General features: G+C 45.4%; 5 protein-coding genes and 1 long non-coding RNA gene across 6 annotated transcripts; 5 read left to right on the forward strand and 1 right to left on the reverse strand.

The window, feature by feature from the left end:
• Positions 1 to 1,359: 1,359 nt before the first annotated feature.
• Positions 1,360 to 2,043, forward strand: LOC135399435 (uncharacterized). Its single transcript, XR_010424259.1, has 3 exons — positions 1,360 to 1,525; positions 1,766 to 1,863; positions 1,924 to 2,043. It is a non-coding gene; the product is annotated as an uncharacterized LOC135399435 (long non-coding RNA).
• Positions 2,044 to 34,235: 32,192 nt separating this feature from the next.
• Positions 34,236 to 34,787, forward strand: LOC135399760 (uncharacterized). Its single transcript, XM_064631492.1, has one exon. It carries the CDS (start codon positions 34,236 to 34,238, stop codon positions 34,785 to 34,787), a length of 552 nt encoding a protein of 183 aa, XP_064487562.1.
• Positions 34,788 to 35,129: 342 nt separating this feature from the next.
• Positions 35,130 to 35,495, forward strand: LOC135399763 (uncharacterized). The gene has a single exon (XM_064631496.1). The coding sequence runs from the start codon at positions 35,130 to 35,132 to the stop codon at positions 35,493 to 35,495; it is 366 nt and encodes a 121-aa protein (XP_064487566.1).
• A 2,601-nt stretch (positions 35,496 to 38,096) lies between these two features.
• Positions 38,097 to 39,410, forward strand: LOC135399768 (uncharacterized). Its single transcript, XM_064631502.1, has one exon. The coding sequence runs from the start codon at positions 38,097 to 38,099 to the stop codon at positions 39,408 to 39,410; it is 1,314 nt and encodes a 437-aa protein (XP_064487572.1).
• A 2,381-nt stretch (positions 39,411 to 41,791) lies between these two features.
• On the forward strand, positions 41,792 to 52,274 carry LOC135399772 (uncharacterized). Its single transcript, XM_064631507.1, has 2 exons — positions 41,792 to 45,304; positions 51,870 to 52,274. Exons 1-2 carry the CDS (start codon positions 41,792 to 41,794, stop codon positions 52,272 to 52,274), a joined length of 3,918 nt encoding a protein of 1,305 aa, XP_064487577.1.
• A 470-nt stretch (positions 52,275 to 52,744) lies between these two features.
• On the reverse strand, positions 52,745 to 56,731 carry LOC135399774 (uncharacterized protein K02A2.6-like). The gene is made up of 2 exons (XM_064631508.1): positions 56,640 to 56,731; positions 52,745 to 56,231 (listed from the first exon to the last, which is right to left on the reverse strand). Exons 1-2 carry the CDS (start codon positions 56,729 to 56,731, stop codon positions 52,745 to 52,747), a joined length of 3,579 nt encoding a protein of 1,192 aa, XP_064487578.1.
• Between the last annotated feature and the right edge of the window lie 15,358 nt (positions 56,732 to 72,089).

The following is a 72,089-nucleotide window of genomic DNA, read 5'->3' on the forward strand; positions in this document are numbered from 1 at the left end:
ATTTATCTGAAGTACACGGGTAGCCTGCTCAAGACTCGTGGGGACCCTTGTAGTTCATGGCAGTAGTGAGTCTCTATCGAGTGACGGTGGTGTCGCTTGATGGGGTTGTGCGTCTAATATAGAAGCCTAAAATGGTCCTATCAAGACGCTATTTGTTGTGACAGATTCCGCATTCCTCCCCCTTCACGAACACGCCCGAAGTTTCTGAGAAATCCTAACGGTAGCCGACAAATGTGGAAATTTTTGGCTTCCATCAGCACATATACGACACATTCGGAGCGCCGTCACTCCCGCGGCGTTTGCCGGATTCACGCCAAAATTTGCGTCCAAATAGGTCTCGAATAGTTCTATGATCGGCCAAATCACACCGCGGTCCGGTCTTTAGCGGTTCGGAAATTGTGGGTGAAGACGCGTTTGCGACGCTCTTTTTGAAAACTTTGGGGTCCTTTTTCGGAAGGAAGCTCGCGTCCGACGATGTTCATTTTTTGTAACCTACTCTACATGACGTAACAAACGTGACAAAATTGACCGCAGCTCTGGAACTTTAACGGTTCTCCAGTTACCGGTGTCCGTGTTTGCACTCCTCACAATACATGTGACGTTCGGCCGCATTTTCCTAAAACCGCCCCAGTTGCAGCTACATAGTCGTGTGTAACATAGTTTTGAAGGTCTCGACGCGCTCTTTTCAATCGAGTTTGTCCTATAGGCCCGCAAAGTTTCGTTCTCCAAGATAAGTTATTGGCTTTGTAGTTTTTCGACGCCAACGTGTCTGGGTGACGACGCCCCGAAACGCTTCCCGCTGTTCAGTGCAGTAAGTAACTTACCTAAAGCCCAATTTACCCGAAATTCTGTGTGTGCATGCTCCGTACCCTGCACTACAAGTTTCCTATTCGGGCCACCCGTCAATTTCCAGCTGTTAGGGCGTCATTCCGAAAATTCCTGACGCCGACCCCCATTCGACGACATTTGTCTCAGTGTTTGGGTTCGAACCCCGCGGCAGATCAGAACCTCCCTCTGATGGGCACACGTACTCAAAGCCGGGAAGGTGTAGGAACTTGCGACACCTTTTTATCTCTCTCCGTTCTCTAGTTAGGATCCCGTGGTAACGGCGGCTTCCTTATACATGGGGCGCGAGGCATTCTTTTCGATATTGGGTGTTTCTTGGCGTAGGAAGGTGAATGAGGTATCGTTTTGACGGGGAAAACGTCCTCTTTACGATAGCATTGTTGTCGTGCTCGCGCCGATTTCCGTTCTCTTGATATAGCACGAAGAGCGCCGCGACTGTGGCGCCCCCAACGCCACACTCTGCATCCGCCACTGCTCTCACTCTCAGTCGACGTTGGAGTACCGGAGGTGAGGGGTCGTGTGATGTCGTCGTTCCTGTTCTGGGTGTTTCGGCGTGGCATTGGTGGCTCGGACTGTTCTGACTGTGTGTTTGTGCCTTGCTAGTGATGCCTGGACATGTTTCTCTGTTTGTACGCCTTGGAAGATACGACCAGAAGCCGTTGGATTTCGTGAATGGAAGGTTAGTTGAGAGGCTGCTGTGCCATGGTTCATGCACGGTTTGCTTGGTAACATTCCTAGCATGTGGGTTCCTATTACTTTATGCACTCAGTGTGGTTGCTACCCTCTTGAGTCCTGTTATGCTGAACTCAGTGTGGTTGTTGCCGTAGTCGTTAACTGATATCGTCACTTAACATCGGGTGAAATTGTCACATCTTATGCTTCATTGGCCTGTTACAAACGGGGAATCTTTGAATTTCAGACGCTTTTGACAGATTTGTTTCTGTGCACAAGACAAATGGGCTGTCGTACTGCCGACGTAGGAAATGAACACACGTCGCTGAGATCTTAAAAGACAAAGTAAGTTAAGCTACAGGTCATTGCAAAGATTTTTACTGAGTTGTGTTTCCTGCAAAACAGGTAGGGTGTGCACTTCACCCATGCAACTCCAATGTCTGCTTCATGGCAGTGCAAGCTTTTACAACCGTACCCTTGAATGTAACAAGCCAAATAAACTGGATAACAGAGAAAAGTTTCCTGGTTCTTTTGCCACTATGTTCGCGTAAGATATTCAGCTTATCATACCTACATTTTTCTAAGATCTGTACTGCTTTCACAACGTATCCTCCCTTTTGGTGCTCTGTGTCTAGGTGGATTTTGGTTCCCCACTATGTGTCACTGGATGCACCCTGTATAACCTTCACTCCGTATCGTCATACGACCGTTACCCGACCAGCGGCTTCTTCAACGTGGTACATAACCTTATGCTCTCTGCACCCCGTATAAGCGGTCTCATAATTCCGTTGTGGCTCACACAATCATGTGGGTATATGGGTCACATGAGAATTGTATGGGGCGTTTATACGGGATTGTTGGATATGGAGATTCTCGTATGGGTCATACGGGCCACATGAGGACCCCGTATGGTCTATATAACTCATATGTCCATATAACACATAACCCCATGTTCAATAATGCCATATATATGGGACCCGTATTTATTCGATATGGGTTTTTTCAATAGGGTTGTCACGGCTACCGAAGGCTGCATTTGCCAGAAAATTTACCGAGCCTGCCTCAGTAGAACTCAACGGAGGGACACTTAGAGTAGTCTGCGTCCATGGTCCTGTATGTGGATACACAAACTCTATTACTCTCTTTGAACACCTCCGTCACAAGAACTGCAGCGTCGATCCACGCGCAACCCTCTCAGAGGCAAGGTTGAATCCAACCAACGGCACAGAGACATTTACACCGGATTTCTCGCAGTTTTATAATTTTCTGTTAAATGCAACGGACATATTACTGGACCCGTACAACACCGATTTCTGGGCATTTAGCACCACTACCGCGTACTTTGGACCCTGTTATTTCGTACTCTTCGGAAAGGCTCGGACGCCACAGGCAAAAGAAGTGGTCATTCTCTTGCCATTTAGCTACAGAGTCTGGATGTGCGTATTTTGTGTGGTGCTGTTTTGTTCTGCCATGACATTCCTCGTCTTCAAAATAGCTACTGGAAGATCACTCACCTTTTACACATTGTCGTGCTTCTACACAACGTCACTTTTTTCGACTGCCAGTCCGGGGCTGCTGGCATCTGATCATCAGAGGTTGACGTCTATTCGAATTATCCTTGTGTCGTGGCTGTTCTTTGTGCTGACGCTGTCCACTGCCTACAAGGGATCTTTAACGTCTCTACTCCGAAGTGTCCCACTAGAAGATGGAATTTATGACACGGCGTCGCTGTTTCGACACAGCGGTAACAAGAGTGTGTGTATATGTATTTACCGCACACCCCACGATATCTGGAAAAAGATGCTTTTGAAGGGCGTAGGTGTTGGCTTTGTACCAGGATGTTTCTGTGATTTTGCCCCTCTTGCAAGACATTTAGTTTATCTGACAAAAGTTGAGGACTTGAGCGGGTGGATGAAGGTTGCCCCAAAAGACACTGTCCGCTTTGAAGGGGTCATTGACGGTGAGACGCCTTCTGGACCTGTCGTACAACGCATGTCACCTTACAAGGCAGCCCTCAAGAAATTGATAACACAAGGATTCGAGGCCGGACTGTACGAGAGGGCAAGGTCCTTAGACGACTTCAAGAGTTATTATAAAAGAAACAGCGAAACAACTAATCAAGATGATCAGGGGGTCACTCCCTTCACTGTGGCTGATTTGAGGCCCGCTTTCGTCGTACTCATTGGTGGATTACTCTTCAGTTTCCTAGCATACCTCGGTGAGAGACTGGTAGCTTGGCTTGCAAAGCACCAGAGCCTATGGAGAAAGAAGTGCGAGGAAATGAAGAGCGTGTTGGATGAATAACCCCTGTCCATCCGCGTCGTTCTTGCGTTGTTCGTCATGAAGAAAGAAATGCTGGATTCGAAAAAATGGTTCCTTGAGCCCGTGAGCGTAGAAGTTAACCGTGCTGAGGTAAAATGTGTTAGTGTTAGAGTGTTAGTGTATGCCTCGTCGACTTGAAAGGATTCCTTGAACTGGCTATATAAGCCACGGTATACGCTATATCCTATACACGCTATACATATACGCTACTCATATATACGCTACGGCATCACCTGGTATATCAGCCACGGAGTGTTCCTCTGTGTCGCCCAGGGACACTCTTAAAAATGAACTTCACCGCATAGCACGCTCCTAGCTAACCATCATCTCGAATGACATCGTTATCTGCCCTGATTTGTTGAAAACGGGAGGCGTACGCCTTTTTTGTGACACTTATGCTGTTCATAATTGTCACAAAAAGGCGTACGCGCCCCGTTTTCCACAAATCAAGGCAGGTTGATATCGAGATGTTGGTTGGCTAGGAGCGTGCTATGCGGTGAAGTTCATTTTTAAGAGTGAACCTGGACACTTCAGCTTATTTGAACCCAGGAATGTAACTGTTTGTTGCATTATTTATCTCACCTGTTTTTCTGTTCCATTTACCCCGCGGGGCATGAGCCTGTACTAGCGAAAGCTATTGGACACGCCCCACGGTTTTTCTTGTTATTTGTTTCCTAGTGATGACAAATAAAACAACAAACCTGAGGTGTGTGTTTGCTAGCTGGAGGGATGTCCTGTCTACACTCTTAAAAATGAACTTCGTCGCATAGCAATTACGAACAATTACGAACAGTATAAGTGTCAATATACAATACAATACAATATACAATAGTTTTTTTATAGTTTACTATATCATTCGGCCTAGCTCTACGTCGGCTGAACAATGTTGTGGGAACGGAGGGCGGTTGCAAAAGTTACATCGTCAATGACGTAGTGTTATTCTGATTCTCGTCACCGATGATACTGCTCCAAAGGGCTGCCCATGGCGCGTTTCTACCCTGTCCCGGAAGAGGCCGGAATTCTCAAAAGTTTTAGTATCGTTCGGGCTCGCAACGCGTGGTATTAGTTGCAACTCTAGTCAAGCCAGTGATCGTTAAAGTCCACCTAATGATCGGCTTTTGAGTGTATTCTCGGAAACAACAACAAGTGGGGAGTTTCATCGGCCAGCGACGATACTCTACCCCATTGCTGGCTGTAATGTCCTACGGTGACTAGAAGCTCTAAAAGTGATTTCAGGGCACAGCGCTGGTGAACCGGATTTGGCCACGGTCCAAGTCATTTTGACAAACTGGAGCGCGAGAGCCCATAGCTGATTTAGAGACACTGAAAGCGTGGATCCGTACGGTTGCTAGTGCGGACAATGGAGAAGATGTGCACGAGATGTGTTATAGTAATAGCATAGTAATACTGTTTGAAGCTGTCTTTGTTGCTGTCCCCTTGACTATAAACGGTCATTTTCGCCACTATCGATCAGTAGGTGCAATAATATCTTTTGGAAGCCTTTCTGAATATGTAGGCCCATACTAGGCCATGTGGATCCACTTAAAGGGATAGTCGCATCGACCACAGATCGATTCCGAAACCACAGTGAAATGATATTCCCCGTCCTTCACTGACCATGACTCCGAAAGTCCCGTTCCGATCGACGGAAAACTTTTTGCATAATTCGTGTGTAAGCGGCGCTACAGCAGACGACGGAAGCGGGCGTCAAGCGGAACTCCCTGCTGAGAATCTTTAGCAACGTCACATGGAATCTGACCAATAAGAACGCGGCGAGCCAGAGGAGTCCCCGCGGCTTGCAGCTTGCATGAGCAAGGTCAGGGAGACGAAGGCGAAGGCACATACGGAGATGGCGGACTCGGAACGCGGAAGTGGCGAATCGTGCTGTTCAAATGCCTTTAGTAATAGCTCCCGTGACGAATATACGTACATGTTTGATGATGGCCCATATTCGACGGATCCGCTTATTCTGCAAGTCGCTGGTGATGTACGTGCCGCAGCTGCGTTAGCGCAACAGAACGAGCCTCAGGACCACTGCTTTAGGTACGTTCATGATCGGAGTGATCAATACTTAATCCCGTGACATTCACACTACGACGCAGGAAACAATCCAAGTGTCTGTGCGGCGTCTGTGTTCCTCAGGAACTGGATGAGTACCTATATGCTGCAGTGCTGGTGAAGTGGTAGAGTTGTGCAATGACGGCACGCACCACACGCACGCATCACACTTTGTTCCCAGCTCCCTGTCATCGACCAGAACTTCTAGTGGTGTGTCTACCGCAGTATTGCAGCGACGATCACAGTCTTCGCCTACTGTGCCCACGATAGATAGGCACGTCGAGCAATCCTTATTTTCGTAGTTGTCGTCGTTGTTTGCACACACGACGAATGCCCCATGAAAGTTACGAAGGCTCTAACCAACTGTGCAACTCAAGGGCCGGGTTAGAATTAGAATGATTGTCAGGAAATTACTATGCTACGTGTTTAGGAAAGTGTCCTTTCTTTTTACAGCTACGTTAGGTTCACTGCTTATTGTGTGTTTACAAGCTGAGTTTGGAGATTCCTTGGACCGAAAAACAGACGACAGATACCTGGGTGTGTCGTCCGCATGATTCGCCAACGTTTTTCCATCCTGGTCCTATCAGGACTATCATCTTTAGTGTGCCTCATTTCCTGTTCACACCTACACCATAATAGACTTGCGTAGTTTCCAATTGAGAAGTGTGAAACAGAATCTGTGTTACCACAGTAATCCCGAGACGTGCAAAGGAATAGGCAGGAGCAATAAACTACCTGGCCATAAGTGACAGTTATACTTTTAATGATAGTGTAATGCTTCTTATCGTTGGCAGTATTATAGCATGTGAGGGATATAACACGTCAAATAATTTCAGGTAACGTTTCATAACTCACTAATGGTACAGTTACACCTCATTATCATAGTAAGTCATACATCTGTCTGGGAATGTCCAAAATTTGTCATTCCCACGGAAGATTGTTCTTCCTTGATACAGCAAAACAAATTTTGATACCTGCCATTGATCCAATTTTTTAGCACCACTGTCTTGAAAATAGCTTTCAAGACTGTAACTTCAGAGATCCTTGGCAGAGCATTACCTCTTGTCTATGTATTATAATAATTATTATAATGACAGGCAATAAGTTACGCAAATGTGAATAAATCTTTGTGTTGACTGAGTGTTGTCCATTCAAGAGCCATTGCACAAGTCCACATCCAACTCTTCACGCACAGATATTTATTATTTGCTATGCACAGACAGTTATCAGCGTGCACCACACTGGCAATGTCCCTTGGGATCTGAAGCGGGGACTCACAAAAATAAAAAATAAAATAAACAGTTTTGTAAGTACTTCAATTGCAGTGAAAATGGGACGATTGGACAGTAAATTGGACGGTTTCATTATAACAGTGGTACACAGGAAAAAAACTCGGGGTGTTGGGGGGGGATCTGGATCGATCTCTGGGCATCACCAAGTGTAAAATTTTAGAAGCGTTAGTACATCCTGAAATGGCCCTCATGCCTCAGACCCCACTACTCGATTAATGCACCTCCCTTTTACAGTAAGAGGCCTCTTACTATCCACGGCATATCCTATATCAAAGCTCACAGGACAGCAAATTTGGCCAATGCTTATGTGACAGTGCCTCGTAGAACATGCAGGTTTTCTGTTGAATTGACACTACATCTCTGGTAGCCCATTTAATGTCTGGAGGTAGGTGCATCATTTTACATTTAACCAGCAGTAATGTATAGCATTGCAAAAAAGGAAACAAGGGCTTAATCTCAACGCTGCATCAGCATCATTCATCATCTCACAATAGCGTTGTTGTTGTCAGCCTCTGCACAAAGATTTGGGTGGATCTGAAACGGACCTTTTTTTTTTTTTTCATTTCCTGCTGTCAAGTTATTTTGTCTTGGCATGTAGCTGTGAGATGTCAGTAGAAGCCATGAAGTCATTCTCTTTACTTCTTGAACTTGGATGAAGAAAGCACTGTTCTGGAAGATCCTAATTTGTCAGAGGCGTCGTAAAGGCATTAGTGTAAAAACCAGGTCTCTCAGCAAAATTGCCGTGCACACACGTACATTGTTTGATGCCGTTTCATGGATGGATGGGAGTTGATCAGCAGCACCTGGTCCTTCTATAACACAGAACGTCAAAAGTGCACCTCAAGTTGGCTACGACAACCGCAAGAACCGCCGCCCTACAGCACACAAACAGTTCACAAACAGAGAGATAAAAGGTAACTGGGAAGTGGGTTATGGCGCTTATGTTACGGACAGAGGTACTGTTTGTATAGTGCCTGTTTCTAACACCAGCACACAAACAGCGTCAGTTCTTCCTTTTAGTGATCGGGGTTCATAGTTTGCGAATTGTTCTGTGTCCAAAAATTGTAAACACATATTATATGTATTTAAGTAATATACGTACCACTTGCGCTTGACCCTGTCGAACTGCCTGCAGCTGTAATACACATGAAAACCAATCATGTCTACCACATTCCACAAAAGTCACAGGTTCAGTAACAGTGAAAGTTTCATGATAACGCGTCCGACAACGAGAAAAGTCAATCACGTTCATATGAATGACATCACTTGAACTTGTTTATTGTATTTTATTTATCTAGTTATTAAATCATAGGTTAGGGGATACCTTACGTTGTACCGATTTCGTCTTTTGCTGCTAAGTTACTCACGCGCAAGAGTGACAGACCCGATTGGGAAACTACATAGACATTGTGACTTACTGTCGAAGTTGCTGGCTCGCTTTGTTCGTGGAACACTGTCGGAACGGCGTCAAGTTTCAATTCGTTCCTTTTTTGTGTCAATCCAAGTTGCACTTCCATGATGTTCTCATCCAGGTACACATTATCGGTGAAACGCGAGGAGCATACACGGACAGCATCAACACTCCTTGCTTCATCTGGATACCCGCTAGTGATGTAGCTGCTTCCAACTTTCGCTTCGTCTGTGGTCTGGCTGTAGCTGTATCCTTGGCGTGCGAAATCAAACATCGAGGTTTTCGAAGGAAGTTTTCGTGGAGTCGGGAACGCTGCGTCGGTTTCCAAACGACATCCCACGCGAAGGATGCAAGCGTAGCAATAGTATCCGAGTCACTAGAAAGTGTCACATGTGAATACGGGCGACGTGCCGGAAAAAAACAAAGCAGCCCCAGACTTGGCGGCAGACGACAGCGTCCTTCACAGCGGATTAGCCAGATTCGAACTTGCGTCACGCGATGTTGTTGGCGCTGGCGCTTTCGAGGATCAAAACGAAACCGGATCTTTTAAATTCGATTCCTCATCACCCGGTTCGTTTTGGAAGGAGAAAATTTCGCAAATAGCTCGTGCTAGTGTACCGAACCCATTGGTATTGGATTCGTAACCACGGTTCCGGATGCGACAGTCCCTTTAACGCAAATGTCATCCAGAGCAACCCAAGAGTACATGCGTGTACACTCTGGCGGGTTCAGGTGTCTGTCCCGAACAGCGCTGGCAATTGTTGCTGCGTGTAACTGTTTTGCGTAACCTGTTTAGTGTCTTCGGTGTTGTTTGTAGTTACTCTATTTGGCTGATGGATTTTGCAGCACCCTGTAGGCCTATAGCCAAATAAAAAATCAAAATCTACGTGTCAGCGTCTATTTACCATTACTTGAGTTCCGAGATATCGCTTTCAAACACTGTAAAGCAGCATAAAGCTGTAATATAATAAAATTTATCTGCTCGATATCATGACCCTCATTACTCTAACGTCCCCATTTTCGTCCTAGCTGCGGTTATAGTTTTTTTTTTAGAAAATTAAAATTGAAGACGTAGGGCAACGCTGTGTCGCAGTCACCAACAACTGTCAACGTTGTCGTCAACTACGGCGCAAAAACTACATTGGATGCGCGCAACGAAGTCGGCTACGCAGTCATCACGAGCAGCGCAAGATAGTCGGACAGATATGACACCGTTGCTTGACAGCTTAGTGATTATTTCCTACCAGATGTCTCCCGAGACATTTTACCGCGATTTTACTCGCAAATTAAATCTATTTATCGTTCTCTGCCACATATAGCTCGAATAGCTCGGTGTACAAGCAAGATGTTAAAGCAAGCAGTGCGACTCCGCCACAAAATCGTCACAAAGGTGGTTGTATATGTGTGACCCCTCAGCTGTCAGGAACATGTGTACGAAATATCTCCCTCCGGGAAATTGCGCAGTCAGTCAAATGGGAGTTCTTCAGGAACGAATAGTACACACACACACACACACATGTAGAGGACGATGGTCTTCCTCAACATGACCCCTGACCGGCGATGATGGTATGCCACAGAGAGGCGATGACGGTGGCCTATCTCCATGGCCGCGCCGGTGGAACTGAGGCAGGTGCTCCAGGCGCGTGGCCATCTTCGTCGCTGTCCATCGGCTGCTACACACACACAGAGAGACAGACAGGCAGACAATGGCACAGGCAGACACAGAGACGATGATGAGATGGGGGCGATGCCGGCCAGCAGGCCGGGCGCTGCGTAGGGTAAAAGGGCGACGGACGTCTGCCTGCATCACGCGCTGCAGGATCTCGCGTTCCAACTGGTGGACGGGACAGTTCATAAGGAGGTAGTGGAGGTCAGCACGCACATTGCATGTCGCGGAAAGGTCGGACAGAACACGGCCGAGGCGCTGCCTCATAACTGCATGGGGTAAACGGAACGTTCAGCTGCATGCGGTGAAGAAGAGATGCGTAATGTCGCGGAAGGCCAGGTGGAGAGAACAGTGAGAGAGACGGGTCTAGGGCTCCACAATAACATACCACACCGCTCGTATTTTTTGTGTATATCTTATTGGGCATTTCATGGTAATTACCTCCTTCTTTTTTGTGTGGCCCTATATGAATGGTGTCGTCTAAGGTCAGGGGCCTCTGCTTTTTATCTCTATTACTTCTTGTTACTTGGCTACCAGGACGGCTACAATGGAAATCACTGTGCGGAACTCATTCACTTGATGCGCACAAGCACATGGCTTCATCGAGATGCACTTTACTTCAGAAGCCATCTCTTCAGACACAATATAATTCAAGTGGGGTGAGGTGTTCTGTCTGTAGCCTCGTGACTAAACATTGATCATAAGGTTCGTATTGTAGTGGCACGAAAAATAATCTCGTTAAATGGTTTGGACGGCGACACTCTGCCGAAAAAAATGAATGTAAACTCACATATCCAAAACGAAATAAGCGAGTGCAGCTTCCTAATGTACTTCCTGAACCTCTAGGATCTCTTCCTAGTAAATAGCCATAAAATTCATATATAACTCGCGGATGATAAAATCAGTGATTCCCCGTTTTTGTTATTTTACCAATCAACGAATCGATCAATAATAGCATTCAGCGCGTGCTCAAACATCAGCCACTCGCATTCGTATTCCGCCTCTGCCCGTTTAGCGAGCCCCTTGAAGCTGAAACTGTTCTTTAAAGGGACTGCCACATCCGTCCAGGTTGAATCCGAAACTATAATGCCGTATTTTTTTTTATTCCTCCACAGTAACGTCAAAAGTTATACGCCAAAGAGCGTAGTAGTTTCCGTGCGATTTGATGCAATGCAAGAGCAGGCGTTGAAAATATGCTGACTTTGTGCTGCTCTGGACATCACACAAAAACGTCACACGGCAGGGCGGTAGGCAGAAAGTGTTTCGGGGGGGGGGGGGGGGGGGGGGGGTCTATGGGGACTTTACAAGGAGGATGAGGATTTTCTCCGTGTTTCCCTCTCCCAATTGCACAACGAAAGGTACAATTCCGGGGAGGGTTTGAACCCCCTAAACCACCCCCTGGCCAATCCTCCGTCACACTCAAATGTCCAATCAGGGGGCCCCCCCTGGCGACCGGCGGGCGGGCGGACGTCTGCAAGTCCCGAAGACACTGTCATCATGTCATGAATATCACTGAGCCGAACGTGCTAACACCATGGCAGAATTGATACTCATAAGCCAAAGGCAGCGTATTTATCGAGCACTTTTCACTGAGCGCACATTGTGGAATTGGGATTGCGGTGTGAACGTGGAGCAGATGAACTCCGCGACCAAGGAAGAAGGAAAACTAAGGAGGGAGCGCTGCCGTTTATTTCCCAATCACGAACGTGGAGTGGAAGTGACGACATATAGTGCACGTCATGTAGATCAGGTGACTGGAGCCGACGAATCTGCGGTGAGACGTCACTACACCTGGGAGTGCGGGACAAACCCGAAGGGTCACACGTAGAGCGGCATAATTACGAGATACTACCAGTGGCGTAGCCAGACATCCAAGGTAGGGGGGGCTCGATACGAAAACTCGCCCTATTACCCCCCCGGTGATCCTGGGTGCGACAACACACACATACTTGTGCACAGCGCAAAATGCGGATGAAACAAGCAAAAAATGTTCTTCGAACGTTCAGAATACGATTTCATATAGGCTGTCATGACCAATGAGGCGGTGACACAAGATTGGAAGAAGTTTGAAAAGCTCACACTTTGAAAACAATTCAAGAGTGTTGCTTAGATACACGCGCCATGAACTGCAAGAACTTTTGGCGATCGTCACACTGGTCCGCCCCCCCCCCCTCCATATAATATTTGCTTGTCGCATTTGCACGATTTGCGTGGGTCGGTCCGTGGCAAGTAGGGGGAGCTCGAGCCCCCCCAACCCCCCCCCCCCCCTTCCGTGGCTACGGCACTGGATACTACCGACGGACAAGTGATGCGATAAATGTCGTAGCAGTGTCGCTGCACGCTATGAACTTTTAGGAGAAGCAATTACGCTTCAGTTAAGCTACTATTAAAGTACACGATGAAGATCTTCGGCGAACTGCGGCTAGCTAGTATGGGATAATTGTTTGTCTCAGTTGATTCCCCTCACCCACACTTCCGGAACCACGCGAAATGACGTCAATATCACTTCGTATTTTCTTTTCGTTCTCGTTGAGACAATCTCCTGCCCCGGGCCCCCACTGGTGTACCTGGCCTACACACACAAAATTTTAAATCTGCTTTTAAAATCTGGTTAAATCTGGTACAAAATTTTAAATCTGGTTTATTTCACATGAAAGCTGTTTTCCGAAGATAAATTTAGCCAGGTTCGACGACTTACACCGGTCGTCTACAGTGTTATCGCAGCATACAACTCTGCCGAAATAGAAGGTAACAACATCATCATCCATTGGATCCCAGGGCACTGCAGTATCAGTGGAAATGAGAAGGCGGACCAGGTTGCTCGAATTGCTCACCATCAAAAAATTACTCATAAAATTTATTTCACGCAAACCTGATGCAAAGTACTTGCTTGCCTCCTTACGTTATCGCCTCTCTAATTCCATGTGGACAGGTGACGTCATGAATCAATCTTTCCTGCAAATACTGCCTCCCATCGAAGATGCCAAGGCCGTTAGGGTACGTCACCCGTCGCCTGCGACTCAACGTCCCGTACGCAGCATTCCTTCATAAGATAGGTGTCGTTGGATCGTCGAACTGTTCAACTTGCGGAACTGTGGAGAACACGGAGCACGTGCTGGTCACCTGCCGACGCTTCTACTCTAGTCGACGAACACTGAAGAACGCCCTTGCGAAACTTTTAGTGTTGAGAAGGTACTGGGGAGCTGTTGAGAAAACAACCGAACTTTTAGTGTTGAGAAGGTACTGGGGAGCTGGCAAAGGCAGCACCAGCAACCTGCGCTGTGTGCACTGACGAACTACCTGATGGACGTACGTGCTGAAATATTCTTTTAAATTATTCAGTGCTTGCTTTCACACGTTAAGCGTCCTGGAACAGCTGATCGCACGAGTGCGACATACATTTCCATTTTTTTGTTCTCTACTTGTATTCTATTCTATTATCCAGGTAGATTGTGAGGCTTTGTCAGACATTGCCGCATCGGCCTCATGCACATGTTTCAGGATGTGATGGTTTCCTTAACGGAGAGTCTTTCAGTTCCACGATATGACGAAGACAGTAATGCAAAAAATGTCACAAAAAATGTCCCAGGAAATCACATCTCGATGAATTGCCATTTCTAGTCTTGGTGTAGCCCAAGAACACTACCGTACACTGAATGGAAATTGGCCCCTATATTACTTGACCGTCATCTACGTCATTCGGGTTTCCTGAACGCCAGCTAACATCCACAGGGTCTTGGGCATCTCGAGTACCACATGCAGTTCTGACAATTTATTCGCCTATAAATCACTGCCACAAAGCCGGACAACAACAACAACTTTATTTTGACTTTGGAGAGCGGCGAGGTTCATCGCCAGAGGCGATACTCTACCCCATTGCTGGTGGGGATGTGGGGAATAAAATAACGAGCCCCTTCACAATAACGATCGAAGTCCTTTGGTGTCCAGAAATGTCAAAAGAGCTTCGAGCGCAGATCGTTGCTGGGCTGGATTGGGCCAGGGACCAATCAATTTCGATAGGGAGAAAGGGCAGGAGTCCAGCTGACGAAGAGACTCGGAGAGTGCGGTTCGGGAAGGTCGGTAGTGAAGGCAATGAAGGAGAATGTGCTCCAGATCCTCAAGAGCACCACAGTGGCAACAGGTGGAGAATTAACTTGTCCCAAGCGGTAACGCCACCGAGCTGTAAAGGCCACATCGAGGCGCATGATATTTGTGAAAAGTGCAGTGAACGCACCCTTTTGTGACGGTTAACAGAACTGCGTGAGTGTCACAAAACGGTGTACGCGCCTTCCGTTTTCGACAAATCAAGCGGGAGAACGTTGTCACTGCGGTTATGAGATTTTGTCCAGCGCGTTCTCGCCTGATTGATAGTGAAGTCCTCGGCCATGTTAAGTAGCCGCGTCAAGTTCGGCAGCGCATGGAGCGCGGTGCTTTTTGCTATACGGGATAACTCCTTTTGCGCAGGATGACGCTTCCGCGCTCCCCACAAGTTGGAGTGGTCCTCGCGCTCTCCACCCTCCTCTCCGGTTGCACCCACCTGCACCTTAATGACTGTTTTTAAAGTTACAGGCATCCGGATCGGAAGACGGCTGTATGCCGGAAAATAAGATTCAGTGACACCCAGAGGGCTATTTACCGTGTATTCACACGAGCGACATCCTCACGGAATATTCTAGTGGAAGAAAAAGCAAAAACACTGCTTACAGAGACGAAGTTCCGTCTCTTGTTATGTGAGCATTCACACGGTGCAGAATATCGGGCGTGCCGTACTGCGGATTTAGAAGACGGCACCTAGCACTCGACACCGTCAGCGTGTTTTGCTGTCGTGTGCTACGGAATATCTTGCGGCTGTGTAGGATATTCCCCACGGTTAGCAGTGTACGTGAAGACACGACATTGAGCGCTCGGACTCACTTGACAGCAGAAAGCTATGGAACTATTCTCTCTTCCGCCTCTAGGGGAATGTCGCTCGTGTGAATACACGGTTAGTTACATTCCACGCGCAACGTGCACGCGTCTTGTGCACTCCCAAAGCTCTCTTAGTCTCCGGAACCAGTCGGACAGAGTGGACAGAGCACACACTCTGCAGAGCCGCTACTTAACGCGCCCCTCTTGCTTATCCAGGTGAGTACTAAAGGCCCCGTAAAAGTCCCGCAAACAGCAATGTCGAGGAATGCGAACAGGCAGCAATGACGTTGGAATCAGCAGACAAAGTCGAGCATCACAGATACATTTCCAATTGTGTACTTTGTACGGTAGTTTGAGTACTTTTGTCTACTACTTGCCCGTCAAGTACTCAAGTAGCCAACTGGAAGTCAAGGCAGAAAAATGGAAAACATTGGTAAGTTTTCTGTCTAGCGGCAGTATTTTTGAACGAGAGTTGTGGAGTGCTCTCCTCTTTTTGCATAGTATACCGAGAGGTGCAAGGAGAAACAAATCAGGAAATAAAAATATTTCCACTAGCACAGCTGATTGCCCGAGCAACTACTAGCGGAAATTGTGTAGTCTGTTACAGTTTATAATCATAGACAATGACAACCTAGCTAGGCTTCAGAACTGGCATTTACAAAAATAAAAAAAAGATGCGTACATTGGCATTTACCCGATGTAACCAACGCGTTGGTAAGCACAAATTCGCAACACAAACTCTTCCTTAGTCCCGTTGTTTCCACGCAAATACATTCCAAGTTTTTTCTCTTCAAGATGTATACCAACTTGCTCACATTGCTGCCTTAACTACAACCGGGATTATGAATATTGAATGACTCGCGGAATGTGTGCTGCGAGTGCCCCAGCGATTTCCACATTTTACACTCACTTGGTCGAAACTTTTGAGCTACATATTGAACTCCATCATCATCTCTATTCATCATCTCATCATTTGTTTGTACTTTCTGTGTGTAAGCGTACTAGTGTAGCAAGTACGACGTCGTCGAAACTCACATCCCCATTTTTTTTCTTTACTACATCACTATCACTGCCTTCACTCAGTTGCAATGTACTTGGCGATTACTTAAAGGAACAATTCACAGTACTTTTTGTACTTTATTTTAAATATACTATATATTTAATATTCGGTGTTTTGTGCTGCACTTCAAGTATCACTGACACCCAGGTAATATAATACCATTCTGTGTCTTGATTTGTCCAAACCGGGAGGAGGCGCCTATCTGGACAAGATAATCTGTCCCAGATAGGCGCCTCCTGCCATTTTGAACAAATCAATACACGTAATGATATGATTCGGAATGATGGTTGGCTATGAGCGTGCTATGTGGTGAAGTTCTGTTTTAACAGTGCACTACTGCAGATACGGCTGTGTTTTCAGGTACGGCCAGAGTACTGCCCAATAATTCTTTCAGGGCCATGGTGGCAGACGTGTGTAAGCACACTACAATAGCCGCGGTTACATGAAACCGACTGAAACAGTTCGAGTTGACTTATCGTACTTCCTCACGTTAATCCTCCTTACCCTCTCAGAACAGACCTTCACAGCATAGTTCGTTGTGCGCCAACCACTGCAACAATGATAGGGCTGATTTGAAGAGACAGAGAGGGGCGTACGTCATGAGGACACCCACTTCTGCGTGGCCAACAACGACAAGCCGATCCTTCCATTACCCCTCCCCCCCCCTCCGGTAGCAAATATCATATATCTAAATTACTACAAAAAGGCGTACGCCCCCACGCTCTTCGAATCAGAAGCGATGGTTGGCGGACAACGTGCTGTGCGATTGATGTTCTGTTCTTAGAAAGTTCAGAAGATTGGATGATTCTACTTGATGGAAGAGGATTTGCTGCGATAAACCAAGAGTTCGCCTAAACGCGGCTAATACATGCTTTTCCCCATGTACGATCGACCAGTCGCATTGGCCGTTAGAAATCAACCATATAATCTCGATGGAGTGGTGATGTATTTGTCAGATACCTAGCCTGTGTCTCTCTTCCACGACAGCGCTCTACTCGATGAATCGTGAAACATGGTTACGCCTGTTTGAAGACGGTGTTGAGTGGCTTCGAAAACAGGCGTGTCTAGAGCATGCTGCGCACACGAACAGAATACGAACGCATCAGGAACGCCTGCGGAAAATATCTCAATTTCTGTCCTGTTGCCCTATTCTTGTCAAAGTAATCGACCTCGATTACTTTGCGTCATTGCCTGTCATAAATCGTTACGTGAAGCAGGCGTGACCACCAAGCCGTGATGACCAATGACAGGCCAGACACAAAGTAAACGAGGTCGATTACTTTGAGAGAATAGGTCCTTGGACAGCGTTACAGCAGATTGCGTTTCACATTCTCTCACTAACGACTGTCTAGAAATGCGTTCGTTCGCATTCGTTACGTTTGTGGTGATGTTGCAAGTTATTCTCTCGCAAGAGCCATGGGAGAAGTTCACTACATCTGTCAGTTTCATCGACTACATGAACAAGCATTTCGGCGGCCGCAGCCTCGGTATCTTAATGACTCCCAAATGCGCAGCTCAGCACAGCTGGGTCTTCTCCCGTCTCACGCAGTTCCTTCGTCACCAGATCGTCATCACTGTCCAAGACCACTTCAAGAGTGACGAGTTCCGCTACAATGTTTCGCGAGCACTAAAAGTGGTTTGTAGCTTAGACGATTTCAGGAGGCTGCAAATGAAAGGTTTCAGATCGAATTGGCCAAACACGCCGTCAATTACTCTGTACGCGGACAACGTCGTATCGAGCGGATATTTTCACACTCCCATTCCCATAGGAACATTTTCGCACATATTTCTAATGAATAGTACAGCGTTCCTAGCACCAAATTTTAGTGAGGATTGCGATTTTATGAATCCATTGTCACATCTGCCGAAGGCTGAATTTGCGAAGAAACTTACTGAGCCTACCTCAGTAGAACTCAATGGAAGGACACTTCGAGTCGACTGCGTCCATGGCCCTGTATGCGGATACACATACTCTATTACTTTCTTTGAACACCTCCGTCACAAGAACTGCAGCGTCGATCCACATGCAACCCTCTCAGAGACACGACTGAATCCAATAAACTTCACCACGCCACATATGGCGGATTTGTTGCAGTTTTTTAATTTTCTGTTAAACGCAACGGACGTATTACTGGACCCGTACGACAAAGATTACCCGATATTTAGCACCGATAGCGCGTACTGGGGACCCACTCATTTCGTACTCTTCGGAAAGGCTCGGAAGCCACAGGCAAAAGAAGTGGTCATTCTCTTGCCATTTAGCTACAGCGTCTGGATGTGCGTATTTTGTGCGGTGCTGTTTTGTTCTACCATGACATTCCTCGTCTTCAAAATAGCTGCTGGAAGATCACCCACCTTTTACAGATTGTCGGCCTTCTACACAACGTCACTTTTTTCGACGGCGAGTCCGGGGCTGCTGGCATCTGATCATCAGAGATTGACCTCTATTCGAATTATCCTTGTGTCGTGGCTGTTCTTTGTGCTGACGCTGTCCACGGTCTACAAGGGATCTCTAACGTCTCTACTACGAAGTGTCCCACTAGAAGATGGAATTTATGACATGGCATCGCTGTTACGACACAACGGTAAACGTAGTGTGTGTTTATGCATTTACCGCACACCCCATATCTTGCGAAAGATGTTTTTCAGAGGCGTGTCTCATGACATCACACCACGATGCAACTGCTTTTCTGCCCCTCTTGCAAGATATCTGGTTTATGTGGCAAAAGTTGAGGACTTGAACGAGTGCATAGAAGTTCTCCCAAATGATACTTTCGGCTTTCAAGAGATCATTGACGGTGAGGCGCCTTCTGGACCTGTCGTACACTACTGGTCACCTTACAGGGCAGCCCTCAAGAAATTGATAACACAAGGTTTCGAGGCAGGACTGTACGAGAGGGCAAGGTCCTTGGACGACTTCAGGAGCTCTTATAAGAGAAACAGTGAAACAACTAATCAAGATGATCAGGGGGTCACTCCCTTCACTGTGGCTGATTTGAGGCCCGCTTTCGTCGTACTCATTGGCGGATTACTCGTCAGTTTCCTAGCATGCCTCGGTGAGAGACTGGTAGCTTGGCTTGCAAATCACCGCAGCCTATTGAGAAGGAAGTGCAAGGAGATGAAGAGTGTGTTGGATGAATAACCCCTGTCCATCCGCGTCGTTCTTGCGTTGTTCGTCATCGAGAAAGAAATCCAAGATTCGAAAAATTGGTTCCTTGTGCCCGTGAGAGAAGAAGTTAACCGTGCTGAGGTGAAATGTGTTACTGTAAGAGTGTTAGTGTATGTCTCGTCGACTTGAAAGGATCCCTTGAAGCGTGGTTATATCAGTCACGGTATACGCTATATCATATATACGCTATGCTACTCATATATACGTTACGGTATCAGCTGGTATATCAGCGACGGAGTGTTCGTCTGTGTCGCCCAGGAACCTGAGGTACGTGTTTGCGAGCTGGAGGGACGTCCTGTCTAAGCCATAATAAGCTCTAGAAAGCCTAATTTGGTTATACAGGGTATTTTCTCTAATTTATGCAGAAACTTTATTTAAGGCGAGCGATAAAAGAGAAACGACCGCTACTTTTCAGCTACCTGACTAAGAAACAGGTGCTACCAGTGAAGCAGTACCTTTTTCTTACTGAAGTAGCAGAAAAGTACCACTTGCTTTTCTATTCTCGCTCCCTTTAAAGACAATTTCTGAACGCGTTAGTGCAAACACCCTGTATAGTAAAACCTGATTAAACAAAGGCAACACGACTGGGCGAATGTTCAACAAAAGTGGAAATATCACACAACCAATGTCAGCAGCCTAGGACATACACGGAAAGAACGCTGGAGCCACGAGAAGTAATGCAAGACCCTGGGAAGTGTTGCCAGTGTGGCATAATGGGAAGCGCACGTGACAAGTAATGAAGAGGAGGTGGTTGGAATCCTGCCGCTGTCTGGATCTCCCGACGACTCCCATATTTCAATCTCGAAAACAGCTGTTTCTTCTGGTGCACGTAATGTGCGATGTGATAAGGCTTTATTAAGCAGTTTTGAAAAAGGACACCGCATCGGAGTATCAAGGAAGTCGTCACCGCGTAGTGCTTGACGCGATGCGCAGTGACGATTGCTTTACTTTGGGACCGCCTGGGTACCATTACCGTAGCATCGCCTATGTACTTTCGAACGATGACGCAAAGAAGAAAGCACTGGTGTCATTGACGTGTCGAATCTACGTCGTTTCCAGTCAAAAAAAAAAAAAAAGTACACCGACGTCGCTGAACGGCAGCAAATGCGAACATTGTACGCTATACGTTTTAGTGTCCTTATGATGTGCTAAACATTACTCATATTTGATTGCAATCGGAAACTCTGATCAGCAGACCGAGGACACCGTGCTTTCTACAGCGACGACCGTTACCATATACAATAGTTTTTTAGTTGACTATATCATTCGGCCTAGCTCTACGTCGGCTGAACAATGTTGTGGGAACGGAGAGCGGTTGCAAAAGTTACGTCGTCAATGACGTAGTGTTATTCTGATTCTTGTCGCCGATGATACTGCTCCAAAGGATTGGCCATGGCGCGTTCCTACCCTGACCCGGAAGAGGCCGAAATTCTGAAAAGTTCTAGTATCGTTTGGGTTCGCAATGCGTGGAATTGGTTACAACTCTAGTCAAGCCAATTATCGTTAAAGTCAAGCTAATGATCGGCTTTTGAGTGGATTCTCGCAAACAACAACAACAATTGGGGAGTTGCACCGGCGAGCGACGATACTGTACCCCATTGCTAGCTGTATTGTCCTATACGGTGGCTAGAAGCTCTAAAAGTGCTTTCAGAGCACAGCGTTGGTGGACCGGATTCGGCTACGGTCCAAGTCAATTTGACAAACTGGAGCGCGAGAGCCCATAGCTGATTTAGAGACACTGAAAGCGTGGATCCGTACGGTTGCTTGGGCGGACAATGGAGAAGATGGGCTCGACATGTGTTATAGTAGTAGTATAGTAATACTGTTTGAAGGTGTCTTTGTTACTGTCCCCTTGACCATAAACGGTAATTTTTGCCACTATCGATCAGTAGGTGTAGTAATATCTTTCCGATGGAAGCCTTTCTGAATATGTAGGCCCATACTCGGCGATGTGAATCCACTTGACGCAAAAGTCATCCAGAGCAACCCAAGAGTACATGCAGGTACACTCTCGCGGTTTCAGGTGTCTGTCCTGAACAGCGTTTGCACTTGTTGTGGAGTGTAACTGTTTTGCGTAACCTGTTGAGTGTCTTCGGTGTTGTTTGTAGTTACTCAATTTGGCTGATGGATTTTGCAGCACCCTGTAGGCCTATAGGCAAATAAATAACCAAGAAACTACGTGACAGTGTCTATTTACCATTACTTGGGTTCCCAGCTATCGCTTTGAAACACTGTAAAGCAGCATAAAGCTTTTAATATAAGAAAATTTATCTGTTCGATATCCTGATGGCTCATTACTCTAACGTCCCAATTTTCGTCCTAACTGCGGTCATAATTTTTTTAGAAAATAGAAATTGAAGACGTCGGACAACACTGTGTCGCAGTCACCACCAACTGCGTGTCGGTTCTCAACTACGGCGCATTGGATCCGCGCAACACAGAGTCTAAAACAATCGAAGTCGGCTACGCAGTCATCACGAGCAGCAGCAGATAGTCGGGAACATATGACACCGTTCCTTGACAGCTTAGGGATTATTTCCAACCAGATGTCGTCCTGAGACATTTTACGGCGATTTTACTCGCAAATTAAATCTATTTAGCGTTCCCTGTCACATATAGCTCGAATAGCTGGGTGTACAAGCAAGATGTTAAAGCAAGCCGTGCGACTCCACCACAAAATCGTCACAAAGGTGGTTGTGTATGTGTAACCTGTCAGCTGTCAGGAACATGTGTACGAAATATCTCCCTCCAGGAAAATGTGCAGTCAGTCAAGTGGGAGTTCTTCTGGAACGAATAGTACACACACACAGACACAGACAGACAGACACACAGACGATGATGAGATGGGGGCGATGCCGGTCAGGAGGCTGGGCGCTGCGTAGGGTAAAAGGGCGACGGACGTCTGCATGCATCACGCGCTGCAAGACCTCGCGTTCCAACTGGTGGACGCGGCAGTTCATAAGTAGGTACTGTAGGTCAGCACGCACATTGCATGTCGCAGAAAGGACGGAATACGGCCGAGGCGCTGCCTGATAACTGGGGTAAACGGAACGTTCAGCTGCATGCGGTGAAGAAGGGATGCGTAATGTCGCGGAAGGCCGGGTGGAAACAACAGTGAGAGAGACGGGTCTTGGGCTCCACAATAACATACTACACCGCTCCTATTTCTGTGTATATCTTATTGAGCATCTCATGATAATTATCTCATTCTTTTTTGTGAGGCACTCCATGAATGATGTTGTCTAAGGTCTGGGGCCTCTGCTTTATATCTCTATTACTTCTTGTTCTTGGCTACCAGGACGTCTACAATGGAAATCACTGTGAGGAACTCAGTTACTTGATGCGCACAAGCACATGGCTTCATCAAGACGCACTTCCACTTGAGAAGCCACCTCTTCACACAATATAATTCAAGTGGGGCAGGATGTTCTCTCTGTAGCTTCGTGACTAGACATTGATCATAAGGTTCGTATTGTAGTAGCACGAAAAATAATCGCGCTAAAAGGTTTGGACGGTCCAACACTCTGCCGAAAACAGGAATGAAAATTCACGCATCCAAAACGAAATAAGCGAGTGCAGCTTCGTAATGTAGTTCCTGAGGCTCTAGGATCTGTTCATAGTAAATAGCCATAAAATACATATATAACTCGCGGATGTCAAGAGCAGTGATTCCCCATTTTTTATTTTACCAATCAGTCAATCAATCAATAAGAGCATTCAGCGCGTGCTCAAACATCGGCCACTCGCATTCGTATTCCACCTCTGCCCTTTTAGCGCGCCCCTTAAAGCTGAAGCTTTTTTTTAAAAAGCACATCCGTCCAGGTTGAATCCCAAACTATAACGCCGTTTTTTTCATTCCTCGACAGTAACGTCAAAAATTCGACGCCAATGAGCGTAGTAGTTTCCGTGCGATTTGATGCTATGCATGGCAAGAGCAGGCCCTGAGAATATGGTGTGTTTGTGCTTCTGGACATCCGACAAAAACGTCACACGCCAGGGTGGTAGGCAGAAAATATTTCGGGAGGGGCGGGGGGGTCTATGGGGACTTTACAAGGAGGAGACGAATTTCCCCTGTGCTTCCCTCTCCCAAATGCACAACGAAAGGTACAACTCCGGGGAGGGTTTGAACCCCCTAAACCACCCCCTGGCTAATCCCCTGTCACACGCAAATGTCGAATCAGAGAGCGCCCTCTGGCGACCGGCGCGCGGGCGGACGTCTGCAGGTCGCGAAGACTCGGTGATCATGTCATAAATGTCACTGCTGGACTATCGCCGGACGTGCTAACACAGTGCCAGAATTCATACTCATAAGCCAAAGGCGGCGTATTTATCTAGTACTTTTCACTGGGCGTATATTGCGGAATTGGGATTGCGGTGTGAACGCGAAGCAGATGAACTCGGAGACCAAGGAAGAAGGAAAACTAAGGAGGGAGCGCTGCAGTTTGTTTCCGAATCACGAACATGCAGTGGAAGTGACGACATATAGTGCACGTCTTCAGCAGAGGAAGCACAGTAAGCGGGTTTCGCCGCCGTGACAATAGTGTCGCCGCTGGCATTTCCCGCCAAATTCCGGCTATTTACTTTCCATTGGCTCCGGTCCCCCATGTGACCTTTCTCGATCATGATTGGCTGAGGCTCATTTAACCAGTGGATTCGCTCGCGTTCGTTTCTCCGAGGCGCCGACCCGTCTGACCGTTGTGTAGCTGGCGTCAACGTATGTGAGCAGACGGTGATTTCGTTTCGTGGATTTCGAAGATGTTCGAGCCATGGACGAACGTCTGAATGGAAGGTAAGCAGACAAACGTATGATGCATGTCGGTGATCAGACTTTTAATACTGTTGCCTAACTGTGTGCATGGAGGTACGCCTTGTCCCGTATTACATCACTTTCTGCCGGTTATCAGTCATGATCTGGTTGATGATTCTGCGTGGCGTTACTTGTTGCGTTTTGTTTCGCTATTTGAATGTGTCCGATGTTTAATACACTGGTGTGCATGAAAAGGAAAACATCGTGCATCGCGTACGCAGGGCTCCTCGAATTTTGTCATTAGTCGACATTAGGCGCGTATCGATAGCATGTCTTACAGAGCGTATTCAGGCAATTAACGTTGCCTGTGCTCGGGTTTACCATATCGTTAACGGGTTCTTTTTTTTTTTTTTTTCATTCAGGCACCGACAGCTGTTCGTGGCCCTGCGATCCTCGAGCATTGGCCCCTGTCACCAGAAAATTCGACAGTTGTGCTGAGATGAAGCGGATGGCTTCTGCGACTCATCACGTGCTATATATGTGTATAATAATATCTACTTTCTCCAAACCGAATAGGTTCCCTTAAGGATTGTATAATATGATAGTCACGCCTTCTGTTGCTCGGCACTATTTATTCTTTATTTATTCTGCAGTATTCTGTAATAATCGTGTAGATTTACTTGCATTCAAATGTTGCTTCTTGTTTTTATGTTTACCGTGTCAATAAATTTGTACATGTGAATTCCTTCGTCTTCTGGATTTTCATTTTCTGCTTCCCGATGATATTAGCAGATGGCCTGGCGAAGCGCTCGGAACAGGGGGGGGGGGGATAATTCAAGTGAGAGGGTGTGGAGAGGACACGCAGCGCACATGCGCAGTTCAATCAGCCAGCGCGCGCTTTTTGGCGCCGTTTTCCGGCTACCTTGTCGTGATTCGTTATTGATGATCACGTGGTCAAGGGGGGCGGTGGTTTTCGTGGCGAAACTGTGGAAGCTACAGCTGCACTCCACTGTCTTCAGCACGCCATGTAGGTCAGGTGACCGAAGCCGACCAATCTGCGGTGAGACGTCACTACACCTGGGAGTGTGCGACAAACCGGAAGGGTCACGCGTAGGGCGGCATAATTACGAGATACTACGGCCGGACAAGTGATGCGATAAATTTCGTAGCAGTGTCACTGCACGCTGTGAACTTTTAGGAGAAGCAATTAAACTTCAATTAAGCTACACTCTTAAAAAAAGGGTGTACCTTAACTCCTTTCCTTGCCACATATATAACACCCTTTTGGATAGTACAATTACGCTCAAAAGGGTGTCTCCTCACTCTCTCAAGGGAGTAGCATAACACCTTCTCCCTGCCGGGGAGTAATATTACTCTCCAGTAGGGAGAAAGTTGTTATCCTACACCCTTGAGGGAGTGAAGAGACACCCTTTTGAGCGTAGTTGTACTCTCCAAAAGGGTGTTATATATGTGGCAAAAAAATCAGTTAAAGTACACCCTTGAATTTGAATTGAATTTATTTAAACTTTACAATGCTTAATGAACAGTACAGTTTATACAGAGGGAAGACCCAGAGGGAAAAGTATCCCGGTTAAAGGGTCTCCCGTGTGACATACAAAGATTAGAGCCATGAAAAAATGCAAAGGTAAAAACAATACACAAGCATGATACACAAAATACATAAAAACATAATACATGAAAACAATGCAAAGATGAAAAGCAATGCACAAAAATACACATGTAATAGCAAGGCACGCACTAGACACAGCTGCACATCTTTGTGCCCCAAATCAGTAATATTATCTTATGTAATATATAGTTAAATTAACCTTTATACATTTTTGACATCAAAAAATATTTCGCTAATTTTTTAAATTCAGAAAACTTTTTGACGCTTTTTATGTTTGGTGGTATGCTGTTCCATTCATTTACACCACGAAAAAAAAAGTTAGTTTCCCGTAGTTAGTCTTAACGGTAGGGAAGTTAAAGAAACCTTCAGCCCCTGCTCTCGTGTGGTGAACAGCTCTAAGTTCATCGTAGTTCATGGCTACAGAAAGGAAGTGTCCGCTCAAAACGCCAAATGTTATATGTAATATGTGTTGAGATATTATTTGTTTAATAGCTAGTATCTGGTGATCGTGCATGATTGTAGCAACAGAAGACAAGTATGGTAATCGAAACATAATCCTTATAGCATGATTCTGACCAGTTTCCAGAGCACGTAAATGGGTGTTGTAAGTAAGGCCCCAGACACTTGCACATCAAGAAAAATGTGAGTGCACAAAAGCGTAGTAAAGGTTTAAAACAATGGGCGCAGGAAAGAAATGTCGAGTTCTAGTAAGGACGCTAATACCATAAGAGGTTTTACGTATGATACTTCGAATATGGGACTGAAAACGTAAATGATGGTCGAAAAGCTCGCCAAGAAATTTGACCTCTTTGCTAAACTGAATAGGGGCGTCGTGAACTGAACTGAATAGGGGCGTCGTGGACAACGTAGGGCAAAAACCCAGGCTACGCTGAGGACTGTGAAATATCATGGAAACAGTCTTTGCAGCGTTTAATTTTAGGTCATTTACATGGCACCATCCAATCAAGTTGTCAATGTCGGATTGAAGATCTGGAACCATTTGCGTGTCGGCCAGTGATGAGCAGAGTAGTGTCGTCAGCAAACAAAAAAACATGTGAATGATGAATGCATAAGGGGAGATCATTTATATAAACAAGGAAGAGAAGTGGGTCCAATGTAGAACCTTGTGGGACACCAGCATGTAACACAGCAGGGGATGAAGTACTATCTAACTTTTACAACCTGTATTCTGTCTTGCAAAAAAACTGTGTATAAGTGATAGAGCTGGACCGCAAATTCCATAAGCTGTTAATTTGGAAAGGAGTATTGTGTGATGCACGCAATCAAATGCTTTAGAAAAGTCAACAAAAACCGAGAGGGCTATGCCTCCAGTGTCCAACGAATACTTTATTCTGTCGCAAAAATTAATCAGGGCAGTTTCAGTCGAGTACTTGCTACGAAATCCGTTTTGATTGCTGCATAGTATATTAAATTTTTCAAGATACTTAACAAGGCGTCTGTAGAGAAACCGTTCGAAGATCTTACTAATCGCCCGCAAGATAGAGATCGGCCGATAGTTATTTACATCTGAGTTGTTACATTTTTTAAATAGCGGAATAATTACGACATGTTTCAGTGCCTTAGGAAACGTGCAGTGTTTGAAAGAAAGATTGATAATGTGTGCGAGGACAGGGGAGATAACGTCTCGAACAAGTTTCAGATTTGCCACAGTTATGCGATCGTAACCTGCGGAAACGTTACAGAGTGATGATATCACACGCGACACTTCCAACGGGCACGTAGGTTGTAGGAAGAAAGACTGGGATACACGCGGTACAACGGGAACAAAATGTAACTGAGGTGACTGTGATATGTCTGTTAAATTCCTAACTGTAGAAATGAAGTGATTACCGAAAGCAGATGGCGATGTCATGTGAATCATGATAACTTACACCATTGGAAGTAATCTTATCAGGAAATGACTGGCGGCTATGTCTATTAAGGAAGGAATTAACGATTTTCCACTTATTTTTGACGTTTATGCAAGATGCAATCCTTGAGTGAAAATACCGTCTCTTAGCACTGTGTAGTACTCTGGATAAATGTTTGGAATACAGCATATATCTCGCTCGCAAATTAACATTAAATGGGTTACTCTTAAGTTTCCTACTGAGATTATGCTTATTCCGCATTGATATATATATATATACATAAGAATGCCACGGGTAATCTACGGATTTCGGCCATGCAAGTGCTTATTCCTAGATAAAGTCGTGGTTGTGTTACGATCAATAGCATGAATAAGACAAGCAGAAAAAGTGTTATATGCATCATCAACGTGCTCACACTTATAAATGGTGGTCCAACCGACACCGGCCACGTCACAAACAAAGCGCTCCGAATTAAAACGCACGAAGGAACCCCTATCATCGCCACAGAGTCTGGACTGGAAAGTGGCAGATACGGCATAATAAAGATACGTCAATTTCAATAACCTCAGCATGTGACAGTAAACAGTCTTTGACCCATATGTGGTCTATTAGAGTAGATGTACTGCATGACTCTGCAAGGTGACGTAATCGGACATGTAAAACCGTAACTAGTAAGGCAACTAGAAAAGGCTACAGTAGTAGGCGAAATAGTATCTAATAAGTTTATATTAATATCACCAGTAAGTACAACACACTTATTTTCCAAACTCAACTTCTGTAACAACATATCTAAAGAACCAGTGAATTGCGTGACATTTAGAGATGGGGAACGATATAACACGCCGACGACAACATTTCTATGCGCACCGGACAAACAGCTTTTATCAACTTCAGCCCATACGCTTTCACAACATGGAATATCTAAGACAATATCATTGCGGAAAATATACCGTATTTGTGAAGCAATAAAGAGGCTTACTCCACCACCGACATTAGTGAGAGATTGATCACGGCAAACATGCTCAGTAACGTAGTTTTTGTACTGGTAAAGGGAGGTCTCATCGCTATTTAACCAAGTGTCGCTGATTGCGACAAGAGAGTAAGGCAATGGCCTGCAGCACAAAAAATCGTCTATTTCATGAAAGTGCCGTCTTAAACTTCTCGCATTAAAGTGAATTAAAGAAAATTCCGTCAACCCAATAGGGGAACAAAACAGAACACAGCCTTAGTCACCGTTCACTGCAAAGGGCCTATTTTCGCAATATCTGCTTCATGTCTGATTCGGAGGACCGAACTCTCCGTTGAAAGTCGTGCTTTAATCTGGCCCTCGTCGATCCAAACGAATTTCCAGTTACTAGACTTTGCAACGGTTCGCGTTTTTGCAAGCAGTTTTTTGTTGATAGGCGTAAGATGATCATTAAAGTAAATGGACCTAGTGTCGTTTTTAAAACCCAAGTCCACAGCGCAAAGGCGTGCTCTCTTAGCCTTCGTCTGAAACGCATTCTTTTTACTCCTCGAAACAAAGCGGAGAATAATATTTTTCCCAGATTTGTCATAAGTTGGTACACGATGCACAACTTCAATATCAGTTTCATCGACGTGCATATCGATTTTAACACCAATGGCCTGTATAATCTTCACGCAGTCTTCTCCCTGGTTTTCACGTACTCCCTTGATCTCAGAATACTGTTCGAGGTCATTCACTCTTTCCGCTAGCTCCTCGTTAACTTTTCGCAGTTTGGTATTTTCCACAAGAACAGCTTCCAACTTTTTTTGCGTTTCACAAAATTTTGCATTGATGAAGGACATGCTTTTGTTCACTTCTTCAAATTGTGCGGACATAGCAGAGCTGCATGATCTGAACTCCTGTGATATGTCATGTATAGCACTCATTATTTGACTCTTCATGTCTTTGATTTGCTTTTCCAATTCGACATTAGTCGGCATGGTGATTGTACGCGGTTACACAACCTCACACTGTCACAAGAACCAAGAGCCAGGATAAAATGACAAAGGTTATAGAAAGCGCTACAAACCTGCTAAGATAGTGAAAATTAGACTTGTGCAGTTGGTAGCGGCCTGGCTCAGGTGAACAGTGTAAGTGATCGCCTTAAGTGTCGCCCTTTTTTTAAGAGTGTACGATTAACGTACAAGCTTAAGATCTTCGGCGAACTACGGCTAGCTAGTAGGGGATAATTGTTTATCTCAGTTGATTCCGCTCACCCACACTTCCGGAACCGCGCGGATGAGATGGGGGCGATGCCGGCCAGTAGACTGGGCGCTGCGTAGGGTAAAAGGGCGACAGACGTCTGCATGCATCCCGCGCTCCGAGATCTCGCGTTCCAACTGGTGGACGGGGCAGTTCATAAGTAGGTAGTGTCACGCACATTGCATGTCGCAGAAAGGTCGGACAGAACACGGCCGAGGCGCTGCCTCATAACTGCATGGGGTAAACGGAATGTTCATGTATGCGGTGAAGAAGGGATGCGTAATGTCGCGGAAGGCCAGGTGGGAACAACAGTGAGAGAGACGGGTCTTGGGCTCCACAATAACATAGTACACCGCTCGTATTTTTTGTGTATATCTTATTGGGCATTTCATGGTTCGTTTTTGTGTGGCCCTCCATGAATGGTGTCGTCTAAGGTCAGGGGCCTCTGCTTTATATCTCTATTACTTCTTGTTACTTGGCAACCAGGACGGCTACAATGGATATCACTGTGCGGAACCCATTCACTTGATGCGCAGAAGCACATGGCTTCACCAAGACGCACTGCCACTTCAGAAGCCACCTCTTCACATACAATATAATTCAAGTGGGGCAGGATGGTCTGTCTGTAGCGTCGTGACTAGACATTGATCATAAGGTTCGTATTGTAGTAGCACGAAAAATAATCTCGTTCAATGGTTTGGACGGCAACACTCTGCCGAAAAGAGGAATGAAAATTCACGCATCCAAAACGAAATAAGCGAGTGCAGCTTCGTAATGTACTTCCTGATCCTCTACACTGTTAAAACAGAACTTCACCACATAGCACGCTCCAAGCCAACCATCATTCCGAATGATATCATTCTGTGCATAGATTTGATGAAAATGGGAGGAGGCGCCTATCTGGGACAAGACAATCTGCAACAAGGCGCCCCCCCCCCCTGTTTTGAACAAATCACACAGAATGATATCATTCGGTATGATGGCTGGCTAGGAGCGTTTTGAACAGTGTAGGATCTGCTCATAGTAAATAGCCATAAGATACATATATAACTCGCGGATGATAGGAGCAGTGATTCCCCGTTTTTTATTTTACCAATCAATCAATCAATAAGAGCATTCAGCGCGTGCTCAAACATCGGCCACCCGCATTGGTATCCGCCTCTGCCCGTTTAGCACGCCCCTCGAAGCTGAAGCTTTTTTTAAAGATACCGCCATATCCGTCCAGGTTGAATCCGAAACTATAACGCCGTTTTTTTTTTTTTATTCCTCGACAGTAACGTCAAAAATTTGACGCCAAAGAGGTAGTAGTTTCAGTGCGATTTGATGCAATGCATGGTAAGAGCAGGCGTTTGAGAATATGGTGAGTTTGTGATTCTGGACATCACACAAAAATGTCACACGCCAGGGTTGTAGGCAGAAAATATTTCGGGGGCGGGGGAGGGGGTTCTATGGGGACTTTACAAGGAGGATGAGGATTTCCCCCGTGCTTCCCTCTCCCAAATGCACAACTGAACGTACAATTCGCGGAGGGTTTGACCCCCTAAACCACCCTCTGACTAATCCCCTGTCACAGGGAGCGCCCTCTGGCGACGGACGGGCGGACGTCTGCTAGTCGCGAAGCCTCCGTGATCATGTCATGAATATCACTGCTGGAATATCGCCAGACGTGCTAACACCGTGGCAGAATTCATATTCATAAGCTCGATGAATCTCCGATGTCGATGAATTGCCATTTCTAGTCTTGATGTAGCCCCAAGAAACTTCGTACACTGAATGGAAATTGGCCAGTATATTACTTGACCGTCATCAACATCATTCGCGTTTCCTGAACGCCAGCTAACATCCACAGGATCTTAGGCATCTCGAGTACCTCTTGCTGTACTGACAATTTATTCGCCTATAAATCACTGCCACAATGCCTGAGTTGCTCAAAGTGACACTCGTTTTCATAGCACAGAACTTGACTACGTGGCATGCTGAGGAGCAAACTTTCCACAGCATGATAGCGTCATTACTCCTGATTTGTGGAAGTGCAGTGAACGCACCCTTTTGTGACGTTTAACAGAATTGCGTGAGTGTCACAAAACGGCGTACGCGCCTTCCGTTTTCGACAAATCAAGAGGGAGAACGTTGTTACTGCGGTTATGAGATGTTATCCAGCGCGTTCTCGCATGATTTATAGTGAAGACCTCGGCCGCGTGAGCTAGCCGGGTAGAGTTCGAGAGCGCACGGAGCGCGGTGCTTTTTACTATACGGGATATCTCCTTTTGCGAAGTGTGCCGCTCCCGCGCTCCCCACCTTCATCACCGGTTGCACCCGCCTGCACCTTAATGACATTTCTTGAAGTTACAAGGTCGGAAGACAGCTGTATACCGGAAAATAAGATTCAGTGACACTGAGAGGCCTATTCAGATACATTCCAAACACAACTTGCGTGCACGCGTCTTGTGCACTCCCAAAGCTCTGTAGAGGAAGAAGACGTCCTGCGCCACAGAGGCGCGAGACGTGACTGCATTTTCCCCCTTTTATGTTCGGCCTTTGACCAGTAAAGACGTTCTCTCCCCCTTACAGGCTCGTCTCTTCAAGTTGGTGACCCGGACAGAACACCACTAGTCCTAGCTCTATACAGCACCGGACATGGACCCGAGTGCTACGTCACAACGGCAGTCTGCCTCGGATCACGGCGACGCCTCCGCTTCTCCCAAAGCCGCCATCTCCGCTCCCGGCCGACTACCGGACTTCTGGCGTAATAATGTCCGCCTTTGGTTTGCGCAAGCCGAGTCAGAGTTTGCACTCAAAGGCATTCGCTCCGAATCGACGACGTACCACATGACCATACGGGCCCTTTCGGAGCGAGACATAAGCGAAGTTGCCGACATAGTGGCCAACCCACCGACCCATACTCCTTCGGGTGTATCCCGTTTGAGCCCATTGAAAATAATATTTCAAAAACAAACGCGTAAGTACCCACTGTTAAAAATATATCTCCCAGAATGTACGCTTAAAAGTAGACGCACAAAAATAATCGCCGAAATATCCCCGTTTAAATATAAACGCTAAGAAACCCACGCTTAAGAATATTCGTTAAAAATAAATCGTTTCAGAATCCCCCCAAATCCACTGTACAGTTGCTAGAGTCAAGTGGTATGGCCCAAATCAAGGTGAACTGCAAGCAATGGGCTTAACCTAACCTCACAGGACCAAACTAGCCTAATCTATCCCAAAACTAACCGAAATCAAAGTAACCTAACATAACATAACATGATATAACCAGGCTCCAACAGCTCCCCATAGAGCCCATAGTTTGAGATAATTCACACAACACTGGGCACACGACCAATCAAATTGCGACGTGGTGGATATTATGCACAACCAGTCGGCTAATCAGGAGCCTCCATGTCTGGCTGGCTTTTCGGTCGGTCCTGGCTACCGTCGACTTCTACTGGATTTCAGGCCTGCCGCCGTTACTCGGTATTCAAAATAACTAAAGCGATTTTGGGGTAAAATAAAGATTTATTTGATACAAAGCACTAATTCAAAGATCTGATACATGGGTGCACTGTGCGTACAAAGCCCACTGCGTTGCTGACACACTGGGACAAAGTTGGAACATGAAGCAGAACGAACACACCGTTCAACTCCTAATAGCGAGCCAGTCTCATCAGTGCGTACCATTTCATGATGAGCATCTTCTTTCGCTGCCTGCGGTGCATCCATTATAGCGAAGCGAAAAGCGCTTGTGTGGCACGTAATGCTGTCTTTGTTGACAGTCCTCGAAGTCCAACGGAGCTCGAACTTGTTCTTCACGCTTCAACTCATGAAGCACTTCGGTACCGCAGTTGACAAATTGTTCGTGGGATAACAGTTGTGTCCAGAAACAGCACAACACGCGTAGACTCACAAGGACGAACCAATAAACCCGCGAACATATTTCTGCAAACTGTTCTGTCGATTGACACCACCGAACACAGGAGGACGACATGCCGGCGACGCTATTTCGAAACTATGGTGAAACGGCCGGGACGCTGTACGCACATGCGCGCTACAAAATGCGGTTTCAAAACGTTCTCGACCAATCGGAGCGCGCGCGCAGTCTAGGCCAATGGGCTTGCAACATGGTGTATGGGCGCAGTGGTACATACTCTACAGCCGCGTCCTCGGGTACCTGAGGAGGACTGGTATAACCCGGCGTAAATTGCAATCAGTCCGCCTCCGTGCTAGATGGTGAAGGGATTTTGAAGCAGTTTATTCGGTGGATTATTGAACGGTGATCTCTAAGCGGGGATAGTAAGCGGTTTATTTTAGGAGATATATTTTTAACCGTGTATTTTTTTAAGCGGATTATTCTTGAATGTTTTATTCTACGCGTTCTTAATGGTGGATTTCGGGAACCTCCCCCCAAGCAAGCATGACACAGCGCTTTCAGCGGAAGAGCTAGGCGACTACAAACCATCTCAGCTCCTGCGTCGATCGAAAGCGCTCCTTGCGGACAAGGCAAGCTCGTTCGACGAAGACTGCTTGCGGGAATTGTTCACGGTGTCCCAGACCACGTCACTCACGGAGCTCGCAGCGTTGGCTGACCAACTCACCGAAGGCATGTCCCCATCCGTGGCGGCTGTTCACACCTCTCACACCCACCACGCCCAGCCCGACCTGGATTCTCGGCTGCAGGCGTTGGAGAAGTCGCTTGAGAGCCTTCCTCTGGTGCTACGATCAGACCGGTCGCGCCGTCGTTCCCCCTCCCCAGCACCACCAGATCCACGGCGCATCGGCAGTCGGCCGCAAGGCCGCACGGCCACCTACCGTTATCCGTCACCTCCACTGCCGGAATCGCTCCTTTGCTGGTGTCACCTCAAATTCGGTGCAGCTGCCCGCCAATGTCGTCCCCCCTGCGTGTGGGCGGGAAACCGGCGAGCCGCCCGTTAGCGACGACGAACGGAACCCGCGCGGCGCAAAGTCGTCTGTTTTACATCACCGACAGACTTTCCGGGGCTCCGCTTTCTTGTTCATACCCGAGCTCAAATCAGCGCCGTGCCCCCACTTCCTGGCGACCGTGCCAAGCGCCCCCCATGCCTTCTCCTACAAGCTGCGAATGGTTCACCCATTCCATCCTTCGGCGACCGCACCGTAACGGTAGACTTCGGATTATATCGCAAGTTCAAATGGTCGTTTGTTGTCGCGAACGTGGTACGCCCACTTCTCGGTGCCGAGTTCTTGAACTACTTTCACCTCGACGTTTGCAAGCGCCGTCTAATCGACGCGGTAACAATGGGTTCTGTCAACGGAACTGCGGCCTACCCTTCTGCTGGCATCCATACTGCGATTGCTCCCACTCCCAGGAACAAGTTCGAAGCCATCCCCGCCCAGTACCCTGCGCTGACGATGCCGTGCAATCTACGACTTCAACCCAAGCACAGCGTGACGCACTGTATCGAGCCTGACGGTCCACCTGTTTTCGCCCGACCTCGACGCCTTCCGCCGGATCGTCGCGCGGTAGCACAAAAAGAATTCGAAAGCATGCTTGAATTGGGAATCGTCAGACCGTCATTCAGTAAGTGGGCGTCTCCACTACACATGGTCCCCAAGAAGACCGGGGATTGGCGGCCCTGTGGAGACATGCTGGTGATGATCTAAGGGCTTTCTGGTGCGCAATAAAAGTTGAGTTGCTAACTTTGACTTTGCCTGGTACAAGTACCACGCTGTGGATTTTCAATTTATGCTTAGGAGTTTAATTGGCGCCAGTTAGCAATCTAAAGCTATCCGTATTATGTAGAGCTGTCACTTGAACCCCCACACCAGGTAAGAAAAGCCTCTCTTGGTTTGTGAGGTCGGTGTTAATTTTCATGACGATTTCAAATAGTTTCCCACCACTTGTCCTAGCAATGCGCAACTTTGCATCCCGAGCGAGTGGATCATTTGCTGCATGCTCTCCTGTGTCTTACGTATACATTGCACAATCATCTAAAGTCTTCTGCAGATGAGTATTCGTATGAAGTAGGGTATGAATCATACATCGATAGGAGTTCAAACAGCTACTGCTCGCCAGACGTTGATTCAAGTGAATGGTTACGTATTTAAATAAAGCAGCACCCAAATGTCCCAGCAAACCCACAGACGTCCCAAATTGGTCGCACACGTCACAGATGTCACGTGTATCCTCACAACGTCCGCTGTATATCCACCATGAGACGTCACAATTATATCCTCCAGTGAATATTCTGTGGATATACTACGAATATCACAACAATGACATTTCTTTACATTACAATAAAGATTCTTGTGGCAATAACAGCCATTTCATTTTTTGCATCAAGATGTATAAACTATCTTTAAATAAATAATTTCTCACTTCAGACATGTCCATCAGAGCAAATAAAAAAGCTCTCACAGAATAATCTGCCAGTCAACACCGACTGTTGGTGTAACGTAGAATCTAATGTTGACTAATGTTGAACAATGTTGTGCGTATAAAGATAGCGCTGAATCAACGCTATTTCAACTGTGAACTGTGAACTGAAACAACGTTGAGTTTCTACGAGCCACTCAACTGAGGATTTACGCAGCAAATATTTGCGTGGATTCTACATTGTACCTTCAACGTATTGTCAATATGGATCACGAATGGAAAAGTCGTTGCGTCTTTAGTCAACATACTGCGCACCCAGTTTGTTCGCACTGTATTTTATTTAAAAATTCTAATGTGCCGTTCGCATGTTGAGTAAGGACTGTTTGATGTGGTATTTATCTCACGTATTCCTCCATTAATAATAATATTTATTTTATACCCTCATATCCATACCCTTTGTAATCATATTTGTAAGGACTCAATACATATCGCACGATAGTCAACAAAGGAAGAGAGAAAAAACATATTTTACCTTTTCCACGGGAATTATTATGATCGGTCACGTAGGTTGAGGTATGAAAAAAGGGAGTACGAAGAAAGAACGAAAGAGGAAAGAGGACACAGGGAGAAAGAAGGAACAGGTAGAAAGACAGCAAAACAAGAAACGAAGTTCCCAACAGCGCGAGCCGAAGCGTAACGACGTCAGCCTCATCGCCATCGACATTCTCTAACCGCCGTTTCAAACAAGCGAGGCGCAGGCGCGTCGTAGCAGTTCGGTAGGATATGGCATTTTGATACACGGAAGGGTCTTTGGATCTTCAGCATCATGCGTATTTGGTACTGGAATATCATCGAGGCAGTACTCGCCAATACGGTGAACAACTACGTTGAGCATAACAGCCAATGCCGTGGTGTGCGAGAGTTAGGGTTCCTTTGTTCTCCGGCTTTGGAGTTCAGGTGAGTTTTCGTTCTTCCTTTTGCCTCACTTAAGATCTGTGCATTGCTGTTTGTTCAACAATCACATGCGGTAGAGGTGTGGAGCAATAACAGCTTAGAATCTGAGTAAACAGCTATCGTTTTCAGGCTGGTGCGTAATACTGACGAACTCGTGCGAACTGTGGGACTGTGTGTGTGTGTGTGTGTGATATGTACTTTGGCGTATGCTCAAACAGTATGTAGCGCAGATATTTCAGATGTTGCATATTGCAAGATGCAAGTATATTTCTTCACATCTATTTGATTCTGGTACTATTTTATTTACTGTTTATTTTATAGGATGATGAAAGTAACGGTGGTCTATTCTATGAAGTATGAGCAGCCTGCTAGTAGATAAGCTTGGCTCAGCTACAGTTGTCTTTCATATAAAGGAAAGCATTTACCATTTCACGTCTTACTGCGCTGTTCTTCAAAGTTCCTTAGTTTTTGCATGACTGCTAATCTTGCTGTAGAGTAAGCTGGTTGTGCTTTTTGCATTCTTAATTACATATAACTTCAGTAACAGTTGTCAGAAAGCTTGAATTACGTGTGTTTTTGTCACAATGGATGCGATGTGGCTCTAGATTGATGAAACGTGACTGTTTTACAGTATCCATACACACACGTGGACAGCCTCACGCATGTGTTGTTGGGGAATCGAAACTAACTTTATCTTCTTTGTGTGTGTTGAATGGGTTTGGGAACTGTCCTGAAACGAAAAGGACGAAGAGGAAGTTTGCACGATGATGATGATTAAAACGAACGTTTTTAGACGAAACATGACGCTTGTCATCCTTTTCTGATCGGCAAACTGAGAAACGAACAGGGTCATCGTGTTGCAGAACACAAATTTTTGGTGCCGAAACCCGGGAATTCCACTGAGACTAGAGAGGGTGGATTGAGCATCAACAACGATGGATCATCTAAAGCAAAAACGAGGAGTTCTACGTACAGCAGTGACGAAGCTTATCAATGAAATCGACGTGTTACTGGGAGCACCTACTACAACGACGGGTGAGCTTTGCACAAAACTTGATCTTTTGAAGTTAAAAGAAGAGACTCTAAAGTCTTTAGACAACTCTATCGAGGCTCTTGTGGTGGATGAAGACTTCGCTGATGAGATTCAGACAGTCTTTTCTTACGAAGAAAAAATATGTGTAACGAAATCAAAAATTTGTCAGAAACTGAATGCGCATGAGAGACCACCTGAAGTACAACCGGAGTCCACAACAGGCACGCAACAAACACGGGCAAGAAACCCCACTGATACCAGGGTGAAACTACCAAAGTTAGAAGTGCCGAAGTTCAACGGAGAACTTACGCTTTGGACGACGTTTTGGGATCAGTTCGAATCCAGTATTCATACAAACGAAACTTTGCACAAAGTTGACAAGTTCAAGTACCTTAAGAGCTACTTGACTGGCAAAGCAGCTACCGCTATTAGCGGGCTGCCACTTACCAACGAGAACTACGATGCTGCGATAGACATTTTGAAACAACGTTTCATCCAGAAGCAACTTATTGTCGACCAACATCTAGACCGCTTGTTGAATCTGCCAAAGGTTAACGATGCACAGAATTCCGTACGACTTCGGGAACTATATGATGAGATCCAAGTAAGGATACGAAGTCTACGGGCTCTTGATGTCGACCCGAAAGATTACGGAGTCATGCTGATGACTGTGTTGCGCAAGGTCATACCAAAAGAGGTGACTTTAGGCTACAATCGCAAGTACGCGGGAGCTACCCCCGAAGGCAAAGAAGAAATTGAGAATTTTCTAGACTTTCTCAAAGTCGAAGTGGAAAGTCGAGAGAAGGACATGTCGTCAATCGACAAGCGCATGGAAGGCGGGCGTCATAGCACGGAACGAAGGGACACAAGGCGACCTTTCGAGCGGCAAACCACCGGAGCCTTGGCGACTGGAGTGACAGTTCGACAGACAGACTGTGTTTTATGCAAAGCAACTGACCATACTCTAGAAAACTGCAACGGCAACCTCGAGGTTGAAGACAAGAAAGCTTTACTTTCGCGAGAAGGTCGCTGCTTCAAGTGCGGAAAGCGGTATCACCGATCAAGAGACTGCAGAACCGCTCCTCGTCTAAAATGTTCACACTGCGGTGGGCATCATCTCACGGTACTATGTGAGCAGCCCTTGAAGAGACAAGGCAATGAAGAACCCAGGAATTCTCGTTTGGGTGTGTTGTCATCTACCATGTCTGAGTCCTAAATCAACAGAGACAGCGGCACGATCCTTCTACTGACAGCTCGGGTATGGGCAGAAACTAACGCAAAGCGACAGTTTGTGAGGATAATGCTTGACGGAGGGAGTCAAAGGACATTTATTAAAGAGAGAATCCGCATAAGGTCCCTTCCGAGATTTTCGAACATTCGTCACCTTTAGCCATCAACGACCATGCCTGTAAAATATCTCCTTCGAAAACTGAGTCAAACTTGATAAAAACGATTTTCTTCTATGACGCGCTCGGTGACATGGTAGTGCGAGCCACGAGCGCTTTTCTGCAAGCAACACCGAGCGTGATGTAAGTCGCGAGATATCCCGCGCCGTCCGCCATGCTTTGCTGTGTGTTTTGGCAGTTTTGACGAAGGAAATTTTCCGTAGCAATTGTGTTCGTTACGTCGCACACTGATCTTACACCCACCACGATGGCCGGTAAGACATGCTGTATAATCAGTTGTGGCAACAGGTCGTATACAACAACAGACGTAGCATATTTCCAGTTTCCGACGGCCAAACAACGTCGTTTGGAGTGGGAAACGGCGCTGCGCAAAATCAAGTGGAAGAAGACAAGCTCGAGAACGATATGTTCTCATCATTTTGAGCCAGGAATGTTTGACACGAAAAGACGGCTCATGCGGGAACTCGGAGTGGCACCTGCGGGCACCTGCGGGATGCACCGACCGCATGTGTACCTGCAACATGTTTCATATTACGCGTGCACCCGTGGCACTTATACAGGGTATCCCAGAAAACGTGTCATTGAATTATAATAAAAAAACTACGCCACCTAGAATCATGCGGTCAACAGCATTTGTTCTTATTAGTTTTTGCCACCTCCTAATGTGAATGTCATTACTCCAAGTTTAATTATGTAAATATTTGCGAACTGAACTCGGAAATTTGCCAAGTAAAGGTCACTTTTTTACCCCACCAATATGAAGAGCGTGCCGAATACACTCAAATTGATGATAATTCACAGTGATATTCACGAGCTATTCCATCGGAAAAAATAGCCGAATATCATGTTTTTCGGAGCAAAGGACAATAGCGCGCGATGACGTTTTGAGCGCAATCGCTCTGAGTGCGACGAAAGGAGGTTCCGAAGCCAACCCACAGAGTGATAGTAGAAAAAGTAACAGTTCCTAAAATTGGGAGAGGGAAAGCAAAATCCCAGCGAAAGTCGGACATGATAAGCCGTGCCTGTTTTATCTCTTTCTGCGATGTCGGGGAGGGCTGGGTTTCCAACCTCCTTTCGTCGGACTGACAAAGATTGCGCTGAAAAATTCATCGTGCGCTATTCTGTGCGACCTCCGTAGAGTATGATGTTCGGCTATTTTCTCCGATGGGATAGCTCCTGAATATCCCTGTCAATTATCATTAATTTGACTAAATTAGACACGCTCTTCACATTGGCGGGGTTACAAAGTTACCTTTACTATGCAAATTTCCGACTTAAGCTCGCAAAAATTTACCTAATTAAACTTACGTTACACGACATTCATATGAGGAGGTGGCAAAAACCCAGTAAGAACAAATGCCATAGACCGCATGGCTCTAGTTGGTGTAGTTTTTTTATTATAATTCAATGACACGTTATCTGGGACACCCTGTATAAGAATGTGCGACAACCTATTAGAAACTCATCATTAGTTACTCCGAGTTCGACAGTCTTCAGTGTATGGGTCCGAGGCCTCGGTTTCAAGCGACGCGCGCACTGGTACAGGGTCCGTCGAATACGGCGAGTCGTTGTGGTCTATGGTGGCGGTCAAGTCATTCTCCTCATTAGAATACACGTCTGAATCGGGCTGAAGTCCCGTGGAGTTCTATTCTGATGCGGAGTCGGTTTCCATGACTGCAGGTTGAGCGTAACTTGCTTCCTGGCGTCTTCAATGCAATACAACACATGGGAATCACGGCAGACGAATCTCGCGACTGACGTCACGGCGTGGCGCTCCTCGATTCCGATGCCACCGCCTGCTCTCATAGTTTCAGTTTCGCTTTATCATTTTCGCTGTTTATAAATTATACGCGCACATTTATACGAAACGGAGGCTGTTGTCAGCATCTGGGGGGTGGTCTCTTCTGAAATCAACTTTCACTTAATTTTGGGCACAACCGTTGCGGACCCTCCCTTTAAGGAGACCCTTTCACATCTGCTTGACTGCGAATCAGTAGGGGAGGAGGTGTTGACGATATGCGCCTTCGGTTGTAGGCCGTTGAAAAGAAGGTGTCGTCGTGTTAAAGTTTGGCTTCGCAGCCAATATTCCCGCAAAGAAGTGTGTGTTGAAGCTCTGGAAACACCTGATATTTCAGCTAATGTGCTACACCCACCTGATTGTAATCTAACACGAACTCTAGCCGAGAGAGGCATGCAGGTGGCCGACGTTGTACCTACGGGCACAACCTGTAATAGTGAGGTCCAGATCCTCATTGGTGCAGATTCCTACTGGGCAGTAGTGACAGGCGAGACGGAACCAATCACAGACAAGCTCTTCGCGATTAAAACTATATTCGGCTGGACAGTTCAAGGCCCTACTTCCTCATCGTCGTCTGACAACTTGGACACCAATGTAGGTGTGCTTAGAGTAACAGCGGAAAGCTTTGAAGACGAAACTTCTTCCCAGCTGCGAAGATTTTGGGAACTTGAACACATTGGGATTCAGCACAACGAAACTGAATGCAAAGAAGATCATACTAATGAAGTGATGGATCATTTTACTAAAACCATTACGAAGAAAGACGGAAGGTGTGAAGTTTCGCTACCTTGGACCACGAAAAAAGACGAGTTACCTTCAAATCTAGAAGTAGCAAAGACAAGACTGCGATCGCTAACGAAACGCCTCATGAGAGACAGTGGGGTAATTGAAGAGTACGATGCTGCTATTCGCCTCTACGAACAAAACAGACATGCGGAAAAGATACCAGCGGACAACAACTCGGCTAACACTCAGTACTACCTTCCTCATCGAGCTGTGATTCGACGTGAAAGGGACACCACAAAAATAATGATTGTATTTGATGCTTCGTCTAGTGTCGCTAGCGAACCTTCTCTCAACGATGTTCTTCATGCTGGACCAAATCTTAATCCGGAGGTCCTTCACGTTCTGCTCCGCTTTCGCAGGAACACAGTTGCACTGATCGCTGATATTGAGAAAGCCTTCCTACAGATTTCATTAGCCGAAGCTGACCGCGATGCTTTAAGATTCCTGTGGTACACGACAACACCAAGAGTGGGACAACCATTACCCGACGTTGAAGTTCTGCGTATGACACGGGTCCCATTCGGCGCTACTTCAAGCCCTTTTCTTTTAGCTGGAACTGTGCGACACAATCTACAAACATCGTCTGAAAAGTACCCGACGACTTGCAAACTCCTCTTAGAGAGTTTCTACGTAGATGACCTGGTAACCAGCGTCGACACAGTTGAAGAAGCACAACAGCTTTGGAAGGAGTCAGTCATCATTTTTGAAGATTGCTGCATGAGATTACGAAAATGGGCAACCAATGATGAACAGCTGTGTGCAACTTTGCGGCACTACGAAGACGAAAGGTTGATCTCACACCACGAGAGGAAGGTGTTAGGTCTGGTTTGGGATGCGGAAACTGATACGTTACGAGTTGCGCTACATTCCGTGATGAACTTTCTGCTGACAGCTAACGTTACCAAGCGTAGCCTGTTTCAAACGGTAGCGCGAATATTCGATCCTCTTGGGATTCTCGCACCATTCGTTATAAAAGCCAAGATCTTGTTCCAACGTGTCTGGCAAAAGGATCTAAGATGGGACGAGAGTCTCCCGCACGACATTCTGGAAGACTGGCAAAAATGGTGTCATGAACTCCCAAAAGCCGATGAAATATGGATTCCAAGGAGCATTAAAAGTACGGCGCAAGTACTCAGCCAATCCGTACACGTATTCTGCGACGCCAGTTTTCAGGCATACGGAGCGGTCGCCTACATCAGGAGCCAATATACCGACGGATCATGCACCGTTCAACTTTTGTTGTCGAAGACCAGAGTTGCTCCTTTGAAAAGCATTACATTACCACGTCTGGAACTGCTCGGAGCTCTGCTAGGGACTCGCCTTTGCAACTATGTCAACCACAGCTTCAGCGACATTGTTAAGGCCACACTCTGGACTGATTCTATGATTGTACTTTACTGGGTACAGGGTCAAATACAACGCTACAAGCCCTTTGTGGCCAACAGAATCTCTGAAATGCAAAGTCACAGGAATCTTTCAGATTGGCGACACTGTCCTGGAAAAGAAAATCCAGCAGATCTTCTTACACGTGGCGTAAACGTTGAATACTTGAAGGCAAGAAGTGTCTGGTGGGAAGGACCGCCATGGCTGAAGGAAACAGAAGCGAGCTGGCTGAAGCTGGTTGACGTGCGCAGAATGCTAGGAGAAAACTTCCGTGACGAAGAAGTCAAGACAACATACGTCATGCTCCTGCCATCTCGTCAATTGAAGCCAATTCTAAATTTGAACGACTATTGTTCGCTGGATAAAATCATCAGGGTAACGTCATGGATATACAGGTTTATACAGAATGCGAGACAAAGAGAGCCTAAAGAAAGGGGCCCCCTCACTACGGAAGAGCTACAACAGGCCGAAAGGTACTGGATCAAAGACGTTCAAGAGGAGGTGTTCTCAGAAGAGTTACAAGCACTGCATTGCTCACAACCAGTGAAATCAACGTCAAGTCTAAGAGACTTCCACCCATATTTGGACCCGAATGGACTTCTACGAATACAGGGAAGATTACAACGAAGCAACGAAAACGAAGAAGTGAAGCATCCATTGATATTACCAAAGCAGCACACCTACACGCGACTACTTATCGAAAATACACATCAACGCTTACTGCATTCTGGAGTCCGTGACACGCTCGTTGAGCTAAGAGAACATTATTGGATTATCCAGGGTCGTCAAGCTGTGAAAAGTGCTCTGTACAAGTGCATGTGGTGCAAGCGGCAACGCGCTCAACCGACGTTCCAAGACGTTGCCCCGCTTCCTCCTGATAGGATAAACCTTTCGTTGGTTTACATAGGACCTTTCGAGGTAACGGGAACAGACTTTGCGGGACCCCTCTTCTACAAGACTGTAGGCAACAACTCAACGAAATGCTGCATCGCTCTTTTTACGTGTGCTGTAACAAGAGCGATCTACCTAGAAGTTGTCGACGATCTCACAGCAAACCAATTCCTCATGGCATTTCGCCGGTTCGTAGCCAGGAGGGGACTATGTAAGATTATTTATTCCGACAATGCGCTTGCTTTTAAGCGAGCTTTTAAGGATTTTAAGATCCTCTGGAACAATATACGTAGCCCTGAAGCACTCGCCTACTTTTCCAAAAAATGTATCCACTGGAAATTTATTATCGAGCGAGCAGCATGGTGGGGAGGGTTTTGGGAGAGGATGGTGCGATCAGTGAAGAATACTCTCCGACGATCACTATCAAAAGCTTTACTCCATCATGACGAACTGATCACAATTCTGATCGAGATTGAAGCCATAATAAATTCTCGACCGCTCACCACTGTTCATGATACACCAGAGGACTCTTCAGTGCTAACTCCTGCTCATTTCCTGGTGGGAAAGAGACTGACGACGTTGCCAACTGACAAGGTGACGTCCACAGCGTCAGACTGGAGCTCGTTGAACAAGAGTTACCGACGTCGTGAACAGCTGCTCAACTCCTTCTGGGCCCGATGGAGGAAGGACTATTTGCTACAACTTCGGTCCCATCACACAGCGAAACGTGGAAATGCAGTAACTTTGAAGCCCGGAGATTTGGTACTGCTCATGCAAGATCGCTTACCAAGACATCTGTGGAAGATGTGTCGGGTAGACACCATTACTCCCAGTGCTGACGGAAAAGTAAGAGCGTGCACAGTCCGACTACCAGACGGAACGTTGTTACGTCGACCTGTGCAACTTCTCTGTCCACTAGAGATTGTTTAATCAAGTCAGCAACTACTCACTGCGGGGGAGGATGTTGGGGAATCGAAACTAACTTTATCGTCTTTGTGTGTGTTGAATGGGTTTGGGAACTGTCCTGAAACGAAAAGGACGAAGAGGAAGTTTGCACGATGATGATGATTAAAACGAACGTTTTTAGACGAAACATGACGCTTGTCATCCTTTTCTGATCGGCAAACTGAGAAATGAACCGGGTCATCGTGTTGCAGAACATGTGTAATGTACCTGGTGTCTCTACAACAGTGAAGAGCCAGGCATAAATCAGAAGACGTCGCTTGGGTCTGCCAGGGTTTAGGCTGCTTTCACATCTAACCATCTATATATATCGAAAGAAATTGCGGTAAGCCACTGTCTTGCATTTGTTCCCACTTGTTGCAGAGTGTCTGTTCTTTACGCCCATTTATGGCAGTGTTTGAGCTACTATCCCAATAGATGGAATGAACTATGTTAGTGGTTATCTTTCAGGGATGACTGTTGCGAAGAGGCGTAGCAATCACGTGATGGTTATTATTATGACCATTATCAGTGATTATCTTTTTTGTACATGATGTTTCACTAATTGATTTATGATTTTAAGGAACGTGCACATAAAAGGACATACCCCTCATTGTCTTCTTAAATATTCACCATTACACATTTGTAGTCTTGTACTTGGACACATTTAGGTTTCGGGTTACCTGCGCTTTTGCGCCAGTAGAAGTGAAATTTTTAACGCAACATAGTAGGAAGAGGTAGCGCAAGACAACGTAGAATAAACAGTAATTCACAACATTTGATGAATGTTATATCAACATAAAAAACAAATGTCAACGTGCGTTATAAAATTTCGCTGATTCTACGTGTTTTTGAGCGGACATTTTCTACGTAGAATCTACGTTGCACGCTATCGCAGATTCTATGGTGATATTCTAGACGTGTTTACAAGTGTACCTCTCTTGCATTGCGAATTCATTTGACCTCTCGTATATTTATGTAACTGTTCTAAGAATTGTTCACCTGATCAAGGATAGACTCGGCCAGACAGCTTGTTTTTCCCATTACAGTGACGCTTCGTCTTTTCGAATTTCTGTTGTCCGTCATACCCTGCAACTGGACTCTGGGGAAATCATGTGAAGTGTTGAAGCACATTGATATTAAAGTGCACGCAAGTCATATCATTGTTATATGTTCATATGAGAAGTTGAAGCATATTACGTTACATTATCAACCATGCCAGCTGCAAATTTGCTCATGTGTGTTGGTCATTATGCACAGAGAGAAGACATTAAGTGCACTTACAGCTGTTGTGACAGCGGTACTAGACATATGAGGATACTCATCTCAGGATTTTGGTGTTTTATTTATCGAATGTGCCAGCAGCATCGCGTCTTATCAGTCTCACCCTATATTGTTAATTATCAGCCTATTTATGTTGTAATATAATATTTTGTACTATTAGAAAGAGCGTTTTTTTACAGTGCACGTACCGTCAATGTACTTGGTTTGTATTCAATAAACAAACGTTCGCTGATACTATGTTCTCTGTTGCAGAGTAGTATTTCCCGTAGAATAAGTAAAAATTACAAAAAAGCAATAAAATACCGTAATAATATATAGATGGGTAGAAATCCAGCGAACCGGTAGAGATGTAGGAAGGGAGTTGCCTCAGGACAGAAGCCGCCGATATTTCGAACAGAGACTGTTCTTCTTCTGAAGAAGAACAGTCTCTGTTCGAAATATCGGCGTAATAATATATGTCCTGTATATGTCCTCTATATGTCCAAATATCCCTGACAGACATTCCTGGAACCTTCCCTGGATCAGCAAATGTGGAAGAAATACGGGTCCTCTGTCTGTCCCAGAGACGTCAATGGGCTATTCAGCACAGTCTCTGGAATATCCCAAAATCCCAAGCAGGATATCGTGTGGGCGTTTCTGAGACATATCTGGTTTACTGGGTGTTGACTGGGAATACAGTGTCCACAGTGATACCGTGCGCTCTTCGGGTAATTGTCGGGTCGGGTCCCACCCGACCTCAATATCTGCATAGTTATATTAAAATACAGTGATGATAAATCGAGCCAGAAGTCTGAGATATTTGTTATGTTCCATTCGATCGTCGATTCTCCTCTGCTGATTGTAGAAACTGGATAATAAACTTGCGTCTCGCATGATTCTATTGAAACTTGGGTAGGAGATATGTTGAATAACTCACACTCCCCCTTCAAAGACAGCTGGGACTGTGCGTGTACAAAGTTGACCTGCGACATCCCAGTAAACCATTTACATCCAGGCAATATCTATGTTATATCTAATTCCGGATATTCGGATATCTGCTGGAGGTTCGTGAGGATCCAACTTACATCTACAGGACGTCCGTGAGATATACATTTTAACCCTCCTTTGTCATCCCAGATATGTCCCCGCAAGGTATTTTAGTGGATATCTGGACACAAATTGGACGTCCCAAGTACTTCTGACTTAAAAGTTAATATTACCTTGCGCATATTTACTTTTAGTTTAATACATATCTGAGATGACGACGCGTCGCTGATATGAACAGAAAGTACATATCTATTACCAAACATATTACATAAGTTAATTATCACATGTTTGTTGAAATGAACGCCTCGAACATCAACAACAGGGGGGAAAAAATGCAGTAACTGTAGTGTGCCCGCCAGCGTTCGGCCACACTCCGACACACGATCCACTAAGGTCCACCCTTTTGCCCCCTCCACCGCGTACGCATTTTTGAAGGGAGGCCACAGTACAACAGTCTTTGTTGACAAAGTGGCCAAAGCATATACTGAAATACAAGTTGCTGAGGCACATTCGTTGAGTGTATTGGGCCGTGATACATTTGTAGCGGTGAGGAGGTGCTTCTTTCCAATTAACCCGTGTCCCTGCAGAGTCAAGGCATAACCAATAACGTGTCTCACATTCCTTCCTGTCAAATACTATGTTTCTAATTCAACATATTGTCTATAGTGCGATTAGCTGTTTAGTGGAGCTGTAAAACTGATCGAATTCCACTGTTGCTTGACGAGCGTTACGCATAGATAAATACTTTCACGGCAAGCAGCACGCGAACGATAAAAATATATAACGATTTTCCTTGTTCCCCCATATCCAGTTAGCGTTTACAGAAGTTTTTGCTTGCTTTCAGCACACAAAAATGTGGCTGTCAGAACAAGATGTCATAAACTTCACATTTATCTGTATATCTCCAGGCGACATCCCTGTGACGTTCAACCAGTGCCCAAGATCTCGTGTACTGGACCTTACATGGATATCCCAGGGATCTCCAGGCTGCTTTCTCCAGTCAAATATCCAAAACGCGATATCCTGTAGGTGTACCTACGACATCTGTTATTTACTGGGTAAAACGCATGGTTGTCGAGATATCCAGGACGTTCGCGATCTTATGGGGATGTCCTATGGATATGAATGGTTTGCTGGGATCTTTGCAAATGAAATACACACACACAATGCTTTCCTCATAGCTTTATTTGTTAGCATCTTACCCCAGCAAAAGGCTCTTTTTTCTTCCAATCCCCTTACCCTTTGACAATGTCCTCACAACCCTACCTGGGCCACCTGTTTTCAGAATGCGATGCCCAATTCGATGCATTGTCCGCCTCACTTTCTACAAGTGAAAGGCCACCCATTGTCCGACTTCTAACCCGCTTGGACAGTGATGCACACTTTTAACGCCTGACTGACCACATTTTTCGGAATGCGATCCCATTCACGATTGGAAGCATTGCCCTCCAATCCCCTTTACCTTTTGACATCGCCCTCAGAACCCAACCCTACCTGGGCCACCTCTTTTTCGGAATGCGACGCCGATTCGAAGCATTGTCCACCTCACTTTCTACAAGTGAAAGGGCGACCCATTGTCCCGACTTCTAACCCCTCTTGGGCGCCAATCCCCACCTGTTTTCGGAGTGCGACCCTATTCTCAACCCTGGTTGCTATGCTTTTCCATGCAAAAACCTTTTACTTTATAAAGAAGCAACATCAATGTGTGAAAAAAAGTGTCTCCTTTATTTCATGGCTACAGAGGATTAATCGAAAATGTCTCTTCTCTTCCTCTTTTTTCTTCGATGTCCGCTGCCTGCAATGTCCTTCAAAATCTGTGTCCCTAATTCATTTGAGGTTGCTCTCAGTCCTTGCTTGATGTTTCGCCCTTCAGATAACTTTTTCGCCAAATTTTTGCTACGCTCATCGCAGTAAGGGCTATGTAAGGCTTTGCACGATGCAAAAGTGGCAATGCTAGCTTACGCAAAGAACTAAACAAGCCATTCACAGTTTGAAACAGTGGCCCTTTGTATGGTAGAAGATCTCCAAGTCCTGATCCATAACGGATGTAATAAGTCCAGTCTTTCGAGCCGTGGACGTTTATTCCCTTCTAACCTCTTTCTCCTCTACCCTCTTCTTCCTCGCTTATGTCTTCGGTGCTTTACCAGGTATACGCACGAGCGACTTTTCGAGGCGAGATCTCCTCGGAGAAGCGAGGGTGACAGAAGTTACGTAAGAGCAAACGGAGTGCACGTGACTTGACGTCATGGCTTCTTGTGCAATCCTTCACGCCGGAGGCAGTCCTCCTCAGGTAACCGAGGATGCGGCTGTAGAGTATGTACCACTACGCCAATCTACAACGTTGCAAGCTCTTTGCCCTAGACTGTGCGCGCGCTCCGATTGGTTGACAATGTTTTGAAATCGCATTTTCTTCGCGCGCATCTGCGTGCAACGTCCCGGCGGCAGTTTGCAGTTTCAACAATTTCAGCATAGTTTCGAAATAGCTCGCATCGGCTGGCACGGCGTCCGTCGTCTTGTGTTCCGTGTTTCGGTGACGTCAATCGGCAGAACAGTTTGTGATTCTACGCGTGTTGTGCTGTTCCTGGACACGACTATTACCCCACGTACAGTTTATCAACTGCTGGAATGCTTCGTGGGTTGGCGCGGTTGGAGAGTGAAGAACGCGTTCGGGCGCCGTTTGATTTTGGGGGCTGACAACAAAGACAGGATTACGATTACGTGCCTCACAAGTGCCTTCTGCTCTGCAAGCAACGAAAGAAGATGCTCATCGGTCGGCATGGCGTCCTCTTGTGTTCCGTGTTTCAGTGATGTCGATCGGCAGAACAGTTTGTAGAAGTGTTCGCTGGTTTATTCATGCGTCGTTGTGACTCAACGTGTGTTCTGCTGTTCCTGGACACGACTATTATCCCACGAACAGTCTATCAACTCCAGAACTGGAATGCTTCGTGAGTTGGAGCGGTTGGAGAGTGAAGAACACGCTCGGGCCGTGTGGACTACGCAGTGGACTTTGTATTCACAGTGCACCCATGTATTAGATCTTTGACTCAGTGCTTTGTGTCAAATAAATATTTCTTTTAGCCAAAAGAAGCTTCAGTTATTTTGAATATCGGGTAACGGCGGTAGGCGTGAAATCCGGTAGAATTCGATGGTAGCCAGAACCGGCCGAAAGCTCAGCCAAAGTTAAGGCTCCTGATTGGCCGACTGGCATTGCATAATTTCTACAACGTTGCACTCTCATTGGTCGTGTGCCCAGTGTTGTGTGAATTATCTCAAACTATGGGCTCTATGGGGAGCTGTTGGAGCCTGCCGGAGGGCCCCGCAGAGATTCTCTCGGCTCTCCACAGAATCTCTTCCGATCTCTGCGGAGAAAACATGGCGGCTGCGCAGGAGCTGTTCAGGAGTGATCGTTTTTTTACGACCTGTTTAGCGCGGTGGAGATGAACGTGTGTCTTTGGAAGCTTGATTCACCAGACTACAAGAACGTACGACTGAAGACAGCTAACTGGGAAAGCATAGCGACAGATCTGCAGCGAAAGCACGGCGGCAAAGTTACAGGAGATAAGTATTTGTTTCTTTGATTTCTCGAAAATGTATATGCGCTATACAGTCTTTGTCGGTGTCATAAAATTGTCTTTCAAAGTATGTTTGCTATCACTGCTGCTGAAGCACACAATCCTAAAAACGGAGTCGTGGCTGACGATATACTTTTAAGCAAATCGCGTTGTCGGTGTAGTACCATTTTATCATGTGTAATGCTAGCGTCGGTAGCTCGGCTGCAAGGCAACATTATCAAACGATATGTTTTTCTTACATGACGTAAGGAGATACTTTGCTATAAAGCGAAAGCAGTATAGCGATGAACGAAAGAAGAAAATGGCTACGAAAAGCGGACAGGCAGGAGTGACGTACATCGGCAAGTGGAAATACTTCGAAGCACTGTCTTTTCTAGATAACTGCTGCCCTGATGTTCATCACAGAGTTCTTGGTCTGCAGCAGGTAACGAGAGTAGGCTGAGCCAACTGTAACTTGCTTCTGTCACGGTTGCTTCTGTTTGGAACATTTATGAACTATTCAGTTGAGTGAGAAGTACACTCTGTTTTTGGAGACCAAAATGGTGATATTTCTCTCATGCAAGCTTTGTCACTACTATTTTTTGCAGCCACACGCTGTTGATCAGACTGAGAGCACAGAGAATGAGTGTCCCACTAAGGAGGACGGGCAGGCATTGGTTGATCTGCTTCCCGTGGAAAGTGAAGCCATGTCGACAGCTGACCGTACAGTGGAGGAGCCCGAAATGGTGCCATCATCCTCCCAGCCTGCACCACCTGTTCCATGGAAACAGAAGAAAACTGCAAGAAGTACGGCTGAACAAAATGAAAGAACAGGTGCCCTTTCCCGAATTGCAGATGTACTTGCACAGCAGCCAGATGAGTATGCGACATTTGGAAAGCTGATGGAGTGCCGTATGCGAAAGATTCCCAGCAAGAGACACAGTTGGTTTGAGGTGCAGGTCCCAAGTTTTGTAAATGAATTAGAAGAAGAATTGGACAGAAACAATGCATAGTCATCCACATAGCATAAACCTATTCTAATCTGAACAAATCCTCTATGGTTGCAAGCAGTAAGACATAATGCAGATAAAACATTGCCCCAACCCACAATATCATATTACGCTTTATCGACTCCTTTCACAAGATGCTTCAGAACTAAACCAGTTACGTAGTAATGGCAGAGGCAACTAATTGTGAGACAATTGATGTTCTGAAGCTGGAACACATATGTGGTGTCGGTCGGAAGGAAATAACTACCTTTGTAAGAAAGAATCCAACTTCCATGGAGCCTGCATGACGCGACCGTCCATGAGGAGATCAACTTCTTTCTCTTTATTTTCGATGACCATCGTGCTGACCATCTGGTCCGCATGCTCATGCCGATAATGACCGTAACAACACAACATTCTCCCCCCCCTACAAAAAGTCCTTGTGAAATACCCAACGCAGACGTATAGTGAAACGCGACAAATAAAAGTGAGTCTTAATGACCGACGGGGTCCCCGTATCTTTTTGGAGGACGTCTATGTCTCGGAGGCAGCAGACGTGTCTGCTGTCCTGCACCTTCGTTCGAAGGCAAACGTGATCCTGCCCCTGGCACATCAGTTGGCGCACCGATGCCAGTAGCAGGGGGGTAAACTTGTGGTGCCGCTTCTTGATTGGCCTCGTGTTGTGACTGGGATACAGGGACATCGGAGGCATCCATACCCGTAGTAATGTAGGTGGGATAATCCAGCCTGAAGGATTCCGTGGAAGGTGTGGGGTTGCTGCTTGCTGGTTGAATAGCCGCTGGTGCGAACTTTGATGCGTTCCATGTGTTGCCGTCGGCTAGTTGGAACGAGTACCTCCCTTTTTGTCGGATGATTTTGAGTGGCTTGGAGAATGACGGCATTCCTTTTGGAGTGAATCCTGGTTTGCGTACCCGAACGTAATCTCCTACTTTATATTTTGGCGCTTTGGCACTACGTTTCTGGTCCGTGTAGGTCTTGCTCTGTTGCTGATGCCTGCGCACGCGTTCACGTAGATTGTTCATTGCTGCAGCAGGATCATCCTCAAGTAAAGATGACGGTATCCCAACGATGTCCAGTCGTGTCCGTGGTTTCCTGCCATGTAAAAGTTCAGCAGGTGATTTTCCGCTAGTTGCATGCGGGGTACATCTGTACACTCCCAGGTACTCGGTGACGGTTTGTCGCAGTGGTCTTCCTTCCAAGAACGTGGCTTGAACATAGTTTTTCAGAACTCTATTAAACCTTTCAACAAGCCCGTTTGCACGTGGATAATACAGAGATAAAAATGAATGTTGAATGGCTCTATCCCTGAGGAACTGTTCAAACTGATGTGAAATGAACTGGGGTCCGTGATCGGACACCAGGTTGTCCGGATAGCCTTCACGTGCAAACACTGATCTCAGGAAGTCCAAAATTGTTGATGCTGTCACATTCGCGCAGAACTTGGCCTCTGGCCATTTAGAAAAATAGTCCACCATCACGATGGCGTATCTGCAGTCAGGAGGAGCTTTTTGAAAAGGGCCCATTATGTCCACAGCTACCTCCTCCCATGGCCTGCTCGGAAACGGAATGGGTTGCAGTGGCCAGTCTGTCCTGTATTCCTGAGTAAGCTCTTCAGTCTGGGCATCGTGTGACAGAGGCAATCGTGACAGCGCATCTGCTATTTTGTTGTCGGTACCCCGGCAGTACTCGACAGTGAAATTGTAACGAAGAAGGCGCTCTGTCCATCTACTAAGTCGCAGTGGACGTCTTCCTGTGCCGCGTGCCGATAGCAATGTCACCAAGGCTTGGTGATCTGTGCGAATAAGAAAAGGACGACCCCAAAGGTAGACGTGCCAGTGCTCGCACGCCCATAGGCATGCCAGCGCTTCTCTTTCCGCTACAGCATACTTGCGCTCTTGCGAAGAAAGGGTACGTGAAGCAAAAGCAACTGTCCGATACATATTGCCTTGCACTTGTTGCAGAACAGCTCCTAACCCGTACGAAGAAGCGTCTGTCGTGACGATTACTGGTAGTGTAGGGTCGAACGGGTGGACGACACGGTCTTCTCTGAAGAGTGACTTCACAGCATTGAAACTGTCATTGACAATGTCTGTCCACAGGAAGGGTTGATTTTTTCGTAGTAGGGCACGCATAGGCTCCACGAGCGTAGGAAAGTTTGGGACGAACTTTGAGTAAAAACCTACAAGTCCCAAAAACGAACGTAGGGTAGCAACATCGTTTGGTGCTGGTGCATGTGTAATTGCTTCCACTTGAGAACGAAGCGGACGTAATCCATGAGTGCTTACGTGGTGCCCTAAGAATTCCAGCTCCTGTGTCTCGAACACACATTTTGCATTGAGCTTCAATCCGGTTGAGCGAATGACGGTGAGCACTCTTCGAAGATTTTCTTGATGTTCCGCTTTGTGTCTCCCAAACACAATGATGTCGTCGATGTAACATAATACTCCGGAGCAATCCTTGAGTATCAAAGACATCATTCTTTGAAACATGGCGGGCGCAGATGAAAGTCCGAAGCAGACCCGTTTGAATCTGTAGAGTCCATCATGGGTAATAAATGTGGTCAAGCTCCTACTTTCAGGATGCAGAAGGACTTGATGGTACGCTGACGTTAAATCGATCCGAGAGAAGTGCTGAGCTCCTGCTAGCGCGTTCAGCAGCTCTTCTGTATGTGGAAGAGGGAACAGGTCTGGTATGATGGCTTTGTTCACCTCACGAAGGTCCACACAAAGGCGAATCTTTCCATCCTTTTTTGGAATTACTACAATGGGGGAAACCCATTCTGACGCCTCAACCCGCTCTATTATGTCTTCCTTTTCAAGGCGACGCAGCTCTTCCGTAACAGCGTCGCGAACTGCCAATGGCAGTCGACGTAGTTTAGCAATTACGGGTGGGACATCTTGACGAACTTTCACCTTGTGGGTAAATCCCTTAGCCAAACCCAGCTCTGTTGAAAATTGCTGTGAAAAGTCCTGTGCAAGTGAGTCTGGTAGCATTGATGAAGCGAAGGACGTTTCATAGCAGCTGAGTGTTCCACCTTCAATATGTATGCCGAGTCCTTGGATGGCGTCAAGTCCCAATAACGTTGTTCCTCTGGAAACTACGAAAAAGCGAACAGCATGGTGCTGGTCTTCGTAAGTAACGGCAGCCTCAAAGCACCCCTTTACATCAATCTTCCGTCTTGAGTAATCCACTAAAGCAGTACGTGGTGGAACCAAAGTGAAACGATAAGCGAAATGTCTCCTGAAGAGATCTTCTTGCAGAATGGATACTGACGATCCCGTATCAATTAAGAACTTTACCGGTACAGTTTCAAGACGCGCTTCGATGAAGAGACCTTGCCCTTCCTTTGAAGGTACCACGACATTTAGAACTTCATCCTCCTCTGTAGAAAGCTCCTGTACTTTCGTCGGTGTCTTCAACGCTCGACAAACCGTGGCGTAGTGACCAACCTTGCCACAGTTGTTGCAACGCTTGTGAAACGCTGGACAGTTCGAAGCATTTGCGAGATGCTGCGTTGACCCGCACCGATAGCAGCGTAGTCTTTGCGCTCCGTCCTTGCGCTGAGAGTTCTGGGAATGATGCAGCTGGCGCGTTTGTCCTTTACTTTCACGCCCTCGGGTCTTCGACGCCGGAGCCTTGCCGATGGCTTGAACGACATCACCATGTACGAAGGACTGGGTTTCGTCCGATACCCTTTTACAATGCTTGGCGATGTCCACGGCACGAGAAAACGTTAGAGCCGATCCGTCAAGGAGAAGCCTCCCACGTATTTGCTGCGAAGATACTCCTTGTACAAACTGGTCTCGCAAGTTGTCTTCAGTTTGGGCGCCAAAGTTGCATGAAGCGGATAACTCCCATAAGGCCAAAACAAAATCGTCAATGCTCTCGCCCGGTAGCTGAGTTCTTCTCCTGAAGTTGTGGCGTTCCGTCACCACGTTGATGTGGTAGCGAAGTAAGCATCTAAAGTACGTAGGGCCGTTTCGTACTCGTCAGGAACAGGCGTCACTGTACCTGACACGGTACTTGTAGACGGTGTTGCGCCGGCTTCACGTGATGCAGTTTGCGTAGCTTCGTGTACTACTTCTGGAAGCGTATTATAAATGCGAAGGCCTTCTATCCCCAACCAATGTAGAAGGATTTGCTTCTTCCTTTTTGATGTGAATTCCTCAGCTCCTGAGGCTCCCAAGAAATTGCAGAAAAGTTGTCTCCATTGCGTCCATGGAACGTTAGGCTTGCCGGGAGTGGATAAGAACGTGGGCGGAGGCGTAATACCGCCGAAGCTCATGATGAATCTTCAACGTGGTGCAGTTCCTTCTCTTCTCAAAGCCCTCGTCGCCAATGTGGTGTCGGTCGGAAGGAAATAACTACCTTTGTAAGAAAGAATCCAACTTCCATGGAGCCTGCATGACGCGACCGTCCATGAGGAGATCAACTTCTTTCTCTTTATTTTCGATGACCATCGTGCTGACCATCTGGTCCGCATGCTCATGCCGATATGGCCGTAACAACACAACAACATAGAAAGGACAGATATATACAAGCCTCCTTCAACAATTAAATATAGAGGGACAAATAGCACACATGCCTCATAATGCCCAGCAGCATGAAGCAATTGAATAAAGGCAGCTGGGACTGTAACCCGCACCCCCTGATTTGCGGTCAGAGATGCTACAAGATACACCACATTGGCTACCGTCTCTTTCAAAGTACCAAGCCATGCAAGGAAAGATGGTGACATGCACTCACCCAACAACACATTCTCTCTTACACTGCTGCCAGCCGCTCTCACATTCACATAGATGAAGACATACGTGGCTGGCGGAATCTTTCTCAAGTAATGTAGTAGAGATGAGACAATTCGGAAAATAAGTTGTGAAGCTCATGTTGTTTTCATCCATCTATTGCCTCATCCACTACTGCGTTACCTGAGAAAGATGCCACACTCCACGTATGTCTTCCTCTGTGTGAACACTGAAACACAAATTATTGTGCACAGTTGACAGTGCTCAGGTGACTACATGATATCATTTGCTTTTTGCTATGTAATACAGATCAATACAGAATTTGGACTTGCACATTTCCCACATACGTTCCAGAGAGCAGCTTCGAAATAAATCGTAACTTAGCTACTCAGCATTTCAGCTCAGGAACTGCAGTCACAACTTAGACTACTTCAAAGTCGTATGGGCAAAAGGGCAGTGCTCTATCTGCATAGTTCTCTTTTGCTTTTGTTTGTGTGGCATATTGCCACCAATGAAGTTAACAAGTGTTAGCCCACATCAATGTAAAAGGTCTGTTTCTAATAAAAAGTAAACTGCACCTTTGACTGTTGTCTGATTATTTGACCTTGAAATAAGCACTATCTTTTAAACTGGAAACACGAAGTCGTAATGTCTGACTAAGATGTTTCGGCATGAGAGTTTATGTAGCTAGTGGCTTGAGTCTTAAATCAACAATACATCGAAGTGTTTAAAAAGTGGCTAATAACAATTACAAAAAAATTATATATTCACTTGACAGCCGTACAAAAAAATTATGTACTCGGGTACAATTCTAACAATCCAATTTTTATGATGGCGTACATTTGAATATTCTTTTACGTTTTACGCAACATTTGCACTATCACGATGAATGGCTCCTTCTGCTGAGAAGTACTCCTTTAGCATGTCACGAACAGCAGTAGCCCTTGCACTGTGCCGCACACGAGTTGCCTCCATCGAAGTGTCTCTGATCCTGTTGCTAGTGAAGCATCAACATACCGTGTTGTAGGTGATTCGTGCTTCATTAAAATGTTATGCAAGATGCAGCAGGACTTCACAACTAGCTTTACATGTTCAGGCGCTGCATAAATAGGCGTTTGAAAAACCCGAAAACGACTTGCTAAAATGCCAAATGTACTTTCCACGATATTCCTTGCCAGGGAAAGTCTGTATTGAAGATTTCCTCCTCTGGTGTAAGAGATGTGTGTGCATATGGTTTCATAAGGAACTCAGTCAGAGGGAAGGCATTATCTCCTAAAATCACAGCTGGTGCTGTTTTATGTGAGCTTCGAAGGTTTAAACTGGTAGGCATGTGGGCGTACGTGGGAGTGTCAGTCTCAACGTACAAAAATCTATAATGTGCATCCACCAGTGCCAAAAGCACAAGACTAAATGTCTTTTTATAGTTAAAGTAGAGTGAGCCTGAGTTGGCTGGCTTCATGATTCTGATGTGTTTGCCATCTATTGCTGCTACACAATTGGGAAACTGCCATCGCAGTTCGAACTCCTCGGCCTTTCCCCTCCATTCTTGCTCTGTAGCTGGAGTCCTAATGAAGTATCCGAGCTCCTCAACTATGACATTGCAGGTATCCCAAATAATTTCGCCAACAGTTGTGTGGCCGAGCCTAAACTGAAAGCTTTGAGACTTCTGACTTTCACCCGAGAAATATTAGTTACTATTGAATTTGCTTAATGTATTATGAAAAAATAAATTTCACGCGTGTTAAATCTGCTACGAGCATGTTTTGTGCACACCTCCTCTTGTATGGGGTCCGCTCAAAACAGAACATATTATTTTCTTCTCTCTTTTATTTAATGCAGTGTTTACATGTTGCAAAAAATCTCAGGGTAACTATTAGCCGGTCCTGAGGTGGTATACTGGGCCTCATTGTGGTGTCCTGCCTCACGATGCGGTATCTCACACGTTGCAAAATAAAGTTGAATGTATCCTCATTCATTCTCAATAGCGAACGGAAGGACGAAGCGTCCGTATCTGACAAGCACTTTATAAGGTGGCTTTGCATTCCAAACTTCGCCGCTTCTTCAGCAGCTGTTTTGTCCCCACTTTTCTTGGTCTTTCAGCATTATCAGATTCGAGTTCTTCATCGACTAGCACGGCGAGTGCGATTAACTTTTTCTGCCTTTCATTCATGTTTTTACCAAAGACGAGTGCAGAAAAACTCGAGACGCGCTGCCGTCTGCTACCTCTCCCGTTCCCACCCGCTTCTTGTCCGCGGAGTTTTCACACGATCGTCCGGATGCTGCTGGCATTTCTTCCGCGATATCTCTGTGGCGCGCGCTTGCCTCCTCGCTCTTTTCCGCCGACATCTCGCCCGATAAAGTCGCTCCTGCGGATACCCGGTTACATAGGCCAAAGGGGGGGGGGGGGGGTCTGATGTCCATCCCTTCTGGGATGCTATTTGTACGTGTTTATAATGGCAGCCAGTTCAAACCGGTCTGCTTCGTCCAGATAACCGACAGTTTTCAATATGCCTTGTTTTGTGGCTGTTTGCACCGCAAAGAACGGCCCGAGACGTGAGGTCGGTGCACCAGGTAGGCCTTTACTGACTAGGATTTGATCACCGACGTGAATGTCTGGGATGTTAGGACTGTGTCGTCGGTCAAAGTACTTCTTGACAGATGTCCTGTATTTTTCTTCTCGTTGACGACTCTTCCGTTCCTCCTTGAGAGTGATGTTATCAACAATTCCTAAGTCGTGGTCTGCTTTCAGGAATGGTGGCCAACCATGTTGGGCGAAGTATGGAGAACATCCGATAGCACTGTTATGCGGTCGACTGTGATGGTGTGCTGCGGCCTCTAGGCAAGGACGCCATTCGCCTGGGAAGTTGTGATAAGTATGTATGTACGTTTGATGTCCCTTATGGCCCTTTCGGAGTTACCATCGAACAGACTTGGTTGGATGGTAGTCCTCTACGAATGTCCCCCTCGGCTCAACGATTACACCAGATCCAGGAGTATTTTTTGCTGTTGTGCCATGTGCGTTTGTTGATCCCAAAGAAGTTTAAGAACAGATGTGTCGTCAGAAGAGCTCACATCTCTTGTCTCCGCAGGTCGTCGTGGCATTGTGGGATGTCGAATCATTTTTTAGAGGTCATCCATCTTCATATTTACCTTGATGGTTCCCTTAGAGAGCAGAGTAGCGACATCGGTCTTGGCTTTTTCTGCTATGAAGTGCGCCAGGTCCCGGATGTCCTCATGGTGGGACAGATCAAAGGTCTCGTCGTCTTCCACCAAACATTTCTCGACGGATGGGGACTCTACAGTCTCTCGAAGCGTGAATTGTACCCACATACTTCAAGAAAGTCCTATTGCGGCTGCGCCAATATAATATGTCCAGTCTCTCCAACCGTGACTGTCCACGTTTATTCCCCTCTAGCCTCTTTCTCTACCCTCTTCTTCCTCGCTTATGTCTCCGGTACCCTACAATGGATCTCTGGAACTGCTTTAAGATACATATTTGAAGTGTACAACTAGAGCAGTACGACCTGGTCCTCTAAAATGAAGTGCACGACCTGTCTCATCATACAACTTAATCGCAATTGACGTGATTTCGTTCTGTGACAGCTTCAAATATTGCACGTTATGGAAGCTGTAATGAATCTGGGGATCATCTTTGTGTAAATATGGGCCAAGTTTCAAAATGGGAACCTTTTTTGCACCTATATGAGATGATTCGATAATGTCACAATAAATCATGAAATTATGAAACAATGGTTTAAGATTGAGTGGTGTGGTTCCTGTGGTGCTGTTTGCAATAGATTGAATTGGTGCAAAACCCAACATATTACTCAGAAAGATCTATATTCAAATATATATAGTTACTCCATCAACAGTAGTGAAAGTAAACAGCCGTATATCTTCATTGTACGTTAGTATAGCATTGCTACTTAGCCCATATCCCATAAGCTCTGATAGCTTGTAGAAGCCAACCAACGCGGTGTCTCGTAATAATTTGGTGGACTTCTTCCGTTGCAAGTATTACTTTTTCTAGAACAACACCAAAACTGAATGTAAATGGATCTCCAATGTATTGTGTTGTATTTTCTAACAGTTTACTGGAGTTTAATTTGAGGAGTCTCTTGAGCTGTTCCGGGATAACAAAAAAACGTGGGACCAATAATGTATAGGTATTGTTTTGGAATAGTATCTTTACATCGATTTCATATCTTTTAAAGAAGGGATTTAGTGTGACACTGATAGAGCAACCTGGTGTAAATATGATTGGACCATATTGTGTAATGATAGGCACCTCTTCCTTTAAAAGCATCCTTGAGATAGCTTCCAGTCCCAGGTATGTGTTCTGACGCGGAACTTTAGTACCTACAACTTGTAAACCTTGTATAGTGGGCACATCCATGGCTTGTTGCAGTTCTTCGTCCAAAAACTTAATAGAATGAATTATTTGAGGTAGTTGGAATGTGTACCTTCCATCAACATAACCATATGCGATGTTGAATTCTTTAAAAAAAACATGCAGCGCGTGTTCCAAAGTCGATATCACAACAACTTCCTTACGCAGCTCAATAATGCTTCTGGAAGTAATATGTATAGTAGCATCGTTAGTGTGTGGAACGTTGTAGAATACATTAGAGATGGAAAGTTCATGCAGGCCGACTTCATATTCTTCATTCAGTTGTAGTGGTTCTCTCAGAGAAATTGTGAAGTCATTGAGACTGTTGTTCGGGTGCACATCCATGCAATCATTGGATAGGGGATACATGTAAAAATCAGAGCTTCGCGACATCTTGGACTGGAATCCAGGAATTAAATGAGTCATCATAACCTAGCCATTTCACTTTATAATGTGTGGCACCGTTTATTTTCTTTCGACTTACTATGCATTTAATTGGGTACGGGTCGTCTTGCCATTTCACTACACGTTGCAATTCATTGGCGTAGTAAGTTGCATCGTCTTCGACCCCGTCTAGACCAGCTATGTAACACACTGGTGGATCCGAGTTCTTGTATCGCGTGACCGTGTAGACAACTAAGGACCAGTGTCCAATGTACTCCTGTTCAAAAATTGATCTATTGGTGAGTACACGCACCTGATCACCAATATTCAATGGAATCTTTTTTGGTTTGTTGTCATTTTTACTGTGAAGTCTATTGAATAGTTCAATCTCGTTATTTTTATCGACGTCGTTCGGGGTCATCTTGATAGTCTTGTGATATGACGAATTGTAGTCGGTTCTGACCTTTGGGAGAACAGCAATGTACTTGTGATGACCTTTACTGGCGAAATAATGATAAAGTCTAGCTTTAATCGTTCTAATCACGCGTTCAACGACCGCAGCCTTCAAAGGGGGAAATGAGCTGAATAAGTGTATTGAGTGACGTTTACACCATGTCTTCACATGTTTGTTGTAGAGCTCTCTTCCTCTATACACCTGCAAGTGATTGGGATAGTTCTTATGGCGGTACAACTTGATCAAGCCTTTCTTCACATCTTCACCACGCTTGGTCTTAATGGGTGTAGCCATGACTCGTTTTGATAAGCATTCTATCACAACGAGTATGAAGGAAAATTCTTTATTTTGTTTCTTGTACTGCAGGAATGAAATCAGGTCTGCTTGATGAAGATTGTCGATGTGCAGTGAGATGGTGTTTCTTCTCTTAAATCTACGTCTTCGTTCCTTGTAAAGTGTGTAGACGTCATCTCGTTGTAGTTCTTCGATTGCCTGTTTCTTAGGGATGTTTTGACCTCTGCAGTATCGGGCAACCCTCCCAAACCAGCGTTTGGATCCCTATAATTCATTCTTCTTCTTCTGTGATATATTCCCAGAGTATACGTTTCATTGCTGCCCTCTTCAACATATTTGGTGTGGCTGCAAGATCTTTGCCACTTTTCGGTACCAAGCAGGCTTTCCTTTCTTGTGTCCGGACAGATGCAACACTAATTCTTTTATATTAGAACTAGCGATTGTTTGGTTGTTACGAATGATTTCTCCCTTATCATTCCAAGTCAAGCTCCTAGGCAGCACTGAGACTACGTGTCTTATTTTTTTAATGTTGACATTAGTTGGAAGAGAATTGTAATCAAATGAACGGCACATTGGAAGTGACTCATCGTTTTTTTGTTCCTGTACTGATGTATTGGGTGCTGGCTCTGTTTCATTCGATGGTTTCTGACGATTTTTTATAATGTAGTACATGGCAGTTAATATTCGTTTTACTTTAATGTCATCACATTCGTTACATTCCGGAATTAATTCGATAGGAGTAAATACCTCGACCTTGGTGGCCATTTTTTAGACACCTATCGTTTTTGCTAGAGCAAGACCTGCGACACCACCCCAGCACACTGGTTAAGAGGGCATACCAGCTCTCCGTCCCAATGTATTTCCTATGGAACAGTTTTTATGCTTTCTCTCGGTAACCGCCGCGCAGATTTTGACGCGGTTGCTTTCATCATAAAGAGGAAGATGAGATGAAATTACTTATGCTACAGGATTTCTCATATATGTCGTATGTATTTTACGGCGACGTCACGAATGCGAAAAAAATACACAATTTTTCTCCTCCCTCTTTGAACAGGTTTTATTAAACTTCTATAGCCATTTCGAAAAAAAACTTTCCATTTACTTTCTCTGGAATTATTTCAGGAATCGATAGACATCAAATTTATATGTCTACCACTTTCCGTTTTTATAAAAAAGCATGAAAACTGAGTACGGATAAATACCGTCTCAAAGCCCCGTAAACCGCGTCATTCTGTGTCGCCCTCTAGCCGTAGCACAGGAAAAACCGCGCGGAACATTTTGACCGTATCCATCCGCCGACCATGCCGCGCGCACGCGCACTGTAGTGTTCCTTCTCTCCTCTTTACTTTCATGGACAGCGGACTTCGAGCATGGCCTTGGAGACCAGAACAAAAGCTTACTTAGCTGCTCGTAAAGGGATTATCGTCAGCCAGCATTGTCGTGGGGGGGGGGGGGACGTTGGGTAGACGAGCCAGCGTTTTCGCGACCCGTGTAAGAGACCACCGAGACCAATAAACCTCTTCTTTTTTTCGGTGCGCTTATAGAGAAGTGAGATGAGTTGACAGATTGACATGAAACGTCAATTTGCTCGATTTTGCCGTTTCGGGTTACTCAGTCAACTGTCTCATAAGGCTAACGCGAATCTCTCGTATTTACGGTTAGTGGAAGGCCGACTTCACAAACATTCCAGTAACGTTCAACAGGACTGCCCTGTAATGTTCGTAATGTTGAAACAGCCAGCAAGCGGATTACACACAGATAAATGTTTCTTAGGATAACGGTACTTAGAACTGCAGCTTTATTTGTTGTTTCTCTTTCTTCCTTTTATTGACCGATTTATTTTTATTTTTATCTTTATTATTTTCTTTTTTTTGTCATGAACGCTCCACGTGAACCAATAAAAAAAATCGATCAAGCGGCCGCTCCACAATTATTTCCGCCCACGCAATGAGCACCAGTCTTTTCTGGAACCCAAATTCACGTTCGCGTAGCAAGGAAAACCAACGACAACCAACGACAGCGACTGGGGAGGGGGATATATTTATTAGACGAAAAGGAAAAAAAAGATAACGGGCTAAAGGTCAGCCAAACGGGACGTTGGCTTGCTATTCCAAAAATACATAAATAAATAAATAAATAAAATTAAGAAATAGGAGATAAATGAAATGGACGCGACGGAACAGCACGTTAGTTAGTTGATTATTAGGTTAGTAAAAGTTCGGTGTTTGCATTTTCATGTTCAGGTTAGTCTTAGTGGGCTTTGGCATTTTCCGCGCAGAAACAGCCAGATAACATTTATTTACAGTAGTTTATTTTGCAACGGGGACTTCGATCACGTTATTTTGAGATACGGCCAATTTTTCTAGACCGGTTCCCTGGATTTTCCATCTCTCGACAATCCTTGCTAGTTGCACGTTGGATGACCCAAAACTTGTACCCGTCTGTCTTTGCACGGCGCACAAAGGGAGGCCTTCTGAGGAAGATAAGGAAAAGTTCCGGGTCACTGGGGATTCTCCGCTGAACTAGTGTCTACGCTGAACGAAAGGTCTGGTGTAAATGTAATGTGAAGTACCCTGTGAAAACCAAGGAGTGTCTAAAAATATAGTACTGAAGTTTCCGTGTCATAATCAGCGCACTTATGAGATGGAAATCGTGCTCCGAAACCTCGTGGCGCGTCAAGTTCCTTTGATTTTATCTTGTCTATCTTTTATCTATCTATCTCTCTTCATTTATACATAAAGATGGAGTTCAAGGGGTTTTAGGAGCTTCCTCCTTCTCCTTTTTTTTCATTTTTTTGAATAGCTGTTGCTAAATGCGATGCATTTATTTAGGCTGATTGAGCCTATCAAAAGGCCGAAAATCATGACGCCGAACTATCAGAAGGCCGACAGCCAAAAGACCAAAAAATCATAACGCCGAACTGTCAGAAGGCTGGAAATGGAAAGGCCAAAGAGACACCGGGTGTGCACTCCAGTGAATGACCACTGAATGGGATGGTGTAGATTATGAAAAAGTTTTGTGGCTATTGTATTAGAAATCAAATAACTGGAATACGTAGCATTTGGTGCTCGCAAATAGACTAGCCAGCGAATATGGAAAACAATAGTCTACAATATGTTTACTATGAAAAGAAAGTATGTGGTGGGTAAAGTGAGGATAATTGTGCATTAAAAGCCCCTGGAATATAGATGCAAGTAAGAACTGAAATCTAGACAGCCGATGAAATACATCACAGCCGACCCAATGTTATCGTTCGCTTTGCGGATTTGTTGAAATTGGGAGACATAGGGTGTTTTTTTTCTTTTGTTTGTGTATGTTAGTAATGAGTAGTGAAATCTAAATTCCATTCAACAAGCAACATAAAATGGATATACATAGTTTGCTGGATTAGTTCGCTAGCGATATCGTTCGCTGGATTCTATAGTATTTCTCTACTGTCAGTCAGACACAGGTGTTACAGTTGTCCTTACATCTTTTTCTGGGCCAATGTTTATGCGTTATAAAAGCTCTACACCCACTTATTCAGGTGTTTCATTGCGGTTTGATTGCATTGAAAATACGGTTCATCAACATAGAAAGTATGAGTGTAGGCTTTGGCATTTTCCGCGCAGAAATAGCCAGATAACATTTATTTACAGTACCGTATTTTCCTGTGTATAACGCGCACTCGTGTATTACGCGCACCCCTAAAAATGAGCCGAATTTGAAAAAAACTTCCATGTATAACGCGCACCGGTGCATAACGCGCGCCGCAATGTTGCTACAACGCCGAACTATCAGAAGGCCGAATGCCAAAAGGCCGAAAAATCATAACGTTGAACTATTTCCATCCGAACTCCGAACTCATTCCATCGTATTACTTATGTGCTGCGCGTAATCTATGTATTGTAGTTTTGTTGCTGATATTTCATTGCATGTACTGCGTGGTATACTTGTCTGTAAATATGTAAGTACGTATGCCTGTTATGTTTGTAATGTACCTCTGCTAGTATCCCACTGTATATGTATCATATATATGTCTGTACATAATTATTTGTGCGTTTATGTCTGTATTGTATCCACTGTGAGTTATGTGTATTGTGTGCGCCAACACCATGGCCTTAGCGGCCGTTCTTGGGCACTAATAAAAATTATTATTATTATTATTATTATTATTATTATTATTATTATCATAAGGCCGAAAGCCAAAAGGCCGAAACATCATCACGCCGTACTGTCAGAAGGCCGAAAGGCAAAAGGCCGAAAGTTTTTTTTTGATTGGGTGTTAGCGCCGCGAAGCAACTGTGGCTATGAGCGACGTACAGATGTGGACAGACGGAGAGAGGATAGCAGGAATGAGTGGGGTTAGTATGCGTCCTGAGCCGACATTCGTCTGGAAAGTCTTCGGAAAACCCAGGGAGCCGGCGGTAGGATTCGAACTCCTCCCAGTCTTCAGCACGACCTTGGTTACCACCAACGAGCGGACGCCTTAGCCCACTCGGCCATGCCGCTGGTCTAAGGCCGAACGTCAAAAGGCCGAAAATGGAAAAGCCAAAGAGACAGAAGACCCTGAATGGGGCTGTTCTTGTCATAAGATTATAAAAAAGTTTCCTGACTCTTGTATCAGAAATCGAATAATTGGAATGCGTAGCAATTGGTGCTCAGAAATAGACTGGCTAGAGAAAAAAAAATCTACAGCATGTTTACTACCAAAAGAAAGTGCCTCGTGGGCGAATACCAGTGAATGACTTGTACCACCCACTGAATGAATTGTAGAGGAGATGGTGTTTCTCTACATTTGGTGACCCGAACGTGATTTGAACAAGCAACCGTCTGAATCGTTTGCTATACAGAAATAACTTAAACCCAGTTAATGACCAATGAATTTACCGCTACATAGGATATCTATGACAAGATCTGTAGGATTTTTTGTTCTTTTTGCTTCGCCTGCAACTTTCTGTACCGATTTCAAGAACTGTATAATGACCACGCTTGTCCCCTGACACAGGAGCACAGTATATGATTTCTTCCAGAATAGTCATCAGTGGTCCCAGCTCATTCACTCGACTACTCACCCTACTTATCAAGAGACCGAACAATTAGGTGCGGTTTTGAGTCAGAGCTGATGAATGGGAAGTGGTTTTAGAAATGACCGAGGTTGAAGCCGTTGTTGAAAATGGGATGAGAATGGGAAATGTCATCCCGCATAGCTCGTAATTTTTCATTTTAATTTATTGCCATTGTGTAAAATAAACACACCCAATAACACAGTGGTTCATATGTCTACTTTTCCTTTTTGTTTTCCCCTAAGTGATTGATCGAAAGTACGTTATTAACGCCAAGTTCGGTGAAATAATTTATTTGCTGTATTAATTCACAACAAGTCTATCCTACTTAATTTGTAGAGCTAATCTTTTATCGCAGTTGGAATAAAAGTTTTCGTATCCTGGGTTCCTTATATTTCGGCCTTTCGATAATTCGGTTTTCTGACTTTTCGGCCTTCTGATTGTTCGGTGTTTTGATTTTTCGGTCTTCTGGTTTTCGGCCTTGTGATTGTTCGGTGTTTTGATTTTTCGGCCTTTTGATTTTTGGCCTTCTGATTATTCCGCCTTATGAGTTTCGGCCTTATGATTGCCACCCTTTCGACAATCCTTGGTAGTTGCACGTTGGATGACCCAAAACCTGTACCCGTCTGTCTTTGCACGGCGCACAAAGGGAGGCCTTCTAAGGAAGATAAGGAAAAGCTCCGGGTCACTGGGGATTCTTCGCTGAACTAGTGTCTACGCTGAACGAAAGGTCTGGTGTAATGTGAAGTACCCTGTGAAAACCAAGGAGTGTCTAAAAATATAGTACTGAAGTTTCCGGGTAATAATCAGAGCGTTATGAGACAGAAATCGTGCTCCGAGACCTCGTCGCGCGTCAAGTTCCTTTCATTTTATCTTGTACATTTATACATAAAGATGTTCGGTCGAAAGCCGGTTGATCGACGCCGTCTGTTCGAAAGACGTTTTTTCGAAGGGATTTCGAAGCTCGCAGCGTGTCCTTAGCACCTCTTTTTCTGTTACTTTTGATTCGAACATACGGAGCATGAGACAATCAGTGTCTTCTCCTTTTTTGTTTGTTTCTTGCTTTTTTTTTTGCAGCTAATGAGGGGAGACCACTGGTCATTTGCAGAAAGGTTTTATTGGTCATTCACGAACAGCATAGTCTTCTGGCTTTTTACTCTCTCCCACCCGAAAGGAAATAAAATTGAATAAAATTGAATTGAATTGAATAGAACAATGCGGAAGTATCCCGCGTAGCTGTAGGACACATACCGAAGAAAATGTCTGCAAGTTGGGAGCAGCCAATAGTCTGTGCTTCTTCTGGGCACCCTTTTCATTGCTGGGATCCGAAATGGGATAGTGATATGTGCACGAAAGGCACTCGAAGTATAAATGCTAAGAAGGAAATTTCGTCATAGTATAAAATACGGTTCCGTGACATTTCATAGAATGCCGTTTCATCGAACGCCGTTTCGTCGAAAAGTGGACATTTCATCGAACGCCGTTTCGTTGAATCTGTGGCGCCCGTTTCATCGAACGCCGATTCATCGAATCGATTTTATTTCAGAGAAGGCGCCAGAACCTGGGGGGTACCACAAGACGGTTTTAGTATAGCATGCTATACCACCTCGCATATATCGTGTTGCTCAAACGCTAACCATACGCATAGTACAGTTCCTACGCTGTACTAAAACGCACTATCGTCGCGTAACTCAATGGTTTCAAAATTTTCCAGGCTGATGACACGTTACGAGAAGTCAACCTGGTGGGACATTTAGGTTTTCTTACTAAGGCAGTCTCAATATGTAGACCAGAAGAGTTACGACAGCTATAGGCGTTCTGTGTTGTGCTTGCATAGCTAACGCGGGCCATTTATTTAAAACGTCAGTGCTTAAAATGGTGTGCAATGGCACGCAAAAACTCATTGGGGTTCATATCACGATGATTTCTGTGTAAGGCTCCAAGTTTTTAATTTGTGATCCTGATAGACCGCTTCTGTGGGGGTGGCTGCTGGCTGCGCAGCGTTGCTTCCAACTTGTGTTCCGTGGTGATCTCCTCGTCCTGTATGGCTGTTCGGCACGGGGAACTTCAGTTCCCGTCGACGAGCCAGACACAAACAAACGTTGTTCAGGTCAACGGTTTGTTGCATTGTAGACTTATTGTTTGCGGGCCCCGCCCTCCAGACAACCTTCTTGTTGTAGGGATACATTGTGTCACCTTCGTCTCTACAGTGTGGAACGATACGTCATACGTGGCGCACTAGCCTGACATGTAGAAGAGACAAACAGAAGAGTACAAGCTAACTGTTGTTACAGTTTCACCATACATTTCCCGGAAAGTTTGGGGGAAGGCAAGTTTCGTCAACTTTTGTGTTTTTGTCCCTTCTGCCTTCCACAAAAGCTAAGGAACATGTATGCCAATAATGGCAAAGTAATGATAAGTAAAGTCATTACTTTTGCGTAGTAATTGTAATCTAATTTCGTTACATTTCAGTTGCAGTAATGACTAATGTAATTTAATTAAATTGTAACTGGAGTAATGAGTAATGTAATATAATTACATTTTACAAGTAATTCACCTAGGCATGCCACAGAGTGATAGTAGAAAAAGTGACAGTTCCTGAAATTGGGAGACGAAAAGTGCCATCCCCAGCGAAAGTCGGACGCGGTAAGCCATGCCTGTGTTATCTCTTTCTGCGTTGCTGGTGTGGGCTGGGTTTCCAACCTCCTTTCGTCGTACTGACAAGGACTGCGCTGAAACATTTGTCGCACGCTAGCTCCGTAGAGCATGATGTTCGGCTATTTTTTGTGATGGGATAGCCCATGAATATCCCTGTAAATTTGAATAAATTAGACACGTTCTTCACATTGGTGGGGTAAAAACGTTACCTTTACTCGGCAAATTTCCGACTTCAGTTCGCAAAAATTCACATAATTAAACTTACGTTACACGACATTCACATCAGGAGGTGGCAAAAACCTAGTAAGAACAAATGCCGTTGACCGCATGATTATAGGTGATGCAGTTTTTTTATTATAATTCAATGACACGTTTTCTCGGACACCCTGTATGGGGGGAGGAAAGCGAAAAATAAAATTATGAGCTTTTTCAGTGACACGACAGGCGATGTGGACTCCAATTTTCGAATTCGCAACTTTGGTATTCGAGGCATTTGGCATTGAAATGGCGTTCGATGAAATGGCGTTCGACGAATCGGCGTTCGATGAAACGGCGTCGACGAAACGGCGTTCGATGAATCGGCGTTCGATGAAATGGGCGGCTACCATAAAATACAGATATTGTATTAACAGCCATATAAACCTTTAGATCAATCTTGTTTATAGTATGCATCTGCTCCAAACGAAGCAATAAAAAACTCAATCAAACGACCGCTGCCGTTTCGATCAAACGGTGTTCGATCAAATGACTTTCGACCAAATGTCCCGCGTTCGATCAAACGGCTTTCGTTCTTGCGTAGACGATTTCTCCGGGGCCATTTTTCTCTGGGGACGGTTCTTCCTGGGGACATTTTTTCCGGGGATGAAAATCTGGCATCTCGGGCGAGCTTTGATTCTATGAAACGACTTCTCCGTGATCATTCCTTCATTTGGCAACTAGCGCTCATATTCATCTCTGGAAACCCCAATTTTGTAATTGCATCTGTGTTGCCCTTCAAGAATAGTGATTTTGCTAAAATACGCATAAATTTGACTCACATGGTGTCCAGTTCTTCAGCTTTTCCACGACCGAATTTCACGTTTTCAAGTTTAGATTTAATTAACTGAAACCTCAGCATCCAACACAACGAAATCTGGAGTAAAAATTTACGCTTCAGAAATTATTCTAAAAAAAGAAAAGAAGGCATATATTATCCTGTCCCACATAATAAGGAGGCCGATCTGTACTTTTTTGCCACACTCAAACAAGAACCTGTTATGTTGTCAGGTGACCATATGATTATTTTTCTACAATGTGTCCTTTTATTTTTTGTCGAATCGTTCCTCTTGGCGTTCAGGAAAAAGAAGAAAAAGACTGTGTTGGGAATATCGCGACTCCCGCTGCAAGGTCTTGCCGCTCGACCTTCCCATATCTTTTTTGGTTGGTTTCCGTGTGTCGACCCCATGCCTTTATCGCCCTTCACCTCCTTTGTACTGTTTTGCAAACTCGTACACCAGAAGAAAGGGAGTCCCCTGTCACTGGGGTTGTCGACTGACATCATTTTTCGGAGCGGGTATAAGGTGAAAGAAAAAGAAGGGAGAACATGGAGGAAAGGAGCCTTTCAAATATGTTACTTAAGTTTTCGGGTAATAATAAGAAGTCTGCTCTACGACGGAAATTTTGAAAAGTCTTTTGCACAAACGCCTTGTAAATGAATTCAGATATTTGATAATGCTACTTACCAGAAATATACATATTAAAATGCCATTTATGCATGAATAATAGAGTTATTATCAAGGTAAATTGCATGTTGTAAAAACATTTTAGAGACCCCTCATATAGGACCCCGGTTAGCGAATGCTGCCCTGTTGT

The sequence above is a fragment of the Ornithodoros turicata genome, chromosome 7, assembly GCF_037126465.1.
Source record: "Ornithodoros turicata isolate Travis chromosome 7, ASM3712646v1, whole genome shotgun sequence".
Taxonomy (NCBI): Eukaryota; Metazoa; Arthropoda; class Arachnida; order Ixodida; family Argasidae; genus Ornithodoros; species Ornithodoros turicata.

What these genes read in the sequence shown, in the direction of transcription:
- LOC135399760 (XM_064631492.1), top strand. Translation starts at nt 34,236, where the DNA reads ATGGTGGATTTCGGGAACCTCCCCCCAAGCAAGCATGACACAGCGCTT.
- LOC135399772 (XM_064631507.1), top strand. Translation starts at nt 41,792, where the DNA reads ATGCAGGTGGCCGACGTTGTACCTACGGGCACAACCTGTAATAGTGAG. An exon ending in CTCCCAGTGCTGACGGAAAA is followed by an intron (nt 45,305 to 51,869) that starts GTAAGAGCGTGC and finishes TATTTTTTGCAG; the next exon opens with CCACACGCTGTTGATCAGAC.
- LOC135399774 (XM_064631508.1), bottom strand. Translation starts at nt 56,731, where the DNA reads ATGGTCATCGAAAATAAAGAGAAAGAAGTTGATCTCCTCATGGACGGT. An exon ending in TTGGATTCTTTCTTACAAAG is followed by an intron (nt 56,232 to 56,639) that starts GTAGTTATTTCC and finishes TACGTACTTTAG; the next exon opens with ATGCTTACTTCGCTACCACA.
- LOC135399768 (XM_064631502.1), top strand. Translation starts at nt 38,097, where the DNA reads ATGGATCATCTAAAGCAAAAACGAGGAGTTCTACGTACAGCAGTGACG.
- LOC135399763 (XM_064631496.1), top strand. Translation starts at nt 35,130, where the DNA reads ATGGGTTCTGTCAACGGAACTGCGGCCTACCCTTCTGCTGGCATCCAT.